The sequence below is a fragment of the Aquarana catesbeiana genome, linkage group LG02 (assembly GCF_042186555.1).
Source record: "Aquarana catesbeiana isolate 2022-GZ linkage group LG02, ASM4218655v1, whole genome shotgun sequence".
NCBI classification, from domain to species: Eukaryota; Metazoa; Chordata; class Amphibia; order Anura; family Ranidae; genus Aquarana; species Aquarana catesbeiana.
The window spans coordinates 723,132,814-723,204,902 of record NC_133325.1 but is presented as its reverse complement, the minus strand read 5'-3'; the positions used below and the strand labels follow the sequence as shown (position 1 = coordinate 723,204,902).

General features: G+C 41.9%; 1 pseudogene; it reads right to left on the bottom strand.

The window, feature by feature from the left end:
- Positions 1 to 22,361: 22,361 nt before the first annotated feature.
- On the bottom strand, positions 22,362 to 22,426 carry LOC141130208 (U4 spliceosomal RNA; annotated as a pseudogene).
- Positions 22,427 to 72,089: the final 49,663 nt, after the last annotated feature.

The following is a 72,089-nucleotide window of genomic DNA, read 5'->3' as shown; positions in this document are numbered from 1 at the left end:
TGAGGGTTTCAAAGGCGGTTTGAGCTTCAGAGGACCAATGAAACCGAACAGCCTGTTTAGTTAGTTTTGTAATGGGGGCAATGATGGCTGAAAATCCTCTGATGAATTTCCTATAGAAATTTGCGAACCCCACGAAGCGTTGGATACCGTTCTTGTCCACAGGGACTGGCCAGTCAAGAATGGCAGCGACCTTCTGAGGATCCATCTTAATACCTTCCACTGAAATAATTAACCCCAAGAACTAGATACTTTGGCGTTCAAATTCGCACTTTTCAGGTTTTGAGTAAAGGCTGTGCTGTCGAAGCCGGTTTAACATATTTTTAACATGTTCATGATGCTTGTCCAGAGATGGGGAAAAGATCAGGATATCGTCCAGGTATATTATGACAAACCGGTCAAGGTAGTCTCTAAAAATATCATTAACAAAATGCTAGAATGTGGCAGGAGCATTACAAAGCCCAAAGGGCATCACTAAATATACAAAGTGCCTGAAGCGGGTGCGAAAAGTAGTCTTCCATTCATAACCGCTTCGGATGCGCACCAAGTTATAGGCTCCGCGGAGATCCAATTTTGTAAAGATAACTGCAGTCCCAAGTCTCTGAAACAGTTCAGGAACCAAAGGAAGAGGGTACCGGTTCTTAATTGTGACTTTATTTTGTTCCCAATAGTCTACGCAGGGACGTAGGGTATGGTCCTTCTTTTCTACGAAGAAAATTCCTGCACCTGCCGGGGAAGTAGAAGGATGATAAACCCCTTTTTTAGGTTGTCATCAATATAAACATTTAAAGTCTCAAGTTCAAGTTCTGTCAAAGGGAAAATTCTTCGAAAAGGAATTTCGGCCCCAGGGAGGAGCTCAATCGGACAGTCATAAGACCTATGTGGGGGGAGAGTCTCTGCACCTTTTTCACTGAAGACATCCAAGAAACGATGGTATACCTCCAGAACAGATTGACGGGTTTCGGCATCAGAGTCCAGGCAAAGCAGAGAAGAAGGAGCACACGTAGCTTCCTGTAAACAGTGTTGTTGGCAGTAAGGGGAACAGAAACTGATCTTTCCCGTGACCCAATCGATTTGTGGGTTATGTGCCTGTAACCAGGGCATTCCCAAAATGATGGGAAACAGGGGAGACTCGTTGACATCCAGATACAGTAGCTCCTGGTGATTAAAGGCACAGTTTGCTGTGTGACTGGTCCAGATTTAATGGCTGACCCATCGTCCAGTTGCACAGAAAGTCCTTTTGCCCTGGATCGCAGGGGAACTTGATACCTGGCAGCAAATGATAAGTCCATAAAGCAGCTGCAAGTGTCAGAATCGATTATAGCGCTGACCTGGGTACTCCCTCCTGGGAGCTGCAAAAGGATGAAAATAGCCAGGTGGGAAGAGTTGTTTGGCAGGACAGATGCATGAACGGAAGATATGGAGAAACATCTATGGAGCTTTGTGGAGCAAGTCCTTATGTAATATTCAGATTCTCTGCAATAGAGGCACAGATTGTTGACCCGCCGACGTTGGCCCTCCTCAGGCATGAGCGAGGGGCGAAGTAGGCATTGGTGGTAGGCACTGGAGCCAAGGAGGCCCGTTCAGACCTACGTTCTCTCAGACATCTGTCAGTTTGAATGGGAAGGTTGATGAGGGCATCCAAAGTCTCAGGGATGCCCACTCGAGCCAGCTCGTCTTATTAATTCAGAAAGGCCCATACGAAATTGGAAACTGAGAGCGGCATCGTTACAGTTTGTATCGGTCTGCCAATGCCTAAATTCAGATATGTAGTCCTCAGCCGCCCTAGGGCCTTGCTGGTGAGCATACAGGGCCGCTTCTGCAGTGGCAGTCTGAAAAGGATCCCCATATAGTTGGGACATAGCTTGGAAGAAGTTGCTCAAGTTGTTGAGGTAGATGTTCTTTTGTTCCAGGACTGTGGCTCACCTAGTAGGAGGGAGATAACGAAGCTCACCTTGGTGATCTCCAGAGAGAAAGCCCGTGGTTGCAGGGCAAAGAAGAGTTTGCAGGCATTATGAAAGGCCCTGAATTTACTGTGCTCCCCAGAGAATCTCTCAGGCTTAGGGACCTTGGGTTCGGGAGACAACATTATTACTACGGGCATAGTAGAAGTCCCAGACGAGATGGAGGCAGGAGAAGATAAGTCCTGGATACGTCCTTCCAGTCGGGTATAGCCTCCTTGCAATTCCTTGACAGCCTGGGTCAGTCCAGCAAGGTGCTGGCAAAGTTCATCCAAAGGGGAGGGTCCCTGCGGGGGCTCGGACATGGCTGTCCGGTACTATCACATACCTGATGGTGGAGCCTGATATGCAGGGAGAGGCCTCTCTTACAACTCTGAATTGAGAACCCCTGATAGGACAGATAGGAGGATCGGGAGTGCAGAGTGGCACAAGTGCCAGATAGGAACCCTAGTGTTGGAGCTGAGCTGTGCTTCCGAAGACTCTGCAAAGATACTGGTAGTGCAGAAGATGGCTGGAACTGCAGACTGGCTGAAGACAGGAACAACTGGAAGCCGGACACAGCAGTCAGAGAGGGAGGTGTACTGTAGATCGGAGCACTAACAGGTCAAAACAGGCCGAGTCGGCAGACCGGGGAAGAGGCAGAAGCATAGTCAGGACAAGCTGGGATCAAAGGCAAGCAGAAGGCAGGGATAGTCAGGAACAAGCCGAGTCAAACAGGAACGGGTATACAGGAACAAGCAGGTACTGTAGCAAGGGTTTCCAGGAAACGCTGTAGACTGCACAGGAAGGGGCCTGGGCATCAGTCTCCTTTAAATAGCACATGTGGCGCCAAGAGTTGTCACAATGCACACGCGTGCCCATGTGCATTCGCGCACCGTCTATCGCGCCTCTGGGCATGTGCCAAACGACTCTTCTTGCGGGAGGCCTGCTCACAGGTGTTCTTCTGCCATCTTGGTTGCTGGCTTGCCCTTCTTGACATCAGCCCTCTTAACTAGAAGGAAAAAATATGGGTTTATGGGTATAAGATTTACCCAAAATCCCATGTTTTTATCACACAGTTAAGAGGGAGAATGAGAATCTTCTGCTGCTGAAAAGGTACTGTTTTAATCAAGCTAAATCATATATTATTATGCTATATGTTATACCATAATAATCTAAACTGGAGTGCAGGGCACCAGCATTTTGAGTTGCTGAGCCATGTGGCAGGGGGCAGTGTAATATGCGTATCATTACATCACACCGCTCCCTCTTTTTTTTTTTACTGAACTTTATGTGTATAAAACTGACACTTTATTCTTGTCACTGCACAACAGTGCTTGCTGTGCCAGGGACGTGAGGTGAGGTCAGTGGCTGGTGAGGCACTGGCTAGTATGAGAGCCAGATACACACAGGTTGCAAACGCTGCAAACTTTAGAGTGAGAGCAATATTTCTAGCACTTGACCTCCTCTGTAACTCTAAACATGTAACCTGTAAAAAATTTTAAAGCATTGTCTGAGATTTTTAAGTACTGAAGTTTGGCGCTATTCCACGAGTGTGTGCAATTTTAAAGCGTGACATGTTGGGTATCTATTTACTTGGCGTAACATCATCTTTCATAGTATACAAAAAAAAAAAAAAAATCGGACTAACTTTAGTGTTTCTTTTTATTATTATTATTTTTTTTTTTATTCAATAAACAGTTTCTTTCCCCAAAAAAAAACACATTTGAAAAATTGCTGCGCAAATACCGTGTAACATAAAGAGTTGAAACAATCACCATTTTATTCCCTAGGGTGTCTGCTAAAACAATATATAATGTTTGGGGGTTCTGAGTGATTTTCTAGCAAAAAAAATATGATTTTTACATGTAGGGGAGAATTGGCCTGGGTGGCAAGTGATTAATTACCATAAGTGAGTAATATACAAATAATTATTATATATTATTTTTAAGGTAATTTACTATATTTTCAAAAACTGTACTCAAGCAGGTGGCTTAATAGACAAATTACTGAAGTTTGAAGTTAGTAAATTATTATCTTATAACATATAGCATAATAATATATGATTTAGCTTGATTAAACAGTGCCTATTCAACAGCAGCAGATCCTCCCTCTTAACTGTGTGAGAAAAACATGGGATTATGGGTAAATCTTATACCCATAAACCCATGTTTTTTCCTTCTAGTTAAGAGGGCTCGGCTGGAAGGGAGTATGTGTCTTTTAGACGCATACCCCCTTCTATGACACTGCAGTGAGAGGAGAGCCTCCACTGCAGCAATCCTATTAGACAGTTTGGGCCAATGATACTTTACCATTGGTCCAAGGCTCCGAACTATCCATTGAGCTCAGTGCCTCTGACAAGAAGTGAGAAGAGGCACTGTGTGCTTATCCTCTCAGTCTGCTGCAAACAGAGTGTGCCAGCATGTATTTAAACTGGCTGCTCTGTATGTAGCTTCTGACAGGCTGTGCAAGGAGCCCAGTATCTCCAGAACCATAGATGACAGGAGACCCAAATTACCAGTGGTGGGGTAGGACTTCAGCTACCTACACCCAAAATATGGGGTCTCTGCTCGATCGTTTTTTTTTTTTTATGGTCATGGCTCTGCCTCACCTGTCTCCCCTGACTGAATGTCCCTGCTACGCTCTGCTGATCTCCTTTTGATCCTCCACTCAGCTGATATCCTGCAGATCCTCTATTCCGCTGATCCTTTGCTCTGTTGATCTGATCTCCCACTCAGCCAGTTCTCCCCCGCTCAGTTTCCTGCTTAGTCCCTATTCTGGTCTTTGCCTACCTTCCTACTGTATCGCTCCCACACCGTACACCCTGTTTGATATCCTTCCCACCCAAGGCACTTTGAAATCTACAGGCTCCAGATCCTGATCTGAGAGTTACTAAGCCTGGAGAAATATAAAAAAAAAATGGCCTTTCTTTACTCAGAACAGACATTCTAGAGTCCAGCACTCTGCATATGTGTGAACCCTGTGTCACTTTCGCCTAGATTTCCATAGTGGCAGGGCCGCACACTGTCACAGCACTTATCACTAAAAGAACAACACTTTCATGGGCTTTTAGCAAGCTTCTAAAACGTGTCACGTTTCAAAACATGTCAAAAATATGTTGTGAAAGCTATAAGCACTTTAATGAGAATTGCTTTGTTCCTCATAATCAACACCATACCTCCCAACATTTTGAGATGGGAATGAGAGACACCTACCAGCAAATGTATGTAGGCATGGGACACGCCCCCTGCCACACCCCTTTAAAGGAGAATTAACCCAAAAAAAGGTTAATCAAATCCACAAGGGCTTTTTTTTACCACTACTAAACCTTTATATTGGCTTTTAAAATGTACAAATGCAGCCATTTAGAATTTGGAAGAAAGGTTTAGCACTGGGAAACACTTTTTGAAAGATAAAAAATGCATTTTATATAGAGCTATATGGATCAGACCAAAATGAGGAACAAACGAGGGGGAAGAGTGACATTTCAAATCAGGGACATTTCCTCGAAATCAGGGACAGTTGGGAGCTATGCCATGTGATTGAGCCCTTTAAATGATTTATGATTACTGAAGCAAAGATACTTACAGTCAGTCGGGCTGCAGGATGCATTTTTCTAGCACAGGCAGTGGTGGCACTATGGCCTCTGATCTGGAGCCCGCTGCTTTATAAAACAGTTATAAACCCAGAAACTGTTTTTTTTTTTTTGCTTTATTTTCACCTGGTAATCCAGCCAGTAAGACTGTGGATGGAGAAGTGACAGACACACCTTGGACAGCAGCATTGTCAATCTGGGGAAAGTGTAGTGTTAGATGGACTAGCAGATTTAGATACACTAACAAATTGAAGATGGCTGCCAGCTAACACTTTTTAAATGGTTACATCAACATAATGGCACTACAGGAAAAACATCCTTGTTGGTTAAAGCGGAGTTCCAGACGGTTTTGTGTTTATTAAAAGTTAGCAGCTACACAAAGTGTAGCTGTTGACTCTTAATAAACACATACTCACCTGTGCCACGATCCAGCGATTCGTCCGCCCAAGCCCTTCGTTCCCTCCATCGCTGCTTCCCAGTGCGGGCATCACAAGTGTGTGCACCCGGCTGTGACAGCTTGTGGCTTCACAACCAGGTGGGCACTGCACATTCACGAGTCACGCTGCGCTTCCTCAATGGCCGGGCAATCTTCTGGGACCTGTGACGTGTCCCAGAAGATTGCAGGGTGGGAGGGGGAAAGGAGAACTTCCACTCGAGTCGCCTAGGCGGCCCGAACAGAAGTTGGAACTGGGTACCAGTCAAAACTAGGTACCCCCCCCCCCTAAAAAAAAATTAACATGCCAAATGTGGCATGTAAGGGGATGAGGAGTTCTTAAAGCAGAACCTCTACTTTTGGGAGGAACAACAAAATTGCACAGCATATAAAACATAGTTGCCAACAGTCTCAAATTGCTGGGACACTAATGAATTCTTAGCAGCTGTCACAATGTTTCCTTGTCCTGGGCTGAGTCCCGAAAATCACCCTTTGTCACAGACAGCTACTGGCTGATTTCACGTAGAACAAACATCAAATGATGCGGCACACACTGCTGGGGACACAGATTGGACCCCTCCCCGGGGGGCCCTACTTCCTCCCCCAGCAACAGCTGAGTAGCTCAGGCGGCTCCAGTATTCAGGACACTCACTCACCAATGAGAGGAGGTCAGCTGGAGCTTGCCTCTCAGTGATTGGGTGGGACTAGGAGAGGGAGCGTGGCCAGCTTCATAGGGATAATGATGAATATGCCAGCCCGCCTTGAGCCTTGAACTGCAACACCTGTGAGGCTGGAGTGGACCCAACCAGAGGTATGTTCAGAGGTCTCTCCATGTCTGGGGAAGATCATGATGGCTGGGCTCTCTCTTTTTTTTTTTTTGAGGGGGGGCACAGGCAGCAGCCATTTTGGATCTCTATCTCTTAGGGATGGCTGTCAATAAACTACATCCTACACACACACATGCACACACACATACACAATTCCATCCTGTCATCTCCATCCCACACACACACAGTCACCTCCATCCTGTCATCCCCATCCTCTCATCTCCATCCTGCGCACACACAGTTACCACCATCCTGTTACCTCCATCCTGCACACACACAGTCACCTCATCCTGCATACACAGTCACCTCCATCCCCTCCTCTCAATCCTGCACACATACACACAGTCACCTCCATCTTGCATACACAGTCACCTTCATCCCGTCCTCTCAATCCTGCACACACACACACACACACACACACATACACATACACACAGTCACCTCCATCCCGTCCTCTCAATCCTGCACACACACACACACACACACACACACACACACACACACACACATACACACAGTCACCTCCATCCCGTCCTCTCAATCCTGCACACACACACACACATACACACAGTCACCTCCATCCCATCCTCTCAATCCTGCACACACATACACACACACAGTCACCTCCATCCTGCATACACAGTCACCTCCATCCCGTCCTCTCAATCCTGCACACACACACACACACACACACACACACATACACAGTCATCTCAATCCTGGACACATATAGTCACTTCCATCCTGCCACCTCCATCCTGCACACACACACAGTCACCTCCATCCTGTCATCTCCATCCTGCACACACAGTCATCTCCATCCTGCACACACACAGTCACCTCCATACTGTCCTCTCAATCCTGCAAACACACACACACACAGTCATCTCCATCCTGAACACATACAGTCACCTCCATCCTGTCACCTCCATCCTGCACACACACAGTAACTTCCATGCTGCATACAAACACACACCTACATCCTGCACACATAAAGTCACCTTCATCCTGTCATCTCCATCCTGCACACAGTCATCTCCATCCTGCACACAAGCACACACCTCCATCCTGCACACATAAAGTCACCTTTATCCTGTCATCTCCATCCTGCACACACACAGTCACCTCCATCCTGCCATCTCCATGCTGCACACACACAGTCACCTCCATCCTGTCATCTCCACCCTGCACACACGTAGTCATCTCCATCCTGCACACACACACACACACAATCACAGTCACTTCCATCCTGTCATCTCCATCCTATACACACACAGTCACAGTCATCTCCATTTTCCCTCATTCGGTGCTGTACATTCTCTATTTAACATTACCACATTCTGCACTATACAAGTCATCTTAGACTATATTCAACCACACCCCCTTTAAGCCACAGCCAATATTTAGCATATTTTGAACCACGGCCACTGTTCGCTTCACACGCCACATTTTGCGTTATCTTGATCCTTGTAGAACCATGCCTATAATATATGAATGCCCCACCCCTAAGTAATGTAATGCCCCACCTACAGAGGCTACACAGAAAAAAGTGTCCCTAAAAACTTTTTTCAACTGTTGGGAACTATGATAAAAATGCATGTAAACCACACAGAAATTAGCAAAAGTGCATGACAGCGTAAATGTAGAGATGTGAGCAGGGCCTAAAGGTCTGCTTACCGGTTCACAACCTGACATTACTGTGAATAGTCTACTTCCTTATAAGTTAAGACCATTGATGTCACAAATGGTGGGGATTTTTTCCACATAATCTTCTGCAGCATCAAATATTCTATTTGAGCATGGGATCCTCTATGGGGAGGGCTGCTTAATACTCTGACCAGTAATAAACTTGTAAGTGGTCCTAATAGGGGTTTAATACTCAAGGAGAATTAAATATTCATCCAGCTGAGCAAATAATGGACTCTACTCTGCAAAATCACAGACATTGCATATTTCTCATTACGTGCTTATCTATGCAACCTCTAATACAAGGGCACACAAATGCTTGATAGAAAATAAGATAAAATTTCTAATTACACTTTAAAATGCCCGATCACCTGTTTATTAAATGAATTCTGAGCAGAGCCCAATAAAATGCTATTTCTTCAAGAGAACTAAAATCCAAATAGCTTAAATACAGTTTATATTACATAGGAGGTGCTAGAGAGGTTTGACCCAATGGCAAACACTCAAAGCAGTAATAAAACTAAAACCAAAAATGTAGTATATTGCAATTCATCAATCATTAGATATAGTAGCTGCATTAGTTGTATTTTTTAGGCTTGTTCCACTGTGTTTTCACCTGGTGTACCCTCCAGTATCACCCTTCCTGTATTAGGGTGCCTACACTCTGGAGGAAGGAGGAACAGAGATACCCTTGGACAGCAGCATTGTCAGTCTGGAGAGAGGGTAGTGTTAGATATACTAGCAGAGTTAGATGCACTAATGAACTGAAGCCAATGTTCAACTAAAACTTTATAAGCAATTATAGTAACAGTTGTTTCCTTTTGGATAAAGGTTTTATATCCATAAATAAAAGTTGATCATTGTAAGCACCCCTGTCAGTGGTAAATGGTTTGTCTCAGCCCTCTAACTGCTACATCTTCAGGACAGCATGTTAGGTTAAAAATAACAGACTTACGAGGGGGCAGGAGGCGGAGCCTAGCAGAGCAGACATGCATTGTTAGAGCTCCACACCGCTGAGGAGAGAAGAGAAGGACAAAGCGGAGCCTGCAGGCTCAAAAGGTATCCATTTGAACCTTTTTGCCCCAGGGAACAAACTGTGAAAGTTTGGGCAGGAAATATGGTACTGGGAGGAAACCGTGGCAGAAATAAAAATCACCTCACAAAGAGCTCACAGGCACTCACTGCAGCTGAAGCAGCTCCAGTCACCTCACAAGATACAGCATCAGGGCGCTCTCACAGACAGAAAATGTCACAGCAAGACTCTCCATTTGAGTCAGATACAGAACAAATCCTCTCACAAACTTCTCCACAAGCCTCCTCAGTATCCCCAGTAATATTATTACAATTTGAAAAGATGCTTCATAAGGCTTTAAAACAAACCTCAGACCAAATAACAAAAAGCCTAACCAAAGAAATAAGAGAGCTGGGAAACCGCACCGCAGCCTTAGAAATAAAAATGGATGAAATTGAAATTACAACCCAAGAAAATATAACAGAATTGGAACAATTAAAAAAAGAGAATTTAATACTTCAAACTAAGCTTGAAGATTACGAAAATAGAGCCAGACGTTCAAACTTGCGCATAAGGGGAATACCTGAAACTGTGACAGACCTGCAATCTACTATTACTGCTCTATTACAAGAACTAAAGCCAGATATCCCTATTGAACGTTTAGAACTGGACAGAGTACACAGAGCCCTCACAGCCAAAAAAAAAGGTGGACCCCCACGTGATATAATCACAAAATTTCATTATTACAGAACGAAAGAACAAATACTAATTGCTGCAAGAGAAAAAAAAGAACTTAATTTTCAAGGACACAATTATCAAATTTTTGCTGACCTATCCCAACTTACTATTACTAAAAGACGATCCATGAAACCCCAACTAATGGAACTGCAACGCCACAACATTATGTATCAATGGGGCTTCCCCTTTTCAGTCAGATTTAACTACCAAGGTACAATTTACAGAAGCAGATCAGCAGATGAACTACAACAAACCCTTTTAAAATTAAATCTGACAGAACCCACAAGCAGCAACACTCCCACACGCAGAAGAATGGCGTCATCTTCACCTTCAGGCAGCACCCAGAAAATTTCAGAACAAAATGGGAATCATCATTCTCACAAAAGAGGCCGTTATGCCACATCATCCATGGACCAAGAAGATTCAATGGACTGACATCCTAATTCCTGATATCTCTTCATTTATTATACTAAGAGATGGTTCTCTATAAAAAACCTATATTTATAACTGAATGTAACTGTATTCTGATAGTCACACACTGTATGGGATCATGTTACATTCCAGTTATATTTCTTATTACTTCTGATTCATATAGCCTTAGAATATATAAGTGAAATAAGGAAATTCTTGTTCAGTTATATATTATCAGGTAATAACAATAGATTTATTACTTTTTAGGACAAATATGTTCAATAATCCAGAAGTAATGGAAGCTTTTTCTTTCTTTTCTTAAAACAAATATATTATTACCTAACTAGTTCCTAGAATTATGTTTTTGTTTATTCTAATCTGAAGCAATACAACCTCAATTTTATGAGTTAACATATCTAAACAGTTACATATGAATAAAATATGTAATTGTTTACTCTAAAAGGGTTAAAATCCCAAAATAATTCAAACTATCTTCATCAATACCAAAGTTATTAACAGTACCTTTCTAACTGAATTATTTAGCCTAGGGCAAGACTAACCATATACAACCACCCTGGAATAAATACTTTCAACAAAAACTATATTCTGCACTCCAATTAATGAAACATCATTTTGATGTCTTTTGACATAGCACTTCTCTCCTGTAAGCGGAAGATCCGTGTACCCCCATTAGCCCTCCTCATTCTCCCAACCATATTATGTGGGAGTGTGACGAAGGCACTTATTCCCCTGAGAGAGATATTTATTCTCTTTCACGGGTAAATTGTGATTACTTGCAAAAAATAATTTATACAATGTATCATCTAATCTCATATGTTTTTTGTTTACTCTTTACTCCAGAATTCACTGGTTTCTTTACTATCTATTCATCTCTTCAGTCCACACAGGTTGATCTGCGCAGTCAGCTCTGCATAACAAAAAGTAAGTCAAAACTATTTGATCTATTGCCATGGCACCACTGAATATACTTTCCCTGAATGTTCAGGGAATAAATGTCCCTCAAAAAAGGACCAAAGCCTTCCGTACTTTCCATAACAAGAAGGCTCACATAGTATGCCTCCAAGAAACACACTTCACCAAAGATTCTACTCCAAAATATATTTCTCCTTTTTATCAACAAATTTACATGGCTTCTGCCTGTACCAAGCAAAGGGGAACTCTAATTGCATTTCACCGATCCACACCATTCACCTTATCATCAGAAATTAAAGACCCAGAAGGAAGATACCTGATACTCATGGGTTATATAATGGATACAGCAATCACGGTGATTTCCTACTACGCTCCTAACAAACATTCTCAGAAATACTCTCTCCCATACTCACTGAAACTTTTAACAAACTTCTAGATGGACATTCTTTTCGGCAAGAAACACTAATGGCAATTGTTTGTATGATCCCAATACCCCTTTCTGATGATACTTCCTGTGTGAATTATCGGCCTATCTCTCTGTTAAACCTCGATATTAAATTATTAGCAAAAATAATAGCAAAACGCCTCAATAGCATTATAGGAAAATTAATACATAGAGATCAAGTAGGCTTCATGCCAAATAGACAGGCAGGCGATAATATACGCAGGGCAGTGTTATTGGCACATATTGCTAAAAAACGGAAAATCCCTTTATGTTTTCTATCTCTCGATATTAAGAGGGCATTTGACACAGTATCCTGGCAATATATGCAATATTCATTACAAAAATGGGGTTTTGGACCCCACTTTTTAACATGGATCAAAGCATTATATAATAAACCCAAAGCCTATATAAAATATGCTGGATACAAATCTGAAGCCTTTAATATCGAAAGAGGTACCCGACAGGGTTGCCCATTATCTCCCTTATTATTTGCCCTTATACTCGAACCCATGGCCCAATACATCAGAACAAACCAAACTATAACTGGCATTGAAGTAGGAGGTATTACACACAAATTATGTATATTTGCAGACGATATATTACTTTTTCTATCATCACCACAGGTCTCTGGTCCTAACTTAATACCAGCTCTTGATGGATTTGCAGCCCTATCCGGCCTTATGATTAATCCTAAGAAATGCCTAGTGCTTAATATTTCACTCACAAACATGGAATTGATCCCGGCTAGGGCTGCACTCCCATTCACATGGGCAGAAAAATCAATCCCATATCTTGGAATTCATTTAACAGCATCTCATTCTGACTTATTCTCAACCAATTATCCTCCTGTATTAAGACAGATCACAAATCTTATAAAACAATGGTCGCAACTTCCTTTATCCTGGATAGGGAAGATTAATGCAATCAAAATGACTATTCTACCCAAATTGCTTTATCTATTCAGAGTCCTCCCTATTCCAATTCCTTCCTATTTTTTGAGAATAGTACAAAAAAGAGCAACTTTGTTTATATGGGGCTCTTCTAAACCACGTATACCTATACACACACTACATCTTCCCAAAAATAAAGGAGGCCTGGGATACCCTAATTTTACTAACTACTACAGAGCAGCACATTTGGCCAGTCTGTCCAAATACCATGCAAAACAGGAAATCCCATTATGGGTATTTATAGAGGCTTCAGAAAATGACCCTCTATTAATATCAAATTTATTATGGCTTGATCCTAAAGACCGCTTTAAAATTCATAATCCCATAACTAAACACTTCTTATCTCTCTGGGATAAACTAAAAACCAAATATCAGTTACAATCTCCACACAATCCTCTCCTTTCTTTTATCAGAAATCCGGCCTTTTATCCGGCATGGATCTACCCAAATTCTTTTAAAGCTTGGACAACATCAGGCATTCAGACACTAAATGACTTCATAGCATCTAAATCATTCCTTTCTTTCCCATCGCTTAGAGAAAAATATGATCTACCAAACTCTGAGATATTTAGATATCTCCAAATCAAAAATTTCTATACACCATTCCTAAAGGGGGATACACCATTATCCCAATTATCCATTTTTGAATCAATCTGTATAAAAGATCCATTTGCTAAAGGTACAATTTCATCACTTTATAATCAATTATATGGAGTAGCAAATCTTAATAGACCCTCTTACGTTCAGAGGTGGGAGGAGGACCTGGGACGAACTTTAGAAGACACGGACTGGTCTAATATATGGCTCACATCTAAGTCATCTTCACCCAACATCTTGGCACTAGAGACAAATTATAAAGTCCTAACTCGCTGGTACCTTGTGCCCGCTAGAGTGGCAAAATATTCACCTAATACCTCAGCTCTTTGTTTTCGAGGATGCCCAGAAATAGGCACACATTTACACATATGGTGGACGTGCCCAGTAATCCAAACCTTCTGGAAGGAAGTCTTCGTGATTGCATCTAAAATATTTAAAAAAATAATACAACCAGATCCATATTTAACTTTACTTAATCTAAAACCGGAATGGTTAACACTCTCTCTATTCAAACTTATGATCCAACTAATAACGGCTGCAAAACAAACAGTGGCCAAGGCATGGAAATCTCCTTCATTGGTACTAGCAGAAACAATTCACAGAATGAATAATACAATGTCCCATGCTAAGATGGTAGCCATCGATCAAAATCAGATTCCAAAATTTGAAAAACTTTGGCATCCTTGGATAAAACAACAGTTCCTGTCAAATTTCAATGACTCTGTCCTGTTGCCATGGTAACAGATTAAATGACTTACAGAGACACCCATTCTAAGGCTTCAAAGAGAACTAAAAAGAATAATAAACTGACGAGCGGGACAACCTTGTGGACCATACCTCTACCTTTCAACCCTTTTTCTTCTTTCTCTTTCCTTTTCTCCACCTTACGATTAAAGCTCATTATCAGAACTTATTTGACCTATATACACTCTACTTGTAAACAATATGTATAGTAGGTATAAATCATTTAAATACCTACAAAAGTAACTAAGGAAATGATATATATCTTTAATTTAGGTTTACGTGAACCCAATGTTTAATATTTGAAATTTCATGATATTTACCTATATAAACCCTACTGTAAAACAATGAGCTTACTTTATAGATCCTTGTAAACTTACTTTATGTATATTTATGTATCTTTATAACATTGTATACTCAATAAACTTCTTTTGACAAGGTAAAAATAACAGACTTACTAGCAGGATCACTAAGTGAAAATAAAAGACAGCAATCCTAACAAAGAAAACAAATGCAGCCATCACATATAAGAATTGGTAAGCTGCAATATAAAAAATGTTTGCTTTGGGTGTCAGAATTATTGAGGTTAAAAGAATGAATATATAGGCCTGATCATATTATTTTTCATATGTTTCATGAGCATATTGGGAGCCATCTTGTTCAAATTTTTTTTTAGAAGGTGGATGTAAGTTCATGCTTGTAGGAAAATATATTTTTTAAAGAGACTTGTAGAGCTCCATCTCACATTTTCCCAAGTCATAAATTGTAGAATTCCAGACAGATAAGGAACTTGCCATGAGACCAGTGTTTTATGTTATAAGGAGACTGAGGAGTCATGTCTCAAACTAAACAATGAAGAGAGATGTTTTTGTTTTGTTTTCCCTTTCATTACTGAGAAAAAGAAAATAGGGCTTTCTTACAAAGTTGCCCTATAAAACAAGTATCATTCACTATAAGCAAATATATTGGTAACAATTTTTGTTATATTATTATTACATTATATTGGAGCAATTATATAGCCACATAATTCAATAATTCATACATATGTTCATGATAGAGTGGTTGATATTAGTATTTGATACATATTAGTATATATATTTATTATGAGCATAACAGGTTTGAAATACTATGAATAAAAGTGAATTTGCATGTATAATAATAATCTTTTTATACTGAGAAACCATGACCTAACTCTCAAGGTATGTGAGAAGTCAAGTTAATGTCCCAACTTTCTTAAAGGCATATATCTTATGAAGAGACAAAAGTCTAGCACAGGGGTCTTCAAACTACGGCCCACCAGTTGTTCAGGAACTACAATTCCCATCATGCCTAGTCATGTCTGTGAATGTCAGCGTTTTACAATGCCTCATGGGATATGTAGTTCCGTAACAGCTGGAGGGCTGGAGTTTGAGGATCCCAGGTCTAGCAACATCTGACATTAAGTCAAAGGTTATTTAGAGGACCATTTTGACATTTCAAGTAATATTGCAAAATAATTTTTATTACAACACTGCCCCCTGTTGATAATTATGTTAAAAGTCCAAAATGGCCCCCTAGACAGTGATACCATGGTTACATAGTAAATAACACATCATTTGACATCATTATTTACGTGAAAGAGACATACACACCCACTTTAGGTGTGGATAAAAGTTGTGTACACAGGGCAGTGAGGAGGACGGAAGGAGAATTGGAAGATCTATGAAGGGAAAGGTGTCCATTGGAACACATGGCAGTCAATTCTTAAACAAAAGAGTTACATACATAGTTACATAGTTACATGGTAGGTGAGGTTGAAAAAAGACACAAGTCCATCAAGTACAACCTATGTGTGTGATTATATGTCAGTATTACATTGTATATCCCTGTATGCTGTGGTCGTTCAGAGTTCTAGTTTACTAGTAAAGTATAGATTTTCTATTTGCCTTCTTAAATTTGTTTCTTTGAGCATATATCTAGCTGAACCATTCAATTTTGGTAGTTCAAGTTTTGGAATTGAAATTAATTCTAACTGCAGTATGAGTTTGTTTCTCTCTCAAACAAAGAGAATAATACACATATTTGTATCATCTCATAAAGCTAATCAACTTCAAGTAAATGGTTTAGTTATGATATATGTTTAAACATAAATTCATCAGAGAATTATCTTTACCTAAAACAAAAGTCTTGGTTAAATTACCAAGTATAATACATGGCATAACATTTTGTCCATGTGTTTCTAGAGAGTAATTTGGGCCTGCTAGATCTGTTTGTCTAAGAAAAAGGTTGTCTTCAAATCGACACCTTGTTATTGTCATAGTCTGTTGAGCCACTAAGAAGCTGTTTACAAAGCGGTTAAAAGGGTTAACACATTGGTATTTTTGGAACAAGAGCTTGTGGTTATATTCTAAGCATCTGTAATACCCACATTGTTGATATTTGAATTTATGTTCTGTATTTATCACCAGTTATATTTTGATATTATTTTGCACTGATTTTTAGTAAATAATTATATATATATTTTTGCACATCTTTTTGTATTCCTTTCTCTTTTCAAATTAGCGCAGATAAACACATTTTAGTTATTTGTTGATTTATGTAAACAAGTGAAAATCTCCTGAAGCGTAGATTTTTGCTTAGTTGCATAAATATAATACTGTTTAATATTTCAGTATAAACATTCTGACATGGGGTTTAATTCTGTTTTAAAGTGTGAGTAAACTCCCATCTCTGACTTGTACCTATAGGTAAGCCTATTATAAGGCTTACCTATAGGTACTGTAAATACAGTGCCTTGAAAAAGTATTCATACCCCTTGACATTTTCCACATTTTGTCATGTTACAACCAAAAATGTAAATGTATTTTATTGGCATTTTATGTGATAGACCAACAAAAAGTGGTGCATAATTGTGACATGGAAGGAAAATGATAAATGGTTTTCAATATTTTTTACAAATAAATATGTGAAAAGTGAGGCGTGCATCTGTATTCAGCCCCCCTGAGTTAATACTTTGTAGAACCACCTTTCACTGCAATTACAGCTGCAAATTTTTTTGGGGATGTCTCTACTAGCTTTGCACATTTAGAGAGTTACTTTTTTGCCCATTCTACATCGCAAAATAGCTTGAGCTCTGTCAGATTGCAGGGAGAGTGTCTGTGAACAGCAATTTTCAAATCTTGCCACAGATTATCAATTGGATTCAGGTCTGGACTTTGCCTGGGCCATTCTAACACATGAATATGCTTTGATCTAAACCATTCCATTGTAGCTCTGGCTGTATGTCTTAGGGCCATTGTCCTGCTGGAAGGTGAACCTCCACTCCAGTCTCAAGCCTTTTGCAGACTCTAACAGGTTTTCTTTTAACATTGCCCTATATTTGGCTCCATCCATTCTCCCATCAACTCTGACCAGCTTTCCTGTCCCTGCTGAAGAAAATCATCCCCACAACATGATGCTGCCACCACCATGTTTCATGGTGGGGATGGTGTGTTCAGGGTGATGTGCAGTGTTAGTTTTCTGCCACATAGAGCACTTTGCTTTTAGGCCAAAAAGTTCAATTTTGGTCTCATCTGACCAGAGCACCGCATGTTTGCTGTGTCCCCCACATGGCTTCTCGCAAACTGCAAACGGGACTTCTTATGGCTTTATTTCAACAATGCCTTTCTTCTTGCCACTTTTCTATAAAGGCCAGATTTGTGGAGTGCATGGCTAATAGTTGTCCTGTGGACAGATTCTACCCCCTGAGCTGTGCATCTCTGCAGCTCCTCCAGAGTTACCATGGGCCTCTTGGCTGCTTCTCTGATTAATGTACAAAATAGAGGGTTGGAACTTTAAATGAGGTATATATTGTGGCTAGTCAGAGTGGGTCAGATGTAAAAACATGTATTTATTAATACATTTATGTTTCTCATGATTGAGTACATACATCATAAACAGTACATGCATAACGGAAATACATAATGTTACAAACTATGTAAATAAATAAGTAGCATGTTAAAAACCATAACTGTTGTACATGGACAAGATAGATATCCTCCATGATAAAGATGACTGAGAATCAGTATTATTGAAAAAACATCCTAGTCCAAAGAACATATGAATAAAATGTGGTGCATCTGTGTAATCCCGACGTGTTTCATGGAATATGTGTCCAATCTTCAGGGGCGGATGCATACTGAATCTACAAAGAGACATAAATGTATCAAAGTAGACCGGTAATGAACCAAAAAGTAAAAAATATATAAAATATAATAGATGGAGGGAAGGTAATGTAAACCATCCCTTCAAAACTCACATATTCTGCTGAGCGTGGAGAGTGCACTGCCAGAGAGCATGGGCCATGGAGAATGCCTGGTCCGGAAGCTGTGGAACAGGGTCCAATGGAAAGACAAGGAGTATATGTGTAAATGTACACCAAAGTGCGGTTCCAATGGAAGGAATGGGCTCCAATCTGTGAATCAATTAATAAAATAAATGCCAAAAGGAGTGCAACAAGTATTAGCTATCAGCAAAAAGGAGAACCTAATCCTATTGAGTAATATTAAATGATAAATGAAGCAGCAAAAATCCCCAAGGAATAGACCAAAGTCCAAAACCACAGAAAAAATAGGATTAGGTGATTGAATAATTACCTAGTGATACTAGCATAGGGTGAAATCCAAAAAAGTGGTTTGCTGGATGCAGAGGATGTGTAACCAAGAGGGGGTAGCTGCAAATGAAAAAATGTGTTTAAATGCTCCTGGCATGTCCAGCGGGCCCCGCTCCGTCATGCAGGCATGACGTGCAGGGTGGACACCCCAGTCAGGACAACAGAGCTGCTCACTGAACCTGGGACAAACCTCCCATTGTCAGTCAAGATGGCAATGAAAACACGCACCCGCAAAGGACGTCAAAATTGTTGACTGCAGGGGCGGTGATGTGGCGCCGATGCTCAGGCGGACAAACCCACCCACAACCACAGGTGGGGGGGGGAAATGGGAGGGGCACCAAGAGAGCATCACAGCTCCAGGAGGAAAACTGGCACAGACCGGCCCAGCAATCAAGCAATGCGCAGATCCAGTCAAATCGCAGAACTATGAGAAAGTGGCTAAGATGATAGTTAAACCCAAGTCTCATGAATAAACAGTAGAAAAATTATAATGACTCATAAAGATGCCACTCAAAGAACTCTTATCCCTATATTGCAGGGATATGCAATTAGCGGACCTCCAGCAGTCGCAAAACTACAAGTTCCATCATGCCTCTGCCTCTGGGTGTCATGTTTGTGGCTGTCAGAGTCTTGCTATGCCTCATGGGAATTATAGTTCTGCAACAGCTGGAGGTCCGCTAATTGCATATCCCTGCTATATTGGTTGCAAAGAGACGGGTTTGGGACTTTGAATGAAACGCATGATAACATGCATCTCCATACCTAAATCAGGTGCAAAAGAGAGGGTTGGGACTTTAAATGAGGTATATGTTGTGGCTAGTCAGAGTGGGTCCAATGTAAAAACATTTATGTATTTATTAATACATTTGTTTGTCATGATTGAGTAGGTACATCACAAACAGTACATTTGTTTGATTAATGCTCTCCTTGCTCAGCCTGTCAGTTTAGGTGGACGGCCATGTCTTAGTAGGTTTGCAGTTGTGCCATACTCTCCATTTCTTAATAATGGATTGAACAGTGCTCTGTGACATGTTCAAAGTTTGGGATATTTTTTTATAACCCAACCCTGCTTTAAACTTCTCAACAACTTTATCCCTGACCTGTCTGGTGTGTTTCTTGGCCTTTACAAAGCTGTTTGTTAACTAAGGTTCTCTAGCAAACCTCTGAGGGTTTCACAGAACAGTGATCTTATATTGAGATTAAATTACACACAGGTGGACTCTATTTACTAATTAGGTGACTTCTGAAGGCAATTGCTTTCACTATATTTTAGTTAGGGGTATCAGAGTAAAGGAGGCTAAATACAAATGCACGCCTCACTTTTCACATATTTATTTGTAAAACATTTTGAAAACCATTTCTCATTTTCCTTCCACTTCACAATTATGTGCCACTTTGTGTTGGTCTATCACAAAAAAACCCAATAAAATAAATTTACGTTTTAGGTTGTAACATTACAAAATGTGGGAAATTTCAAGCGGTATGAATACTTTTTCAAGGCACTGTATCTCCTAAATGTGCACCGTTTAGGAGATATTTACTGTATATGCAACCAATGATGTCACTGGCGCATGTGCTCTAAAGGAACGGCCACCCAGGCCGTTCATTCAGAGTCCTGTGCGGTAAACAGCAGCTCCCCCGTGCATGCGTAGGAGTGATGTCATTGTGGCTCCAGCCAGTCACACAGTTAGAGTCCATTAACCCGGAAGGAAGACCAAGTGAAGATGGAAGTGGTCTCCAGCAATGACTGCGCTGGAAGGCTTCCTTTTCAGGTATGTTTCACATAATGTACTAGCATGCGATGCATACTAGCATATTATGACATTACTTTTCAGGTCAGAAAAAAAAATCACCCAGAGGTTTACTACTTTACGTAAAGCTTCCCAAGAAACCCTCTGCACACTGATACCCACCTCTTGTTCCTTCTACACACTTCTAGCAAACTTTTGCATAAAGCTGGGATTTTTGTTTCACATACTGCATATTGCAATTCATGTTCAAGCTGGCCATCTGCATCAAATAATCCCTCTCTGGCCAGTCCCTACTCTATCTTGCAAAATACCAAATACTGACTGGATCTTAGCATACTTTAATGGACATACAGTATACTGGTGAAGTAACAAAGGTTTCTTTGCCATTATAATGGCCCAGGAAACTGGCATTTGTGACATGTACCCCATTAACAAAGCAAATAGACCTATTTTAGGCCTAACTACTCCACCCACCCCAATTTCTATTTCAAAGGAAAAAGAAACTGATTTCTTTCTTTTGTTAAAGCCAGTGGCGTGCAAAACACACCTCAAAAACTTCCACCCGGTGCCAAAAAAAAGTGCCCACACATAGAGAGTGAAACACAAAAAAGTGCAACGGGTGTACAGAGTCCTCCACTAGGGAAGGACCTTACCCTGATCCCCCGGGGCGTTAGGCTCCAGACAGGGACTGAGGTACTCAGACAAAGGGTCCATCCGGCCAAAACCAGGCAGACCCCCACAACTGGAAGGACTGCCGAAGCAGACCAACCCAAGTACAGTGGGGCTCTCCCGAAGAGAGACCCCTCAAAGGAGAGGGCGAACCAAGCCAAAAGGCCTATGTCCACCCCCTCCCAAGACTTTCAGAGTAGGCCCGAGGACCCACACCCTACTCGCCACACAGTGACAAAACGTGTATACAAAGACAACCAAAAAAAAGACAAAAAGGTGACAAACAGGGGTAAAAGAAAGAGTGGGGAAGATAGTGAGATGGGAGAGTGAAAGTGGCCATTGTGCTATACAATGGCCGGCCCTCCGGCCAGGCATAAAAATTTCCCCTGGTCCTGGCCAAAAGGCCCGGCCCAAGAGGCAGGTGCGAAAAACGTGTGTTGTGGTGAAGTGACCATGGTGCCATAAAATCAAGTGCTTTCACACCGTGACTATACGGCACCCCTGAACTGCCACTTCAGGGGCACATTCACCACTGGCTTTTCGAAAAAGCCCTGACCACCCAGCCCAGACCACAGCAGACCCCACCACAGACAGGAAGGATATGGAGATCAGGAAGCCGGAAAGAGCCCTTTACCATCAGGCACTGCCGTCGCTCCCATCACTCCTCCTAATTACATTCGGGAAGTACTTGCCACTCCCTCCCCCCCTTGCAAGGCAGGAGTAAGCGTTCTCTCCCAAATAACTGTCTGGAGCTAGATCCGCCCCAATCCAGGCCAGAAGGCCAGGGTCCCGACCCTCTGGTTCAGACCCCGTGGTTCTCCATCCCCATCAGAAGGCTTCCCTTTCGGCTACAAACCGCTCCAGGTCACCTTTACTCCAGCAGGTTTTGCATAGCAACCGCAATCCCATCTCTATTTCGCCATAGATCAGGGACGGAAGCAAGCGCCACCTCCTGGAAACTGATAAGAATAGATACTACACTTGATCTTCGCCAAAAGGCCGAGAAGCAATTAGCAATAATCACGCCTCAGTTGAACCTCATTGGCTATGATACTGCCACTGCGCAAAAGAAACTGATTAACCACTTGACGACCGCCTCACGCAGATATACTGCGGCAGAATGGCACGGGCAAGGAAAATCACGTAACTGGTACGTGATTGCCTTCCCGCGGGCGGGGGACCCCCCCCCGATGCCAGAGGCGGTCGCCATTTGCTCCCGGGCGATGAGAGGTGAGGGGGAGGCCATCGATTCGTGGCCACCCCCTCCCGATCACTCCCGGTGAATGAAAATTCTTCCTTTCCCTCTGTAGTGTAAACAGAGGGAGAGGAAGTGATGTCATCCCTCCTCGAGCTGGTCTTTTCGTTCCGGCGCCGAGGAGAGAAGACATCAAGTAAGTGCACCAACACTACACTTACAGTAGAACACGCAGGCACACTTTTCACCCCCCAGTCACCCCCCTGTACCCCCTGTCACACTGACACCAATAGCAGTTTTTTTTTTTTTGCATTGGTGTCAGTTTGTGACAGTTATAAGTGTTAGGGCAGTTAGGTTAGCTCCCTTTAGGTCTGGGGTACCCCCCTTTAGGTCCAGGGTACCCCCTCACCCCCCCAATAAAGGTTAACCCCTTGATCACCCCCCGTCGCCAGTGTCACTAAGCGATCGTTTTTCTGATCGCTGTATTAGTGACACAGGTGACGCTAGTTAGGGAGGTAAGTATATAGGTTCGCTGTCAGTGTTTTATAGCAACAGGGACCCCCATATACTACCTACTAAAGGTTTTAACCCCCTGATTGCCCCCTAGTTAACCCTTTCACCAGCGATCACCGTATAAGTGTTACGGGTGACGCTGGTTAGTTAGTTTGTTTTTTATAGTTTATTATAATTTTAGGGCACCCGCCGTTTATTACCTTATAAAGGTTTAACCCCCTAATTGCCCGGCGGTGATATAAGTTACGTTTTTAGGATCAGATAAGGTCTGTGTCGCCCTAGGCAGCGTCAGGTTAGTGCCAGTACTGCTGACACCCACGCACGCAGCATACACCTCCCTTAGTGCTATAGTATCTGAACGGATCAATATCTGTTCCAATCAGATCTATACTAGCGTCCCCAGCAGTTTAGGGTTCCCAAAAATGCAGTGTTAGCGGGATCAGCCCAGATACCTGCTAGCACCTGCGTTTTGCCCCTCGGCCCAGCCCAGCCCACCCAAGTGCAGTATCGATCGATAACTGTCACTTACAAAACACTAAGCACACATAACTGCAGCGTTCGCAGAGTCAGGCCTGATCCCTGCGATCGCTAACAGTTTTTTGGTAGCGTTTTGATACAGTCGCTAACAGTCAGGAGCTTTTTTGCCTGTGAGTCTCACTAGTGTACCCCTAAATTTAGAGCCCAAAATGGCAAATCGAAGGTACACTAGTGAAAAGGCCTACACGTTTCTGAGCATGACAGATAGTGAAGAGGAAGTCACTCATCTGTCAGATTCAGGCTCAGAATACGATCCTGTAGAGGACAGCGGCTCCATGACAGATAGCTCTGACGATGGAGTTGTGGTCCCTGCTAAGGTCAGGCATACCAGACCCCAAACTTCTTCTGTCCTTGAAGTGCAAGACCCGCAGGTCCCTCGTATGGAGCAGAGAAGTACTAGCGCCGCTATTCCTTCTGGTGAACTGGCAAGCACCAGCAGCCTAGTACACCCTGGTCGTATATCCAGCACTGCAGTATCATGTGGTGACGTGGCGAGTCCCATAAGTACAGTTCAAGCTGGTGAGGTGGCAAGCACTAGTAGTGTCCCGCTGCCACCAAGAAGACAAAGACAGGCCCGTTGTGCCCATAGTGCCCTTCCTGCTGCATTCGCCAATCCGAATTGGGAACCCACCACTTCTGCAGCACTCGTACTTCCCCCATTCACTGGCCAACCTGGAATTCAGGTGGAAACAGTTGATTTTACGCCACTGGATTTTTATTCGCTGTTTTTCACCGAAGATCTCTATAGATCTATTGTGGACCAAAGCAATTTGTACGCTGGTCAACACATCGCCACTATTCCCCAGTCCTCCCTTGCCAGAGATTGGAGACCAATTACGTATCCAGACGGTGCTCCACCTCACCTTCTCCAACCAAATGCAGTAAGCCGGCTGCATGGGGGGCATTTTCAATATGTCCTCCCGAGTACCCCTACCCAACGAGCCCCCCAAAAAAGATGTTGCGTCTGCAGCAAGCACGAATTTAGGCGTGACACCCGGTATTATTGTCCCTTCTGTCCTGACAATCCTGGTCTTTGCATTGGTGAATGTTTTGAACGCTACCATACACTAGTGGAGTATTAGCGTAGGGTACAGCACTGCACAGACTAGGGCACACTTTCACAGGGTCTCCCAAGATGCCATCGCATTTTGAGAGACCCAAACCTGGTACCAGTTAAAAAAGTCAAAGTTACAAAAAAAAGTGTAAAAAAAACCCAAAAAAGTAAAAAAAAAAGAAAAAAACACAAAAAATATATAAAATAAAAGAAACAAAAATAGTTGTTGTTTTATTGTTCTCTCTCTATTCTCTCTCTATTGTTCTGCTCTTTTTTATTGTATTCTATACTGCAATATTTTATTGTTATGTTTTTATCATGTTTGCTTTATAGGTATGCAATTTTTTTATACTTTTTTATTGTTAACCACTTTTTTGTTTTCAGGTACGCCATTCAGCTGCAGAGCGGATTTATTTATCTTGACAGCAACAGCGTTTGCTCCCACGATACATAAAGCCGTGACTCCAGTGCTGTCGGAGGTGATTTCACCACCACAGTTACATACTTCAGCATATATGCCAAAGCGTGGGGGCAGCAGTGGGTGGAGGAGCGATTTGCTCCTGCCTTTTGCGGGAGGATTCCCCCCATGCTTTGGCATATATAAACGGTGCATGTATGCCCATCATTAGAAGTGGGTGGATGAAGGGAGGTATTCTAATGGTGGGCATACCCACCGATCAATATCTTTTTTTCGTTCAGCCAACAGGCTGCATGAAAAAAAAGTTTACAATATATGCCCAACAAGGACTAGCAACGTACTGGTATGTTGCTGGACTTTGAGCGGTTATACCAGAATGATGCCTGCAGGTTTAGGTATCATCTTGGTATCATTCTTTTCAGCCAGCGGTCGACTTTCATGTAAAAGCAATCCTAGCAGCTAATTAGCCTCTAGACTGCTTTTACAAACAGTGGGAGGGAATACCCCCCCCACCATCTTCCATGTTTTTCTCTGGCTCTCCTGTCCCAACAGGGAACCTAAAAATGCAGCCCGTGATTCAGCCAGCTTACCATAGAGCTGATCAGAGACCAGAATGGCTCCAAACATCTCTATGGCCTAAGAAACCGGAAGCTACGAGCATTTCATGACTTAGATTTCGCCGGATGTAAACAGCGCCATTTTATCACACCGATCTTGGTGTGGTCAGATGCTTTGAGGGCAGAGGAGAGATCTAGGGTCTAATAGACCCCAATTTTTTCAAAAAAGAGTACCTGTCACTACCTATTGCTATCATAGGGGATATTTACATTTCCTGAGATAACAATAAAAATGATTAAAAAAAATAAAAATGAAAGGAACAGTTTAAAAATAAGATAAAAAAAGCAAAAAAATAATAAAGAAAAAAAAGCACCCCTGTCCCCCCCTGCTCTTGCGCAAAGGCGAACGCAAGTGTCGGTCTGGCGTCAAATGTAAACAGCAATTGCACCATGTATGTGAGGTATCACCGCAAAGGTCAGATCGAGGGCAGTAATTTTAGCAGTAGACCTCCTCTGTAAATCTAAAGTGGTAACCTGTAAAGGCTTTTAAAGGCTTTTAAAAAGGTATTTAGTTTGTCGCCACTGCACGTTTGTGCGCAATTTTAAAGCATGTCATGTTTGGTATCCATACACTCGGCCTAAGATCATCTTTTTTATCTCATCAAACATTTGGGCAATATAGTGTGTTTTAGTGCATTAAAATTTTAAAAAGTGTGTTTTTTCCCCAAAAAATGTGTTTGAAAAATCGCTGCGCAAATACTGTGTGAAAAAAAAATGAAACACCGACCATTTTAATCTGTAGGGCATTTGATTTAAAAAAATATATAATGTTTGGGGGTTCAAAATAATTTTATTGCAAAAAAAAATAATTTTTTCATGTAAACAAAAAGTGTCAGAAAGGGCTTTGTCTTCAAGTGGTTAGAAGAGTGGGTGATGTATGACATAAGCTTATTAATGTTGTGTATAAAATGCCAGGACAGTTCAAAACCCCCCCAAATGACCCCATTTTGGAAAGTAGACACCCCAAGCTATTTGCTGAGAGGCATGTCGAGTCCATGGAATATTTTATATTGTGACACAAGTTGCGGGAAAAAGACAAATTTTTTTTTTTTTTTTTTGCACAAAGTTGTCACTAAATGATATATTGCTCAAACATGCCATAGGAATATGTGAAATTACACCCCAAAATAAATTCTGTTACTTCTCCTGAGTACGGGGATACCACATGTGTAAGACTTTTTGGGAGCCTAGCCGTGTACGGGACCCCGAAAACCAAGCACCGCCTTCAGGCTTTCTAAGGGCATAAATTTTTGATTTCACTCTTCACTGCCTATCACAGTTTCGGAGGCCATGGAATGCCCAGATGGCACAACCCCCCCCCACAAATGACCCCATTTTGGAAAATAGACACCCAAAGCTATTTGCTGAGAGGTATAGTGAGTATTTTGAAGACCTCACTTTTTGTCACAAACTTTTGAAAATTGAAAAAAGAAAAAAAATTTTTTTTTCTTGTCATTCTTCATTTTCAAAAACAAATGAGAGCTGCAAAATACTCACCATGCCTCTCAGCAAATAGCTTGGGGTGTCTATTTTCCAAAATGGGGTCATTTTGGGGGGTTTTGTGCTATCTTGGCATTTTATGGCCTTCGAAACTGTGATAGGTAGTGAGGAGTGAAATCAAAAATTTACGCCCTTAGAAATCCTGAAGGCGGTGATTGGATTTCGGGGGCCCCGTATGAAGCTAGGCTCCCAAAAAGTGCCACACATGTGGTATCCCCGTACTCAGGAGAAGCAGCAGAATGTATTTTGGGGTGTAATTCCACATATGCCCATGGCATGTTTGAGCAATATATCATTTAGTGACAACTTTGTGCAAAAAAAAAAATTGTCACTTTCCCGCAACTTGTGTCAAAATATAAAATATTCCATGGACTCAACATGCCTCTCAGCAAATAGCTTGGGGTGTCTACTTTCCAAAATGGGGTCATTTGGGGGGGGTTTGTGCCATCTGGGCATTTCATGGCCTTCAAAACTGTGATAGGTAGTGAGGAGTGAAATCAAAAATTTATGCCCTTAGAAATCCTGAAGGCGGTGCTTGGTTTTCGGGGCCCCTTACGCGGCTAGGCTCCCAAAAAGTCCCACACATGTGGTATCCCCATACTCAAGAGAAGCAGCTAATGGTATTTTGGGGTGCAATTCCACATATGCCCATGGCCCGTGTGAGCAATATATCATTTAGTGACAACTTTGTGCAAAAAAAAACAATTTGTCACATTCCCGCAACTTGTGTCAAAAAATAAAATATTCCATGGACTCAACATGCCTCTCAGCAAATAGCTTGGGGTGTCTACTTTCCACAATGGGGTCATTTGGGGGGGTTTTGTGTCATCTGGGCATTTTATGGCCTTCAAAACTGTGATAGGTAGTGAGGAGTGAAATCAAAAATTTACGCCTTAGAAATCCTGAAGGCAGTGATTGGTTTTCAGGGCCCCGTATGTGGCCAAATAAATGTTGGCTTAAATGTATGACTAAAATTGAGTGTATTGGATTTTTTTATAACAAAAAGTAGAAAATATCATTTTTTTTCAAAATTTTCAGTCTTTTTCCGTTTATAGCGCAAAAAATAAAAACGGCAGAGGTGATCAAATACCATCAAAAGAAAGCTCTATTTGTGGGAAGAAAAGGACCCAAATTTTGTTTGGGTACAGCTTTGCATGACCGCGCAATTAGCAGTTAAAGCGACGCAGTGCCAAATTGGAAATAGTCCTCTGGTCTTTAGGCAGCCAAATGGTCCAGGACTGAAGTGGTTAAAGGGATTGCAGCAGTTTTAGTATATAAACCTGCTGCAGATCCCTGCCTAATTGGACCTGGCATATGGGATGTGAGCATCCCTCTATCTGCTCTATGAGCAGAGCCTATGCAGCCCTTCTTCTCCCTCCTCCACCCAGTTGAGTGGGGGTGGGGATAAGCAGTGGAATCCAGAAAGTGCAGCTCCAGCTGTACTGTTCTGTGCTATGTTTGTCACAGACACAGCATAGAACAGGGAGCAGATAGTCCTAATTAACAAAGGGTCTTATGCCTTTTTTGTTCATTGAGAACAGCATCTACTGTTATTTTCTAAGTTTAGAGGAGTGGTGCAAGCATTATGCTTGTACTGTACCAACATGAGAGAGAGAGAGAGAGAGAGGGAGAGGGAGAAAAACAGAAAAAGATAGAGGGAGAGGGAGAAAAAGAGAGGGAGAAAAACAGAAAAAGATAGAGGGAGAGGGAGAAAAAGAGAGGGAAAAAAACAGAAAAAGGGAGAGAGAAAGAAAGAAAGTGAAAAAGAGAGGGAGAGAGAAAGAAAGCGAGAAAGAGAGGGAGAGAGAAAGAAAGAAAGCGAGAAAGAAAGAATTCAATTTACTAAACAGGAAATTGAGAGGAAGGGGACAGTCAGTCATACAAAGAGGTATTCTTATTTACAATTTCAGGTATCCCTGGAAATTATTACATGTTTAATATTACCACATGTACACTTTACCTGATCCCACCATACTTCACACCTTATAAATCAGGCCCAGATTTACTTCAAACTTTAGTAAATTACGTCCAGCTTCCCATCACCTCATTATATCTCAGTTCACAATTTAGGCCCATTTTTTGAATAATGTCACCTCACTTGAAAGAGAAGTGTTTTTTTATTTTTAAATCATGCTTACCTAGATGGATGCAGCACCGGACCAATGCTGCATCTGTTCCTCGCTAGACTGTGTACTGAGCAATCAAAGACTCCTGATCGCTTAGTTCTCAGTGCTCCATTAGTAGAAAGCTGGTGACTGTCAGTCACTGGTTCCCTGCTCTACCCCCCACCCCCGTGGTCATTGGAGCTCTGACCTGTGGAGGGGGCTAAAGCGGCCGCATCAGGCTCTCAGACTGACCCAGCTGGACCGGTTCTGTGATGTCAGAGTGGGCCACAGCAGTGCAGAACGAACTACACTCCTGTGATCCATAGGAGAAGTACAGCCAAATTAGCTTTGGCTGTACTTCTCTTTTAACAGAGAAGGAAATTTGTGAGAAAGTGTGGTTTAGTCATAAGTGTGGAATAAATACATAGAAAACAATGAACAAAAAGGATAAACTCCAAATAGTGTACCCAACCATCAGGAGTGGGTTAATCAGCATTATTAATGCATCCTTGTACATAGTGTGTAAGTAGTCACGATGTCTGTCAATGCCCAAGGAGCCGAGTAGATTTTGTTACCATTTATGCACATAAAAACTGCATTTTATTATCTCTTTTTCCATTGAAAAACATTCTGTATAAAAGAAAAAAAAATGCATGTCACAAATTGTTAACAATCCTGGACTCAACTGGGGGACAGTATAAGCTCCACCCTGATATGCAATCCAACCACTGTCAAGTCTGATTTTTCACATACATTCCCATAAGCCTTCTATATTCTATCCTGGGAGCTTTATTGTGTTCAAATGTCACTAAGACTTGTTTTTTTTTTTTCTAAAGGTGCATCCCAGTCAAAATGGAGAAAGCACTGAATGATAAACAAAGAGTACAGCTAGTCTTTGCTGGGCTCCCATGTACCATAAGTACAAGATGTTATTTGCCTTAGTAATTGTTGGCTGTGAAGGCAGACCAAACATCAGATATATTTTTCAGAAAAATATGCATGCCTGCTAAGCACTGTATAAGTCTAATAATTACACATTTTTATTATCTCCCATAGTTTTCCTGACAATGCCATCATCTCATTTTCTCCTAATAAGGATTGAGCAATCTTTTAAAAGAACTATTCCATGTTATCATAATCTACTTCCTGGCATGTGTGGCATGCACCACATTAACTAAGCAAATAGACCAGTGGTTCTCAACCCTCAGGACCCACTAACAGGCCAGATTTCATGTATTACCTTGGGGAGATGCAGACTAGAATGCTGCAATCATTGAGCAGCAAATGATATCAACTGTGATGTATTTCAGTTATCTTGCAAACCTGGCCTGTAATGCCGCGTACACACGAGCGGACTTTACGGCAGACTTGGTCCAGCGTACTGGATTTTGTCAGACAATTCGATCGTGTGTGGGCTCCAGCGGACTTTGTTTGCTCAAAAGTTGGACGGACTTAGATTTGCAACATGTTTTAAATTTATCTGACGGACTCTTCTGTCTAGCGGACAAACCGGTCGTCTGTGTGCTAGTCCGACGAACTCAAACTGACGCATGCTCTGAAGCAATTACAAGACGGAAACGCTCGGTCTGGTAAAACTAGCCTTCGTATTGAAGCTAGCACATTTCTCTTCTGTGATCTTTTAATCCAGCATTTTTTTTTCTTTATATTGCGAGAGGAATGAAGTTGTTTGGTTGCTTTTTATTCACACAGAGTTCTCACAAAGTACTTTCTTCATGATTTATCCTCATGCCATGACTAATATGATATTTTTTCAAAGCCAGATCTCCATAAATAAAGTATTAAATTAGATTTTGGACTCATTTTTTTTTTTTTTTAGATTTAAACACTATCTATTTTACAATGTGTGCTAAATTATACCAACATTTATTTTTTTATTTTTATTTTTTTTGTAGTTTCAAGTTACCACAATAACCTTAATATTTTGTGTTGTTTTAATGAACCTTAATGAGGTTGGTGTCCCTTGGTAATTAGACATAGGGGGGTTTATTTTCCAAAGACAAATTCATTTTTCACTACAAGTGCAAATTCTACTTGGAATTGCACAGAGAGATCATTTTGAAGTGCCTTCGCTGTGGATCCGAGGGGCACATGCGAGGAACCCCAAAAAGATAAAACCTTTTTCTTGCACATGATTGTATGATAAAATCAGCAGAGCTTCCCCTCATTTCAGCTCTTCCCCTCAGATTTTCAGTGACTGCACTTCCAACAAGTGCACTTGCAGTGCAATTTCTAAAGTGCACTTTTCATTAGTACTTTGCACTTGATTTTAGAAATGATTTTGCCTTTTGGACAAAACACACATAGGGGTTGATTTACTAAAGGTAAAAAGACTGTGCACTTTGCAAAGTGCAGTTGCCCTCTGCAAGAGCAGTTGCTCCAGAGCTTAGTAAATGAGCAGAAGCTCTGCTGACTTCCATCATCCAATCATGTGCAAGCAAAAATGCCGATTTTGGAATTTTCCTTGCACAGGATTGGGTACTCTTTGCAAAGTCAAGCCTTACCTCATTTCCTAAGCTCTGGAGCAATTGCACTTGCAGAGGGCAACTGCCCTCTGCAAAGTGCACAGTCTATTTGCTTTTATTAAATCAACCCCATAGTCTTTTTGACCTGTACCTGCCTACTCCCAAACAAAATGTCGTTTTGGACTAAAAAAACACATAGTCAATAATGTAAGGTAACTAAAAAATCCATTTATTTGGGTTAAACAAAAATTAGGAAGGCAACACTGGAGACACTTTTAGAATCTGTGAAGCCTTTCGTCCCCCAGGACACACATCAATTTTAGGACAAGAAAATTGGTATCTTGCGACTAGGGAGCACAGGGAGCACAGTCAGACCAGACAGAAACCAGGCAATCACTTTTGAGTCTTCCGTGGAGCCTTCCCTGCACGCTTCTCTACAGCCTTCCCTCCACGCTTTGCTGCAGCCTTCCTCGGAGGCTGGGCCTCTGGTGGTGTACTTGGGGCAGGAGGAGGAGGAGGAGGAGGAGGAGGAGTGGCTTCATCTGCTAGATAGGTTGTAGCAGTAAGCTCCCCTCTCAAGCCCTTCTGATAGGCCTGAAAAATTAAACCCTCACAGAGGAGGCATTGCCCCTTTTCCAATTCCAGCAATCTGGTGGCCATATATGTCCCATACGCCTCCTCTGCATTGGGTGGTGTGCTGAGGATTTGGCTGGCTTCACGAATGAGGGCTAGGGATTCCTCCTCAGTTTGGGTCATTCTTCTGGGCCTTTTGGTGAGAATGCGGAGGGAAGGCAACTGACACTCCGTGCAGCTTCTACTGGGCCCAGCCACAGCCTCCTCCTCTCTCCCACTGGGCAAGGCCTCCTCCTCTCTCCCACTGGTCAAGGCCTCCTCCGGGCTGAGGTCATCCTGTGTCAAAAAAAGGGACATAGTTGTAATTTTGGGTTACGCAATCACACACAATTTTCAGCTCATGACTTGCAAATATAATGCTCTACAAATGTTAAAGGCTAGCTATTTGACCCCACCATTATTCCAGCTGATCAACAATATCTGAAGTACATAGGCGTGCGCACAGGGTGTGCCAGGTGTGCCTGGGCACACCCTACTCGCCTTGTGTGGTGCATATTCCCCCCTGTTTAGACCTCTGATATTTCATCCACCAAAAAATTGTTACAAAATACAATAATTTATTTAAAAATAAAATAAAAATAATGACACTGTCCACTGCCCTACTGACACCATCAGTACATATACACATGCATATGTATTTGAGCTTTGGGGTGCACACCCTAATGCAAGAGGCTGCGCACACCTATGCAGAAGTATATTTTTGGCCACTACTGTCTAGTGATATGTCTACATAATAATATTTGTGATGAAGTCATTTTTTATGAAGCACTTACAAATTTGACATGTTAACATCATTAATAACATTTACACAATCACAAATTCCCCAAAAAAGGATACCTGGCTGAAGCTGGGCGCATCCACTTCATCAAGGCTGAAAAGGCCCAGTTCTTCCTGGGACTCCTCAGCTGGGGTGGAGGTGGATGGAAGGCTGGAGGGAAGAGTGGGGGGAAGGCTGGAGGGAAGGGTGGGGGGAAGGCTGGAGGGAAGGGTGGGGGGAAGGCTGGAGGGAAGGGTGGGGGGAAGGGTCGAAAGTGATTGCCTGGCTTCTGTTTGGTCATCCAGGAATCACATTTTGTGGTCGTACCACAACTTGGGTACATAAACTTGGTCGGCTGCCGCTCCGGATCTGAGCGAATCCTGGATTTTATTGTGTTCCCGCTTATACATGTTTCGCAAGATACCAATTTTCTTGTCCACAAACTTGAGGTCTGCCTGGGGGACTCGAGTCTTCACAAATTCTAAAAGTGTGCCCAGTGTTGCCTTCCTTACAGCTTGATTGACATATAGTGGGTGTTTGACCTCCCACAGGTTTTTGTTTTCCTGATATAAATCGATAAATCTCGACAAAAAATCAGCCTCTTTAAAGGGATTCATTGTTGCTGAAAGACAAGACACAAGATCAAAACTGTAATGTCAGTCAGAACTCCCAGGATTATTTTGTGAAGAATCTAGGGGACACATATACACACACACACACCCCCACGTTTAATCTTACCTTAGTTTCTGATGCTCGCTACTTCCGCACGGACATACGTAGGCCATCGTAATAGCTTTATATACACTGCGCATGTGTCATGCTCCACCTGCGTCGCCCTCCCCTGACGTTCTTTAGTACGATTTGTTCCCGCCCCTTCACTCTTCGTTGCGCAGTGGGAGTAGATAGAGAAAGATGGCAGAGAGAATCAGTGGAAGTAGCGCGGAGTAAAGCCCGGAGCCACAACCATACACATCCCGGAGGAGATATAAGGCCACCAACATGGCTTTTGAAGAGATGGTGGAGATGGTGTCCATATTGAGAAGGGAGGACTACGATGGGAAAAAAGGACCGTACACACGCCCGAATATGCGGAAAGACAAAATAATGTCCTCAGTTGTCACTGCTCTAGAAGCTAAATTCGGCACTAAACGTTCGAAAGAACAATTGAGGAAGCGGTGGTCTGACATCAAAAGTCGGGAGCCAGAACAATATTGGCGAATAAAAAAGCTGCTTAAAAAAAGTAAGTACTTGTTGTGTTTTCCTATTGAGATACTTAACTTGCATGCTGATCCATATTTTTTTCGTTTTTACAGCATCGTTCGTAAAGACCGTTCTTTGTAAAATACATATGATAGTAAAGAAAATGATGTTTTTTTTTCGCCAAATACGATGGTACAGGGTTGGACATATACATTTAGGTCTTGATAATTTTCCGTATTCCAAAAATTTGTTGATGTGGTGTAGATGTGTTGGAAAATATAATGCTTCTTCAAAAATGATTCAGTGTAATGTAAGGACAGGACACAGCAGCTGGTTCCACATCTGGACTCACGAGCACTAGTGTACTATGTGACCATAAAGAAATTTTTGAGGGGTAATACACATAGGAGATCATTGAGGTATCTGCATCTGTGAAACTTACATGAAAATGTGTATTGTTTATAATTGTTGTTCATAGGTAATGTTCATCCTGTCTTCTAAATTTTTGAGGCCAAAAAAAGGCAATTGTTCACAACTCATAACCAACGTTTCAGATTATTTTTAAAAATATAAAATATCACTGTGTTTTAACTATACCTTTTGTTGAATTATCATAGGGGAGAAAAGACTCAGACAACAGTCCAAGGATCCCGGGACCCCCCAAGTCACCAGCCTGAGGCTGAAGATACCCCAAGCCCCAGCCCAAGACCATGCCCACCCGACGAGCTGGAGGAAGGAGAGGTGGAGGAAGTGTGCGACCCCACCAAGTGAGTGACTGACACCCCAGCTTAAGGTAATGTATTTAGGCGTGCATATTTTAACCCTTTTTTTTCACACATTTTAGGTGAGCTTCTGGTTGTGGAAGGCCAAGCGGCAGAGCCATTCACCACAGACAGTGCCCAAAGACTGATTGGCCAGATAATGCCGTGGAATGGCCAAATTGATCAAATGCGTGACCAAATTCACAGCATGCAACTTTGCCTGGACTCCATGTAACAGGAAATGAAGAACATGATTGATGTTTTGGGCAGAATATAATAACGTTTTGCCTAAAAACATCAATCATGTTCTTCATTTCCTTGTGAAGTTTGTTTCTTCTTGAAATATTTTGTTAAAGTTTTTTCGTTAAACCAAATTTTTTATGATGCACAAGGTGTGTCATCATGTGCTATCTTCCATCATGGGATATCAATGTACTTGTTTTGTGTTTGCAACCCCTTCATCCTCAAAATTATTTAGTGGTGAGAGGAACAAAGGGATTGCACACACAAAACACGTACATTGCTCACCCATGATGGGAGATAGCACATGTTGACTTGACCCTTTTGTAATGCTCAATTTTGAGCATCTTAAAAATGAATGATTTACAAGGGTGACTTCACCAGCACCGTTCTTAAAATGTTGAACTTTGTAAGTTCTTTTATTTTTTTGGTATGTTTTTCAAAACATTGTTGTGAATTTTAAGATTTTAAACAAGGTCAATTTTTGGTTAAAGCGGAGTTCCACCCAAATTTTGAACAATATCTGTATGTATTCTCTTCCTTGCCTAGATGCTGACATGCCGTTTAAAAAAACTGAAATCGCCGTAATTACCTTTTATTTTTCTATTCTTCTTTGCACTTCCTGGTTCTCCTCCCGTGGGAGTAGGCGTGTTTCTAGCCTCTCCCAGACTCCTGGGAGCTAGTCTCAGGCTTCCCAGGATGCCACTGAGCATGTGCGGGAACGAGCAGTGAATGCTGGGAGCACAGCATTCACCACATCCAGGAAATAAATGCTTGTGGGCTTCAAATGCCCACAATGAAGAAGGAAACCGCCTGCAGTGAATAATATAAGTTATTCTTTCCGACGAAATCTGACACAGGCGGACATATTACACACAATATGTGAGTATGTAATGCTGAGAAGAAAAGTTTGTGAATGAACTAAAAAAAAAAAAAACGATAGATAGGTGGACCCCCGCTTTAAATATGCCTTTAATAACGTTAAAAAAAAAAAAATATATAAAACAAAAAAAAAAACAAAAAAGCTCTTGTTGAATAGCAATGGCCCCCCGAGCCTGGGGGGAGATGCCTGTCGAGAACTTCAAGTCATGAAGACTTCTCCCAGTCGCCAAGTAACGTAAAGTGGCAACTAGCCTCTGCTCCACACTGATGGCTTGCCTCATGCGGGTATCCTGCCTGCTGATATAGGGGGTCAGCATAGCCAGCAGACACTCAAAAACGGGGTCTGTCATCCGGAGATAATTCCTGAAATTCTCAGGATTATTCTCACGGAGCTCGCGGAGCAAAGGCATATGCGAGAATTGGTCACGCTGGCGCAACCAATTCTTCGTCCATGAACTCCTCCTCGCCCTGTTCATGGACTAGACTCGGGTCAAAGTATTAACCCCAACACCAAGTCCCCACGCAGTACGAACTCGAGAACGAGTACGTCCACGCGACGTGGCTTCAAAACGGTCAGCTGGTCAAACAAACAAACTTATAACAAACGCACTGAAGAACAGCAAGGCCTATGAAGAACGACCTGAAAATCAGGAACGAGCGGACCAGAACAGCCTGCTAGGCAGGTTACGAACTGACCAACACGCACTGAAAAGCAGATACAAACCTCACAAGCACAAACTGAACTGCAGAAAACGATCGAAATAAGCTGAAGTGTGAAAAGCGCGAATCGTCTCTAACCAAACTTCTACTAACACGAGATAAACACGAGATTAGCAGAAGGAGCCCAAAGGGTGCCGTAGTGGGGCTTGAACTTCCTTTTTATAGTCCCGTCGTACGTGCTGTACGTCACCGCGTTCCAAACCAGCGGACTTTTGCAGTGATTGTGTGTGTCCAAGTCCGTCCCTTTTTAAGTCCGGCACAAGGAGCCGACAAAGTCCGGCGTAAAGTCCGCCGAGCAAAGTCTGCCGTAAAGTCCGCTCGTGTGTACGCGGCATTATTCTTTGTACAAACGATCGGACTTTCCAACAACAAAACCGTGGAATTTTGTCCGAAGGGTGTTGGCTCAAACTTGTCTTGCATACACACGGTCACACAAATGTTGGCCAACAATTTTGAACGTAGTGACGTACTAGACGTACTACGTGGTTTTTGAGCTCTTTAGCGCCACCCTTTGGGCTCTTTCTGCTAATTTCGTGTTAGTAGAGGTTTGGTGAGTGTTGATTTGCGCTTTTCTTTTCGCGTTTTTTATTTAGCACTTTTCAGTTCACGCTTTTCATTTCGTGCTTTTTAGTTAGTTTCTGAACACCCGTTTGTCAACCAGCCATGTTGCAGAATCAGAGGAAATAACATGTTATTTATTATTGGCCTTGGAGTTATTGCTTTGACATAATTTTTTTTGGTTGAATAATGATTTGATTTGATATATTTTCTATATTTTTGGATGCATAGAATGCACTTTTTGGTTAAGTTCTATTGGCAGAAAGCATGTCTAATTTTATTTTATTTATTTTTTTAATGCACAATAAAAAAAATGTGGAGAATAATACTTGGCACTGGGGGTTATTTACTAAAGGCAAATCCACTTTGCACTACAAGTGCAAACTACAAGTGCAAAGTGTACTTGAAATTGCACTGAAAGTGCACTTGGAAGTGCAGTCGCTGTAGATCCGAGGGGGACATGCAAGCAAAATAAAAAACAGCATTTTAGCTTGCACATTTGGATAATAAAATCAGCAGAGCTTCCCCTCATTTCAGGTCTACCCCTCAGATTTACAGCGACTGCACTTCCAAGTGCACTTTCAGTGCAATTTCAAGTGCACTTTGCACTTGTAGTTTGCACTTGTAGTGCAAAGTGAATTTGCCTTTCATAAATAACCCCCTATGTGTTTTACTTCAAATGACAGTTTGGGAGTAGGCAGTTACATTTTAAAAATACATGTAAAATTGACAAGGGACACCAACATAGTTGTTCTTTAAAACTACAGGATAATGGTGTTGTGGTAACTTACACAAATAAAAAAAAAAACATAATAATATTATTCTTGATATCACTAGAAAAAAAAAGCCTTTGTAAATGTGTTTACAATAACTCCATCAGTATCACCAGCAAAACAGCTTCATTATTAACCCATTAAAGAAGAAGAGAATTGTGCGCTGGATTTGTAGATTTCATAATTTGCCACGTCATGAATGTTAATCCTCCATTACAAACGCTAGTTTACAACACCAGCCACTTCTGCTTCCGAGCATGCGTGTTTGTACTTTTGACTTTTGTCCGACGGACCTGTCTACACACGATCGGTAAGTCCGACAACACACATTTGTTGGCGGAAAATTTGAAAACATGCTAGCCAACATTTGTTGGTGGAAAGTCCGACAACAATTGTCCAGTGGAGCATACACATGTTCGGATTATAATTAACAAATTAATTACAAACCATGCTCCCTTTAAAGTGCAAGTGCAAATATCACACACTAGGGTAAAAAATAAAATATAAATGTGTCAAATAATAATACTCATAAATGACTTTCGATTGGATGAAGTCAATGGATGAAGTCAACAATCAAATATCAAAAAATTGAAAAATTGGAAAATCAAAATCAAGTGAAAGCAACAGTTCAAGATATGGCTTTCAACTGGGTGAAATCAGCAAACAAACAATCAAACATCAAAAAAAAAAAATTGAAACATCAAAATCAAATGAAAGCAACAGTTCAAGAGATAAAAAATTCAAAATAAATTCAAAAAAGTGTTCAAATGATGTGGAAATCAAACATCTGGATAAATCCTCCTCGAGTTCGGCAAAACATCAGAAAACAATCATCCACCACCATCACTGACCACACAGCCTACACACCAGAATGTGGTGACTCCCATGACAGGAGTCAAAAACGTTTCAAGGACAGCCAAAGAAGCTTCACACGATCACGGCTTGATTCAGGTGCTGGAAGTCAGGTAACACTGTAGCTGCTTGGATGCATGCAAATTAACTCCGGAATAGAGATGGGTCATTGCAGACCATTAGTGCCATAAATGGGGAGAAAATGAACGGAGAACTCCCATCGTGAAGTAAGCCAAAAATTTATTGGACAGGCTAAAAACAAGCTAAAACTGCATCAACCACATGTGGGTAAGTGGGACAAACAAACAAACTGCATAGCGAACGAAAGTTGTGCGTCACGTTCGGTAAGTCCTACTAAGTTTCTACCATTGACCATACATGTTTGGATTGTCCACCAACAGCCTGGCATCCAACATTTCCCATCGGAAAGTCCGATCGTGTGTACGGGCCTTTAGTGGGTCCTGAGGACAGGAGTTGAGAACCACTGAAATAGACCTATTTCAGTTCTAGCTGCGTCATCCATTCCAATTTCTATTTCAGAGTGAAAGAGAAACTGGTGCAGGGGTTTGCTCCAAATGATTAAAGGGATTGTGGCAGTTTTCAGTATAGAAAACTGCCGCAGATCCCTGCCACGTTGGACCTGGTATGTGGGATGTGAGCATCCATCTCTCTGCTCAATGAGCAGAGCCTAAGCAGCCCTTCTCCTCTCTCCTACACCCAGCTGAGTGAGGAGTGTGGACAAGCAGTGGATTCCAGACAATGCAGCTCCAGCTGTACTGTTCTGTCAGACACATGCCACAAATGCAAGCTTAGTGGAGGTGATGGGGGTCCCTGGTAGTGAAGGAATCAGGGTGGTTAGGTTCTGATTGTGGTAGGGGGCATACTGGGGACCTGGCCTGAGAGTCACTGGGGAGAGAGAGGCCTCAGGAAGCAAAAGCATGGTGTTGACTTTCCTGAGTATATAGAAGTCTAATGACAAAGTGGAGGAGAGACAAATGAATAACAACTGGGTCACTGGGAGAGTGATGAGTTATTTCTGGTGGAGTCTGGTATGCACTCAGCGCCACTGGCTCAGAAATGCTACAGAAGTTAACAAAGAGAGTAGAGATGGATGTCTGCATTGAAAGATGTACAGTATTCTCCTTATACAGTATTGTTCATTAAGGGAGAGTGCTGCCTTATCGCCATTTCAAGTGTTTAGGTATTATCTCTGTTGGCCCCTAATGGGCATAAGCATGCATTTTCCTGAGCCTGCACTTGAACCTGCTCACACACATACTAGGCCTAATTTAAACAGGAGCAAATAAACCTACCAACATGTTTTTCTAGTATGAGCGGAAACCCACGTAAGCACAGGGAGAACATGCAAACTCTATGCAGATACTGTCTTGACTGAGCTTCGAACCCCATTGTTGCAAGATATATTAACAATAATGTCACCAAGCTGCCCTTCAGAGATTAAACAATATTATAAATCCTGGTAGCAGTGCAGTTCTTGGCTGTGTTCACAAATGTCTGACACAGATTCGCCTACTGCTTCATCCTTTCACCTTATTACTTGCTTTAAAGTTACAATGTATAGTCTGATCCCTGGGGAAAGGTGACTGAGGAAATGCTTCCTTCTGCCTTGAGCATACTGATAACAGCATCTCAGCCTAAGCAAAGTCTTTAGACAAGAGCTCAGAGATAGTTTTTAATGTGGAACTTTAATCAGAAAAAGAATCCTACTAGATCACTTCAGGCTGGCGCCTTTTGCAGGTATAGCTATGTTAAACATAAAAAAAAGGGCCTATACAGTTTAATATCCAGTAATACATTGTTTCTCCCTGTTCTGCACATATGCTCAGTTGCTCTCCATTTTAGACATTTCAGCCACTGCTGAGTTTGTAGAGGCCGATTTGCTGATGGCCTTAAAGTGGAATTAACCCCTCCTATCCTTTAAACCAAGAAAGCTGCTTCTGTTTTAACTGAAACTGCAACTGCCATGATTAGGTTAGGACACCAGCCATTTGATGGTTTGACAGTTTGGTTGAGGACACAATCAAACAGTTTTTTGAAATTGGCAAATCTATGGGTTTAGTTCCGCTTTATGATTTACAGCTGGGGCTTTGGCAAAATTGCAGCCTCCAGCAAGAAGAAACAGGAGCAATGCTGGAGGCAATTTACAGCACACACTCATTTTGGTAGCATAATTATTAATGTGGACTGTATGTTCCTTGCTAGGGATGAGCTTCGAGTTCGAGTCGAACTCATGTTCGACTCGAACATTGGCTGTTCGCAAGTTCACCGAACAGCGAACAATTTGGGGTGTTTGCGGCAAATTCGAATGCCGCGGAACACCCTTTAAAAGTCTATGGGAGAAATCAAAAGTGCTAATTTTAAAGGCTAATATGCAAGTTATTGTCATAAAAAGTGTTTGGGGACCTGGGTCCTGCCCCAGGGGACATGGATCAATGCAAAAAAAAGTTTTAAAAACGGCCGTTTTTTCAGGAGCAGTGATTTTAATAATGCTTAAAGTCAATCAATAAAAGTGTAATATCCCTTTAAATTTCGTACCTGGGGGGTGTCTATAGTGTGCCTGTAAAGGGGCGCATGTTTCCTGTGTTTAGAACAGTCTGACAGCAAAATGACATTTTGAAGGAAAAAACTCATTTAAAACTACTCGCGGCTATTGCATTGCCGACAATACACAGAAGTTCATTGATAAAAACGGCATGGGAATTCCCCAAAGGGGAACCCCGAACCAAAATTAAAAAAAAAAAATGACGTGGGAATCCCCCTAAATTCCATACCAGGCCCTTCAGGTCTAGTATGGATATTAAGGGGAACCCCGGCCAAAATTTAAAAAAAAAAATGAGGTGGGGTTCCCCCTAAATTCCATACCAGACCCTTCAGGTCTGGTATGGATTTTAAGGGGAACCCCGCGCCAAAAAAAAAAAAAAAAAACGGCGTGGGGTCCCCCCAAAAATCCATACCAGACCCTTATCCGAGCACGCAACCTGGCAGGCCGCAGGAAAAGAGGGGGGGACGAGAGTGCGGCCCCCCCTTCCTCCTGAACCGTACCAGGCCACATGCCCTCAACATTGGGAGGGTGCTTTGGGGTAGCCCCCCAAAACACCTTGTCCCCATGTTGATGAGGACAAGGGCCTCATCCCCAAAACCCTGGCCGATGGTTGTGGGGGTCTGCGGGCGGAGGGCTTATCGGAATCTGGAAGCCCCCTTTAACAAGGTGACCCCCAGATCCCGGCCCCCCCCCTGTGTGAAATGGTAAGGGGGTACATAAGTACCCCTACCATTTCACGAAAAAAGTGTCAAAAATGTTAAAAATGACAAGAGACAGTTTTTGACAATTCCTTTATTTAAATGCTTCTTCTTTCTTCTATCTTCCTTCATCTTCTGGTTCTTCTGGTTCTTCTGGCTCTTCTGGTTCTTCCTCCGGCGTTCTCGTCCAGCATCTCCTCCGCGGTGTCTTCTATCTTCTTCTCCTCGGGCCGCTCCGCACCCATGGCATGGGGGGGAGGCTCCCGCTCTTCTCTTCTTCTTTTCTTCTCTTCTTCTCTTCTTCTTTTCTTCTTTTCTTCTCCGGGCCGCTCCGCAATCCATGCTGGCATGGAGGGAGGCTCCCGCTGTGTGACGGCGCTCCTCGTCTGACAGTTCTTAAATAACGGGGGGGCGGGGCCACCCGGTGACCCCGCCCCCCTCTGACGCACGGTGACTTGACGGGACTTCCCTGTGATGTCACGGGGAATGCCACAGGGAAGTCCCGTCAAGTCACCGTGCGTCAGAGGGGGGCGGGGTCACCGGGTGGCCCCGCCCCCCCCGTTATTTAAGAACTGTCAGACGAGGAGCGCCGTCACACAGCGGGAGCCTCCCTCCATGCCAGCATGGATTGCGGAGCGGCCCGGAGAAGAAAATGAAGAAGAGAAGAAGAGAAGAAAAGAAGAAGAGAAGAGCGGGAGCCTCCCCCCCATGCCATGGGTGCGGAGCGGCCCGAGGAGAAGAAGACAGAAGACGCCGCGGAGGAGATGCTGGACGAGAATGCCGGAGGAAGAACCAGAAGAGCCAGAAGAACCAGAAGAACCAGAAGATGAAGGAAGATAGAAGAAAGAAGAAGCATTTAAATAAAGGAATTGTCAAAAACTGTCTCTTGTCATTTTTAACATTTTTGACACTTTCTTCGTGAAATGGTAGGGGTACTTATGTACCCCCTTACCATTTCACACAGGGGGGGGCTGGGATCTGGGGGTCACCTTGTTAAAGGGGGCTTCCAGATTCCGATAAGCCCCCCGCCCGCAGACCCCCACAACCACCGGCCAGGGTTGTAGGGATGAGGCCCTTGTCCTCATCAACATGGGGACAAGGTGTTTTGGGGGGCTACCCCAAAGCACCCTCCAATGTTGAGGGCATGTGGCCTGGTACGGTTCAGGAGGGAGGGGGGGCCGCACTCTCGTCCCCCCCTCTTTTCCTGCGGCCTGCCAGGTTGCGTGCTCGGATAAGGGTCTGGTATGGATTTTTGGGGGGACCCCACGCCGTTTTTTTTTTTTTTTTTTGGCGCGGGGTTCCCCTTAAAATCCATACCAGACCTGAAGGGTCTGGTATGGAATTTAGGGGGAACCCCACCTCATTTTTTTTTTTTAATTTTGGCCGGGGTTCCCCTTAATATCCATACCAGACCTGAAGGGCCTGGTATGGAATTTAGGAGGACTCCCACGTAATTTTTTTTTTTAATTTTGGTTCGGGGTTCCCCTTTGGGGAATTCCCATGCCGTTTTTATCAATGAACTTCTATGTGTATTGTCGGCAATGCAATAGCCGCGAGTAGTTTTAAATGAGTTTTTTCCTTCAAAATGTCATTTTGCTGTCAGACTGTTCTAAACACAGGAAACATGCGCCCCTTTACAGGCATACTATAGACACCCCCCAGGTACGAAATTTAAAGGGATATTACACTTTTATTGTTTGACTTTAAGCATTATTAAAATCACTGCTCCTGAAAAAACGGCCGTTTTTAAAACTTTTTTTTGCATTGATCCATGTCCCCTGGGGCAGGACCCAGGTCCCCAAACACTTTTTATGACAATAACTTTCATATAAGCCTTTAAAATTAGCACTTTTGATTATTCATGTTCGTGTCCCATAGACTTTAACGGTGTTCGCATGTTCGAACGAACTTTTTTCCTGTTCGCATGTTCTGGTGCGAACCGAACAGGGGGGTGTTCAGCTCATCCCTATTCCTTGCTAAAGAACATTCGTTTTTTATCAAGTTGTTATGGGTAAAGTTCCACTTTAATGAGGTTTTATGAAAAATTATACTTTAGCAGTAGATTTTATTTATATGGACTTGTAAAGTTACAGAACAGTCCATTTTATGTAGTCCCTAATAACTTCTAGTGGTTATGCCCCTGGTGTTAGTGTAAAAGTCCAACAGCCATACATCAAAATATCACACATAAAAATCCCATGGAAATAAAACAAAATGCTATCCCACCTGTTCCTCCCAGGTTTCTCATATATTTGCAGAAGTTTGCCCTTTTTCAAAAAGGTCCCCTGCACTTTTTTTTTCTTTGAGTGCTGGATTGCACTATTAGATCTGCTCAACATCTGTGGATAACCATAACACAAATAGAATCTTACAGTAGGTTCCTAAAGTAGACAGGTTGGACAAAACATGTCAGGTGTGGAGGTTATAGGGAAATGCAAGTGATGTCATTAGGTTTGGCATGTTCAGAGACATACTCGGATTCTGCCTGTTGTGAGGTTGTTAGGAATACCTTGGGACACAGGTGGTTATACTTCTGCTGACCATAGCTTGCAATAATGTGAGTTTATAATTGTGCATTTAGCTTGTTTTACCAATAAATCCCTTTTATGCAGTGTCAGGCTTGTTTGTATTTTCTTCAATGAGCTTTTAAGGCGAGAAACTGGTAATCCTTGTTCTTACCAGAATTGGGTGGAGATCTCCCTTACAGCTAACTGACCTATTTTTCATGCAAGGTCAGAAGTTCTACATTTGGAAAGCAGGGTCTTTGACCTTCTCTCATGAGTATTGCACAAAGATCGGAGAAATTCCTAAGCCTTTTACGGACCTACCTATTATTGGAGGTCAGAGGTTCTGCTGAGTATGTGATTCAAGCTGTGTATTATCATGGAGCAGTGAAGGAGCAATACACTTTGGGCACGTATACACTTTAATATTGTTTACTTGAATGAAGATTTCTGATGGTTAATTGAAGATTCTTACTCTGGATTGATAGAGGCATTGTTCATACTATTACCACTTTGCACACACTGTTTGAATTTTTGGTGTATGAAAGGCACATGATCTTTGTATTAGTGTTTAGAATTGTGCATGATATGTATTATTGTTTAGTCACTTAAAGGGGTTTATATAATTTATATAGCACTGTAAAATTTTCATTTTAAAAATGTGACACAAACAGAACAGTGTTTATCAGCAAGACTGTAGGTTTCACTCCTGCTGTAAAATAAATACAATGCTGCAGAGCTAGAGAACATTTTTTACACTAATCAGAGTAATAAAATGATCAGGAATAACACTGATACAATTTCCAACACCTAACACTACCACACCCACAAGGAACTTGTTCAGATAACTTTAAAGTGGATGTAAAATTGTGAAAAAAATTGTTTTAATGAAGACTTCTACCTGGTACAGTAGAGGATGTCAAGTCATCTGTGCCCAGTCTTGCCACGAATAGGTAATCCAGCTCTGAGCAATTCTCTTGTCTTTTTTTAGTAAGATAAAAAACAACACACAGATAAGTTTGTGTCACCACATCCCCCACTGCTGTGACTGACATCTGATTTCTTTATCTCATGAACGGCATGAGAGCAGAGAGAGTGTTACGATTCCAGCTTCACATCCCTCCTCCTTTCTTCTCCAGCTCTCCCAGGATTGGCTGCTCCACACCTCAGCATGATTGGGCATGCTGAAGTCTTGTTGTGCCTTTCCTGAGTTTTGACTGGATGTTACTCAAAACTCAGGAACAGGATAGTAGGAGATTGTAGAGGTGGGCGGGGAGCCTTGTGACATCACGACTCCACCCACCGAGCTCCAGCAAAGAGACCCACCCACAGATTTCAGAGTTTTGCAGGGCTCCTACTGCTGAAGGGGGTGACATTTGCAAGGTAAGGACCTTAATATTAATACTGTGCCATTAGTTTATACTGGTGAATGATGGGTTTACATCCACTTTAACCACTTCAGCCCCAGAAGATTTGGCTGCTCAATGACCAGGCCATTTTTTGCGATTCGGCACTCTGTCGCTTTAACCGACAATTGCGCGGTCGTGCGATGATGCACCCAAACAAAGTTGACGTCCTTTTTTTTCCCACAAATAAAGCTTTCTTTTGGTGGTATTTGATCATCTCTGCGGTTTGTATTTTTTGCGCTATAAACAAAAAAAGACTGTCAATTTTGAAAAAAAACACAATTTTTTGTACTTTTTGCTATAACAAATATCCCCAATTTTTTTTAATCACTTAAGGACCGAGCCTCTTTCTGAGATTTGTTGTTTACAAGTTAAAAACAGGTTTTTGTAACGATACTTCACATGTTCTGGTCCTGTTCTAAATTGACAGATTTCTGGTCCAAGGTCCGCTCTATCTACCAAAAGTTCACAGACTTTCAGATTCCAAATGACCCAGCATTTTTCCTACTCCATATATCCTCCATACCACTTAAAACATATAAAAAGTCCATTCTACGTCATTTAATAAATGCAGCCAAAGCCTGCATCCCCATGCTCTGGAAACAGCAAACCCCACCGACCACCTCAATGTGGTTACAGAAAGTAGAAGACATTAACAAGATGGAAGACCTCATATTGACAGCTCAAAACAGACAAGCAAGTTACACAAAAACTTGGACATTGTGGAATATGTTTAAATATTCTGAGGAAGGGAAAGCACTTTTCGGTAATCCAGACCATTAAAGAATCACATAACATCTCCGACATAAAAGATCTATTTAAATATAGGTTTCCGCCGATACTCCCCCCCCCCCATCCCATCCCCCAATATCCCTTAATACTTTCCCCTATTTCCTTCCACACCTCCCCTTCCCTACCCTCTCACTCCTATCTATTTTTTCTTTTTTTTTTCCTCTTTCTTATCTACTAGTACCTTCTCTACTTTTCTGCCTTCCTTTTGGGTAGCTACCTTCTGATTAAAATAAATGAATATCTAAGAAAGACTTGGAATTCAGCTAGAAAACCTACTTAGAAGACTCCTACATGTCTTCACTGGAAAATATACCTTTTAGTAGCAATCACATGTTAACGGATTGGATCTCCTAAGTCTTTCAATATATATGTTATCTTATGTAATGCTATACTGTCGGGAGGCTGCGACTCCCTTGAACTGTTATATACCGCTGGTATGTTTGGGGCTTTGCCCCTTCTTTCTTTTATAAAAAATCAATAAAAATTATATTTGCAAAAAAAACAGGTTTTTGTGCTTAGAACCCCCAAACATTATACTTTTTTTTCCTAACATCCTAGAGAATAAAATGGCAGTCGTTGCAATACTTTCTGTCACACCGTATTTGCGTAGCGGTCTTACAAGTGCACTTTTTTTTGAAAAAATACACTTTTTTTTAATTAAAAAATAAGACAACAGTAAAGTTAGCCCAATTTTTTTTAATATTGTGAAATATAATGTTACGCCGAGTAAATTGAAACCCAACATGTCACGCTTCAAAATTGCGCCCGTTCATGGAATGGCGACAAACTTTTACCCTTAAAAATCTCCATAGGTGACGTTTAAAAAATTCTACAGGTTGCATGTTTTGAGTTGCAGAGGAGGTCTAGGGCTAGAATTATTGCTCTCACTCTGCCGATCACGACAATACCTCATATGTGTGGTTTGAACGCCGTTTTCATATGCGGGCGCTACTCACTTGTGAGTTCGTTTCTTCACGGGTGCACGAGTTCGGCGGGACAGGGCACTTTTTTTTTCTTATTTATTTTACCTTTTATTTTTTATTTTTACACTGTTTAAAAAAAAAAAAAATGTGTCACTTTTATTCCTATTACAAGGAATGTAAACATCCCTTGTAATAGGAAAAAAAGCATGAAATTACCTCTTAAATATGAGATCTGGGGTCAAAAAGACCTCAGATCTCACATTTATACTAAAATGCAATTAAAAAATAAAATAAAAAATGTTGTCATTTGAAACTTTTTTTTTTTTAAATGGCCCTTTAAGATCTTTGGGCGGAAGCGACGTTTTGATGTCGCTTCCGCCCTACAATGGTATGGAGAGAGGTGGGGGCCATCTTCCCCTCACTCGTCTCCATACCCAGGAAGGAGAAGGATCCAATTGCCTCCGCCGCTACTGACGTCTCCGGTAAGCGGCGAATCTGCCACAGAGACCACTATTATCGGAAACTGGAACGCCCGCTGAGAAGAGGATACCGGGGTTATGATGGCTAGCTGCTGTTATAACAAAGATATCCCTCTTCAAAGTTAGGACTTATATTGGCGTGCAGCGGTCCGGAAATGGTTAAAAAAAGCAAATATTTTCCTCAGTTTAGGCCGATATGTATTCTTCTACATATTTTTGGTAATAGAAATTGCGAAAAGCGTATATTGATTGGTTTGTGCAAAAGTTAAATCATCTATAAAATAGGGCATAGATTTATGGCAATTGTATTATTATTTTTTTCACCAGTAATGGCGGCTAGCTGCGATTTTTATTGGGACTACGACATTATGGAGGACACATCGGACACTTTTGACACATTTTTGAAACCATTGACAATTATACAGCGATCAGTGCTATAAAAATGCACTGATTACTGTGTAAATGTCACTGGCAGGGAAGGGGTTAACACTAGGGGGCGATCAAGGGGTTAACTGCGTTCCCTGACTATGTGTTCTAACTGTGGGGGGAGGGGACTGATTATAGGAGATGACAGATCGTGGTTCCTAGCTATTAGAAACTCACGATCTGCCTCTCCTCAGCTTACGGAACAGGGATTTGTGTGTTTACACACACATGTCCCTGTTCTGCCTCTTGTGTCTGCGATCGCGCGCAGCCGGTGGTCTTTGTGACCGGCAGCCACAAGCATCGGCACCCCCGCAATGCAGCAGCGGCACGCACGCACCGGTTATCCCACTTAAAGGAGTCGACGTACAGCTACGATGGTTCACGGGATTGTGCCGACCTGCAGCAGTATAATGATGGCAGCTGGTCGGCAAGTGGTTAAAGTAAACATGCTAGGTCCACATCGAGCAAAGCAACAATTTGATTTCAACTTGGCTCTCCCGAGCAACATATACTTACCTTCCTTTCACTTCTCTGCCACTCTATTTATCCAGCACTCTTCTTTTAGCAGAAAGTATGTAGGCATAGGACACACCTTTGCCATAACCAAAGGTAAGCAGGCAATTAAAAAATAGTAATCTAAAATGTATTTTTAAACCAACAAATTACTGTTATCACTACTACATTGTTTTTTTATTGGCCAGTACGAGTATCAATATTTTCGGTCAAGTACTCACCGATAACAAGTACCCAGGCCTGTTGCGACAAGACAGGCAAAACAAGCAATTGCTTGGGGCCCCGAGCTGGCCTGGCTGGCCAGGGGCCCCAGCCGCATTGCTGGCCGCTGCTTCCTATAGCTGCAGCCTGTGGTATGCGGTAGCCAGGGAGGGGGGTTAAAAAGAACACGGGGGGGGGGGAGTAGTAAGGGGGGAGGCAGTCATCATGACCCATTTAGTAATAAAAATATGGTAGCTTGCTGACCATAATAAAAACAATTTTAAGTATGTTGGATTTAGTTATCGTGCACTTTTTTTAATGTATATTTGATTTTATGGTACAGTGGTGTTTTTTTGCAAATGTTCAATTGTTATGCACATTATATGCAACAGCAGTATTTGCACTGTAAACCTTTATTTATATAAAGTGTTGGTGTTCTTAAACTGTATTGCTATGCTGTGATTCCTGTAGGCTTTGCGTGCGGGGGGGGTTGGGGGGGCCTCCATGTCCATTTTGCTTGGGGCCCCCAAATTCCTTCAAACGGCCCTGCAAGTACCGATATGTTGTGGTGCGATTCCTGCCTGAATCACATGCGATTTCCCCCACTGCTCCTGTGTGTGTATATAGAAAGGGAAAAGCACCATCTAATGGGAAGTTTATTAAAAATTTAGGAACTCACAGTGGATATCTAGCCAAATGCAAAATCTTCATAGGTGTCCCTATACTGCCGATGATAGCAAATCAGGGCCGCTGGAGGTGCTCACAGGGTTGGAGGAGAAGTTCTGGGACCCTTTTGGTATAGGGTGGAAGTGATGTAAGCTTGGAGGCTTACCTCCTCTACATCTCCTCCAGTCCTGTGAGCATCTCCATCCACCTATAAAGCCTCCCAATGCATGAATAATAGGGAGTAGAGTGCAGAACAAAAAAATGTGTTTCGTTTAGTTTTGGATGAATCTGTTAAGTTAAAAATTTTGTCTAGTCATATTCATTATATTACAATGATTTGTTTTCGTAATTCATGTAGTTTTCAATTTTCCAATTCAATTCAAAATTTTTGTCCGTATTCAAATCGAGTTTGATTTAAATTGATATAGATTTGAATGAAATATCTGAAAATTAGTTAGGTACTACTTGTTCATATACTGTTGAAATATTTGTGATTTTATCAGAAAAAAATACATTTTCACAACATGAAAGCCTCCATTATGGGCCAAACAGAATATGTAACATGAAATCATAGGTAAGTTATCATCATTATGTAGCGGTACCTCCGAAGGAGCTGCTTTGTTTGTTCAGTCCGTTACTCTGCCTCTCAACCTTAATAACAGCCTCAGCCCCCTCCGGCACACCTGGCAATAGTGTAAGTGCAATGACCAATGAGAAACATACACATTATGAGAAAACACAGAAATTGTCTTTACTGCAATATTTCTGTGGAAAGATGACAGACAATAACAGTATACATTCCAATAATCATCTAGAGAGCAGTAACTGACATTTAAGACCAATATAGCTCTCAATCTTATAGTCAAGCTGCTCTCAGGGCATTCCAAACCTGAGAATGTCCCCAAGAGCAAAGGCACACTCAAATGGTAAATAAAGCACAATGTGGCACTTTACATTGGATTGGTTACCTTTACTCAGGTTAGCTCTATGAGTCTGGTCAGGAGGAGAGCAGAGGAATGACTCCCTTTGTGTCAGGCCTCTCTCTCCTGTCTCCTGACACCACAGGCCCAACTTTAAACACTCTATACAAGTCAACAGGTAATGACTTAACTTCTTAGATGAACTGTCCTACACACCCTATGCACATGCAGAGCCCTGAAAATGTGTGTGTGGATCCGTATGGCACTAGTAGCATCAGTCCTTTTGAGGAAAATATAAGATTTGATGTCTTCAGCTAGCCACTTTCATTGGTGCACTTAAACTCCTAATAGTGGGCCCAAAGAACACAACTGGCCCAGCTCATCAAGTGAAATAGGCAGGATGATCATCAAGGGGAGAGGGCAATGATGTCTCAAGATGACTACCAGCAACAATGTCTGTATACAGTGTTCATACTCCTTCAGTTGGTGCAGTGTCTCTGTTCCCTGCAGATGGGCAAAATGCCCTTTCACCAAATCTTGTGATCAAACAAATGTCCTGGAACAACAGGCTTTCTTGGTGACCCGACTAGTTACCTCACACTGGAATTCTTCACCGTCAGTGCAGGTGCGCCTCGATATGCACCTGGAATCCCTCTCTCTCAGCCCCATGCAGCTCTTCCTGCAGTTTGGTACAGTCTCTCTGGCTGCTGTAACTGTGCCTTTAATTGGCTTTCTTCTTCCTGCCAATAGGGGCACAAGAGAGGCTACAGAATGAACAGCTCTGTGTGTGTCAGCTCCCATTACATTAAACTCAGTCAGTGAAACAGGAAGAAGGAGGGGGGTGAAAAAGCCCATGCAGACATGATCTCCCTCCTTCAGGCCGGAAAGCATGTGTACATAACTGCAGCCAGCTCGGCGGGGTCACGGGTTATAGAGTGAGATACCCGCTACAATTATAATTTAAACCACTTCAGCCTCGGAAGGATTTGCCCCCTTCCTGATCAGGCCATTTTTTGCAATACGGCACTGTGTCCTCTTTTCCCCACAAATAGAGCTTTCTTTTGGTGGTATTTGATCACCTCTGCTGTTTTTATTTTTTGCGCTATAAACAAAAAAAGAGTGACAATTTTGAAAAAAACACAACATTTTGTACTTTTTGCTATAATAAATATCCCTGATAAAATTAAAAAAAAAAAACAAATTTCTTCATCAGTTTAGGCCGATATTTAATCTACATATTTTTGGGGAAAAAAAAATCGCAATAAGCATATATTGATATGATATCAATATACACTTATTGCGATTTTTTTTTTTTACTAAAAATATATAGAAGATTACATATTGGCCTAAACTGATAAAGAAATTTGTTTTTTTTTGTATTTTTTTTTGGATATTTGTTATAGCAAAAAGTTAACATTTTTATTTTTATTTTTTCAAAATTGTCGGCCTTTTTTTGTTTATAGCGCAAAAAATAAAAACCGCAGAGGTGATCAAATGCCACCAAAAGAAAGCTCTATTTGTGGGAAAAAAAGGACTTCAAATTTTGTTTGGGTACAGCATCGCATGACCACGTAATTGTCAATTAAAGTGACGCAGTGCCGTATCGCAAAAATTGGCCTGGTGGGTAAACTACACTCTTGGTCCTTTGGGTTGAATTATGTTGGACATCTTGCGGTGACAAAGCAGTACTGTGGTGATGGAGGCAGCTTTGAATCCAATGCAGGAATTGCAGCCTAAACTACCTTTGAATTTGTACACCTGCTGGGGGTTCATATTATTAATATTTTTTTTTAAACTACCTAGAGTTGGGCTTTAAATTTCAACAACCTGAATGAAAAAGGATTAACTGCCAAATTAGATGCAGGGCTAGGACTACACTGTTTCTCAATCATGCTGCTAAACTCTAATGAGATCGATCTCTTTGTTTGTATCGCATTACTTTTAATGTGAGTTTCTACATAAAGGATTCTTAGTACCACTACTGAGCGATTGATCTTCCAAAATTGCACATTGCTGTAGTTTAATCGCATAACAGAAACTATTAGCAATTGATCTCCTTTATACACCTCCAAAGACCTGATTGGAAGTGGGAGATTAATTGCTCACCTATTGCTCATTTAGGAGATTCTTGAATTATATTTTCTAATTTGAAGCTTGTAATTTAAAAGTATACCCCATGAGACTTAACTCCTAACAATCACCCAAAAAGCTTTAGTGGTAACACTAAAGAACATTTAACTCAAAAATGTTTTATTTTGTCAAACTCAGTTGCTGGTCCTAAAGCTAACATTTATTTTGCATGTATTTTGCCTTCCCTGTTTCCTCTTAGATTTCCCATAAATATAATAATGAAATTTTAAATACAACTTTTTATGTTTTCATTACATACTGTACCTTATTTTAGACACTGTGATGTCATCACTCAGCCTCTGTGCGTCTCTATGCAATGAAAGCAGCCTTCCTGAAAACATTATGGCACTCTGCCTCAGTTCTCCTCTCAGGAGCTCAGTCTGGAGGAGTGGAAGCTTAGAGGCAGACTTTATTTGCATGCAGACTGCTCTAGGTAAAACCCCAATGTGAAGTGGAGGTTCCATGATTAAAAAAAAACTGAATTCCTATAAATGAAAGGGGCAGGCCAGGGTCAGTTCAACTGGGGAGGAAAGAACTAGATGAAGATGGATGTCCTTAAGCCAGGAAATGGTGTGTGCTCCACCTGAATTTCTGCAGCTTTTATTGCATGCTCTGAAAAGCACAGGTAAGCAATTTTAGTACAGAAAAGGAGCCTGTACAACTGTATAAGGCTGACATTCAGCTGTAAAAAAGGAAAGACCTGGAACAGTCATCAGAACTGCCTTATTCCACTGGTGCTGGCTAATGACATAAATAAAGTTCAGGAAAATGGGACTTGATTGGAAAAACAATGATATACATTTAGTCAACTTGCTTGAAATTTCACACCAGTTTTAAATACCACATGTAATTTTCTGTAGTACAAAAGTTGAAATTAATCCATTATAAAGAGTTATTTTTTGTTCTAAATCAGTTCATGTTTTTCCTACATTATATCTAAAGCCAGAACTTGTTTTAGTTGTTTTTCAATTTTTTTTGTTTTGGATAGAGTTGGGTTATTGAAGTAGGGAAGGGTTAAAATCCTTGTCAGGTCTTTTTTCTTTGTGTCCCATTGGGGAGATTTCTCTATACATATATCCTGTAGGCACAAAAGGAAATAAGAGAAAATCTCTCCAATAGGGATGAGCCGAACTGTCTTGAGTTCAGTTTAAGCAGGGTTTAGTGAACTTCCAATGCCGAACCAAAATAAAACCCTCATTGAAATCAATAGGAGCTAATTTGTCAAATCCAACATGCCCATTTTATAGGCTAATAGGCAAAGGGTTATAAAAGAAAAAAATAACATGGGGCGGGAAGGGGGTAGGAAGGGGGGGGGGTTGTGTGGGTACTGTCCTGGGGAACATTTGCCAGTGCAAAAAAAAATTCATTTGGCCAGGAGCAGTGATTTTTTTTTAAGCATTTTTATTTACAAAGAAAAAAATTTAAATTGTCTGCAATTCCCTTGATGGCTCGTACTAAAAAAAAAGGTACACAGACCCCTTCAAAGGTCCCCCAAACTATTTATGGGACCTTTGGTGAGGTCAGTGTGCCATATTTTAAAAAATGAACTGGCAATGAAATGTAATTTGCTGGCAATTTAATCTACCGTATATACGCTGACCTGAATATAAGCCGAGGCACCTAATTTTACCACAAAAAAACTGGGAAAACGTATTGACTTGAGTATAAGCCTAGGATGAGAAATGCGCAGCTACTGTGAGTGGAAAAGAGGGTCAACAATGCCCATTTGCATGCCTCACTGTGCCCATTTGCAGCCATAGGTCCCCCGAACTTCAAACTTGGTAGTTAAGGGTTCCTAGATGCCCCCTAGCTGCAGCCAAAATTTGGGGTCTCTGGACCCAAATAGTCCTGAAATGACATTGATGCAGATGTACACAGTTGACCAAATTTGAGGCCACGTATCTCGGGGCCACTTGGTGCTAGGAACCCCATATTTGGTGTGCAAACCCAGTGGAAGCTGGGGTTCCTAGCACCAAGTGGCCCAGAGATACGGGGCCCCAAAGTCGGTTTGGAAAATGTCAAGCATTTTTCTGCAGCAGAGAGTGACATTTTCCAAACCGAATTTGGGGCCCAATATCTCGAGGGCCACTTGGTGCTAGGAACCCCGGCTTTAGATATGTTGTAGTGCTAGTTCCACTGGGTTTGCACACCAAATTTGGGGTACCTAGCACCAAGTGGCCCCGAGATACGGGACCCCAAAGTCGGTTCAGAAAATGGCATTCTCTGCTGCAGAAATGTGCTTGACTCGAGTATAAGCCGAGGGGAGCATTTTCAGCACAAAAAATGTGCTGAAAAACTTGGCTTATACTTGAGTATATACGGTAATCTAAAAATCCATACCAAGCCCTTAATCCAGTCATACAGCATCCTGGCTGGCCAGGAAAGGGGGGGTAACAAGCATGATCCCCCAAACCATACCAAGCCACATGTCCTCAACATGTAAGGGGCTGTCTTGCCAGGGCGTCGCCCCTGGCAAAGCACCTTGTCCCTGTGTTGATAAGGATATGGGCTTCTTGACCCCAACCCTGGCTGGTGGTCATGGGGTCTCTGGGTGGGGGGCTTATTACAATCTGAAAGTCACTTTTATAAATAACCCATGTAAATGATTAGGAGATACACAGTATCTCATTCACAAAAAAATAAAAAATGTAACCTAAAAATAAAGACACCTAAATGTTTGACAAGTGCTTTATCAAGTAAATTAAAAATCTCCCAAAAAAGTAAGTTTGTGTAAATTTATTGTCATTCGTCATGCCCACCACCTGCTGACACACTGAAATTAAAAACCCAGAGGATCGGTGCACACAACCAATCCTGACAGTACTCCTAGCCAAATGACAGCTCCCTGAGGTTTGCATTATTATTTTGTTCAAAAAAAAGGTTGCCTGCTTTTGATCATGTTTCTCTACCTGTGCACAGCCTGTATACTCTTCTTGTGGATGTGCCCCTGCAGCAAGTGAATGTCACTGTTTTACAGAAGGGACTACAACTGAATGTGCCAGTACACAGTACTTTGGTACAACTGATGTAGTCCAAATTGTGAGCCTAGGGTAGGGTGACAAACCCTGAAGCTGAATTAGGTAGGTGTTGTCACCCTAGGTGAGAAAATGTCTGTGAATACACCTTGCTTTTAAGATTTAACTGAAAGCAGTTTTATAACTATGTCAGTATTTTATTACATAGTTTTATATAAATGAAGAAATGCTTTTATTTTTTATTGTTTTTTTTTTTCTTCTATGGGACTGTCACCCAGGCATTTCCTGTCTTGGGACTTAGTCCGATAGACATCTTTGATGCCTACATCAATAGGAACTGATCTCCCAGGAGCTGCCCCTTCAAGAATTTTAGAAGCCTTGTGGATGTTGTCACAATGTGTACTTAAAGCTTCCTGCCACAGCACCAAGATAAAAGAAATGAAATAATGTTGGGTTATACAATACTAATTTGCATCTTTTTTCACTCTCTGTTTCTTCTTAGTGCTGCTAATCCCCTGGCACTTCCATTCTACATGCACATGTTCCAGCATTGAGCATTGCCTGCAAAGCTTTAAGCTGGCCATAGGTGGATCAAAATTCAGCTGTTTCAGTAGAGACTATGGCCACTCCCAAGCGACTGAAGTTGATCTAATGATCGACTTCTGTCCAACAGGCTTGTTGTAAAATGTTTCTTTATCAGCCACTGATCAGTGTATTCTGACAGCAGAGAGTCCCCACTGTCATAATACATTGTGTGGAGGGAGGAATCCTGTAGTTTTTTTTACTCACCCCTTTTGGGAGTGATTAGGTGCAGCCAGCATACAGAAGATCTTCAAAAAATATTTAAAAGAATGGCAAAGGATACAGGTAAGATAAGAGTGGTTGTTTAGGTATAATAAGAAATAAGTGCACTTTGTTTAACCGCTTCCTGCCTGGCCTATAGTAAAATGATGGCTGGGTGGGAGCTTTCCTATCCCGGGTGAAGGACATATAACATCCTCCCAGGCACACCCCTCCCGCACACTGCCAGGTGGGGCGAAGCGGTGTGATCTGCGACCGCTGTGTCCTGGAAAATCAAAATGATTGGTACCAGAATGCTGTGATCATTCCAGGTAACATGTGATCACTGTGACCAATCACAGCGATCACATGCTCGCAATGTAAATAATTGTCATTAATGGCAGCCATTCATGATTCATTATTTACTTTTGTGATGCTGTGATTGGTCACAGTGATCACATGGTGTACAGGTCTAATCAGAGAAGCACCAGTACCATGTGACAGCTATGACCAATCACAGCATCACAATAGTAAAGAGTAAAACAAGAGTCACAAATGAAAGCTATTCACAACAGTTAAAGAATATGTAAACACAACATTTCATATTCCTGACATGTGCCTGCTGCACAGAGTACTTGTAAGACATAGCATCCTGCTCTGTTTGTGTTGCTTCCTTTGTGTGAAATCCATGGTGTTCCTGCCAGTCCCTCTGCTTTCCTATTTCAAACTGACTACACTAGGCATGAGAGCACAGTGTGGTCAGTTCTCTAGCTATGCTGGGAACTCTGATGGCTTTTCTCCAATGATTAGACTTGTCCTGACACCCCCACCTGCACAATGAATCACTGGGAAGACCAGCGTGCAGCTGTTTCTCCTTCCCTAGCTCTTACAAAGCAGAGAACAGAGGGAGTGTGATCACCTATGAAAAAGGGGAAAAAAAGGTATTTATAACGTTTTTTTTTATATCTATACACAAATGTTTTGCCTTTCATCTCTATTTCAAACTGAATTGAACATTTTACAAGGCGAGGGTTTACTGATATACTTTAAAATGATTGCTGTAACAGTGATCATCGCTGTAACAGGCAATCACAGTGTAAGAGAAAAAAATCTCACCTTCTCAGAGTAGTACAGTATTACTTTGGTGACACTGCAAAACTGTGTGTAAAAAAAAAAAAAAAAAAAATGTAAAACAAATAATAAAAATTGTAAGAAAATAAAAATAAAAACTGTTAATATATATATTATTTACATACTGTCACCAGTCAGTGTAACCACCCAGTGTATAGGTAAAAAATTAGGGTATATAGGCTCTACCTGTAAGTATAATCCGCTGGGATAGCCTGGTAGTATATCCCCCCTTACTTGTAGTGATGAATCTATAACATGTGTAGGTTATCTAAATTTCCCTTATGGTATAAATAATACCCCAGCAACCAATTATATGCCTCCTAATCAGAAATTAAAAATTATGGTAGATATGTAACACACGTCAAGTGTCGCACACCATAGAAGGTCTTACAGCGTCTAGAAAAGAAACCAGAGGCTATATTCCATTGTGTGCATTTACTAAAAACCATATATCAATGCGGTGATGTGCATAAAGGTTGCATATACTATATTCATATCATATGCGTTTTGGACATATCTTAAAATCGCATGAAAACAAAACAGCTAGTACACCCACAGAGCATCCAGCAATCAGATCTCCAATCTATATTATGACAGTCCATATACTGATGTTACTAGACAATATTCAGATTCCCAGTGGTGACTTTGGTGGTGAATCAATTTGTCAGGTGATTCTCGTGCTCCCCCTGTTGGTTGCCTACTCACCAGCTCCCGGAACCCCACCAGGGGTATAACGCCTGTGGTGTAGTATGCCGGGTCACTCCACTTGCTGCTTCATCTGGTAGATATTCCTGTAATCAGCTTCCCAGACCCCACACCGGGGGAATGCTCCTATGTTGGAAAATGGGCCGTCTAGCTGTTGTATGTTGTGCTGGGTGACTCCTATATTTTTCAATCCTTAGAGGCGTTGCTCCCCTCATACATTCGAAAAAGAAGAAAGAGCTTCCATGGCGTAATAAAGTATAACCATTTTATTTAAAAAATATATATATACCCACAGTACAAAAATACTGGGCTAAAAATATTGAATTCAACCAAACAGGACTAGACCGCAACCAATGATTTGCAATCAAAAATTAAAAATAAATAAAAAGGCAAAATCCAGGTACTATTATGTGCTTCTGTCCAGATGGATTAGGACAGCAGTGAACCTGAACAGTATAATGTTTTAAAAGGTCCCTCCAAAACAGCATAAACAGCGAGGTGGGGGTATGCATCCACCAGCCGCTACACAGCGTCCTCCTCTCTCGTATGCCTTGGAGCTGACTGACAGAGCGTGATGCCGTCAACGGTTCAGGTTCACTGCTGTCCTAATCCATCTGGACAGAAGCACATAATAGTACCTGGATTTTGCCTTTTTATTTATTTTTAATTTTTGATTGCAAATCATTGGTTGCGGTCTAGTCCTGTTTGGTTGAATTCAATATTTTTAGCCCAGTATTTTTGTACTGTGGGCATATATATATTTTTTAAATAAAATGGTTATACTTTATTACGCCATGGAAGCTCTTTCTTCTTTTTCGAATGTATGAGGGGAGCAACGCCTCTAAGGATTGAAAAATATAGGAGTCACCCAGCACAACATACAACAGCTAGATGGCCCATTTTCCAACATAGGAGCATTCCCCCGGTGTGGGGTCTGGGAAGCTGATTACAGGAATATCTACCAGATGAAGCAGCAAGTGGAGTGACCCGGCATACTACACCACAGGCGTTATACCCCTGGTGGGGTTCCAGGAGCTGGTGAGTAGGCAACCAACAGGGGGAGCACGAGAGTCACCTGACAAATTGATTCACCACCAAAGTCACCACTGGGAATCTGAATATTGTCTAGTAATATCAGTATATGGACTGTCATAATATAGATTGGAGATCTGATTGCTGGATGCTCTGTGGGTGTACTAGCTGTTTTGTTTTCATGCGATTTTAAGATATGTCCAAAACGCATATGATATGAATATAGTATATGCAACCTTTATGCACATCACCGCATTGATATATGGTTTTTAGTAAATGCACACAATGGAATATAGCCTCTGGTTTCTTTTCTAGACGCTGTAAGACCTTCTATGGTGTGCGACACTTGACGTGTGTTACATATCTAACATAATTTTTAATTTCTGATTAGGAGGCATATAATTGGTTGCTGGGGTATTATTTATACCATAAGGGAAATTTAGATAACCTACACATGTTATAGATTCATCACTACAAGTAAGGGGGGATATACTACCAGGCTATCCCAGCGGATTATACTTACAGGTAGCGCCAATATACCCTAATTTTTTACCTATATATATTATGCAAAGGACCTTATAGGGACTTTGTGGAAAGGGAGGCAGCAACCTTTGTTTTCTGACCTTATAGCCAGTCCTAAAGCGCAGTTTTGTCACCATTTAATTAACCACCCAGTGTGCCTAATCACTGCCGCGCCAGTTGGGCCCCATTTACAAGGCCAGGTTGGTGCAGTCACAGGATTCCTATGGCAAGAATCTGCAGATTCTTGCTGCTTGAATGACTGGGTTATGCGGGCTGACAGCGGCCACTGCTGTACACATGTAGCCGCACACAGAGCGGTTAGCTGCGAATAGAGACAGATGTCTGAGCTTGGATCTGGTCAGCTGCGTCCAGCGTTGGACATCTGTCCCAAACGTTAAAAAAGTCTCACAAACGTGATATTGCTATACTCAGAAGGAGTATCAGAATGTGTTTTGAGGTGTAATTCTTAAGCCCCATACACACTATCAGATTTTCTGCTGATATTTGTCTTCAGATATATCAAAACCATGTAGTGGAAGAGCCAGCCTGATTGCATACAAATTGAAACTCGGTTTGACATCATATTATATGGTTTTGGTAAATCTGAAGGAAAAAAATCAGCAGAAAATCTGATAGTGTGTATGGGGCTTAAGTATGCACATGCTGCGTGTGAGAAATATCTTATTCAATTGACAACTTTGTATAAAAAAAATTTAATTTTCATTTTTGTTATGATTTTGCAAAAACTTGTTGCAAAAAAATTGAAGTCTTCAAAAGACTCATTATGCCTCTTATCTTGTGGTGTTTGCTTTTCAAAATGTAATAACTTATTGGGTGTTTAAACTGTTATGGTGCTTCAGGGCCTCAAAAAAAGTAATAGGTAGTCAGGAAATTGGATGCATAATTTATGCTCCCAGAAATCCTGAAGGTAATCCTTGGATTTTGGGCCCCTCTGTGTGGCTAGGCTGTGAAAATGTCTCACACATGTGGTCTCTCAATACTCAGGTGAAATATCAGAATGTGTTTTGGGGTATAATTCTAAGTATACATATAATCTACATTAGAAATATCTTATTAACTGACAACTTTGTTTAAAAAAAAAATCAGTTTAATTCTCTTTCCTGCATTTTCCAAAATGTTGTGGAAAAAAATAAAATTTTCAAAAGACCCATTATGCCTTGTAGAAAATACCTGGGAGTGTTTTATTTCCCAAATAGGGTAATTTTGTGGGTGTTTCCATTGTCCTGGTGCACCAGGGCCTCCAAAAATGTGATAGGTAGTCAGGAAAGTAGATTTTGGGCCCTTTGTATCTAGGCTTGGAAAAAGTCTCATACATGTAGTATCCCCATACTCAGGAGGCACAGTGGAATGTGTTTAGGGGTGTAATTCTAAGCATGCCTTGCTGTGTGTGAGACATACTTGTTAAAATGACAAAAATGACAAAAGATTTTATTTAATTGTTCCATTCTCAAAAAAATTGTGACAAAAAACCCCCCCACAATTTTAACCACCTCAATACAGGGCACTTTCCTGCTCAGGCCATTTTTCAGCTTTCAGCGCTGTTGCACTTTGAATGAAAATTTGCGCGGTCATGCAACACTGTACCCAAATTAATTTTTAATCGTTTTCTTCACATAAATAGAGCTTTCGTTTGGTGGTATTTAATCACTGCTGTGTTTTTTTTATTATTTACAAAAAAAAGAAAAATGAACGAAAATGTAGAATTTTTTTTTTTTAGTTTCTGTCAGTAAATTTTGTAAAAAAGTAATTTTTCTCCTTCACTGATGTGCGCTGATGAGGCTGCTCTGATGGGCACTGATAGGCTGCACTGATAGGCACTGATGAGGGGGTACTTATGGGCATTGATTAGGTGGCACTGATGAGGTGGCACTAATATGCCACACCGATAGGTAGCACTGATATGTGGCACTGATGAGCACTGATAGGTGGCACTGGTAGGCACAGATAGGTGGCAGTGATGGGCACTGATGGGCAGCACTTGTGGGCACTGATAGCTGGCCTGGATAGGCAGCACTGATGGGCACTGATGGGCAGCGCTGATGGACAGCACTGATGGGCGGTACTGATGTGCACTGATGGGAGGCACTGATGAGCATTAATGGGCAGCACTGATGAGCAGGCACTTATGGTGGGCACTAAAAGGCTGCACTGACTGGCATCACATATAGGCACTGATTTATGGCACTGATGGGCACTGCTGTGGCTTTCCTGATCAGTGCCCTGATTACCTGCCCAGGTCTCCCCTGCGAGGAGATGCTGCTGTCAGTGTGAGGCGAGGAGAACCGATTCACGGCACTTCTATATTTACATATGACCTGCTGTGATTGGACACAGCTGATCACATGGTTAAATAGCTGCGGCTCTTTACAGAGATCGGGGTGGCGCTTTGTTCGAGCAACATATGACGTCCACCCAGAACGAGAGCTGCACCGTCGTTCTGTCGTTTGACGGTGGGCGGGCGGCAAGTGCTTAAAAAAACTCACCATGCCTTTAACTAAACACTTTGGACTGTCTCATTTTCAAAAAGTGGTCACTTGAGGGGCATTTGTGCTGTCTTGGAATTTTAGGGTCTCAATAAATTAGTCAGTACAATTAGTCAGTACAACAGGCTTGATCAATTTGCAAACATCCAGTATATATACCATGGATTGTAGACTCCACAACTTTCACAGAGACTAAATAATTTACACTGATTTATGTTATTTTTACCAAAGAAATGTAGCACAATACATTTTGTCCTAAATTTATAAAGAAAAATTATTTATTTGCAACATTTTATAACATAAACTAAGAATATGGTGTTTTTTGTTGTTGTTGTTGTTGTTGTTTTTTTTATTCTGTATTGTTTTTTTTATTTAGCAAAACACTGGTGATTAAATACCACCAAAAGAAACCTTTATCTGTCTCCAAAAATGTTAAACATTTCCTTTGGGTACAGTGTTGCATGAGTGATTGTCATTCAAAGTGTGAAAGTGCTAAAAACTTAAAAATGGCCTGGGCAGGAAGGTGGTTAAAAGGGTGCTTATCCTTTAACTGATATAAACTATTCACACAGTATACTGTATTTTTGACTTTGTAAGTATCAAACAAAAAATGATTTTTTTGTTAATTACAGTATATGAAACCTCCTCCACTTTCTATAGATTTATCTTTAAATATATCAATCACTGTAATTATCTTTACGAAATGCACACTGCTTTAATGATCATTTTAAATGCTGAATTGCTAAATAATATTTTTTTCAGCTAATGTATGTATTTTACAACCTAGTTATGAATATGAACAAGTCAAGAGGTCAACTTATCCCTGGGGTAGTAATGGAGGAATAGTCATACTTGGTCACTGGCACTAAGCCACAATTAAAGGCAGATTGTTTTTTAATTAAACATCGCTGTTCTGATTGAGTCATCTGGGATGCCCATAACATGGGGTCAGCTTCCATGGAGGCCTTCTCTGAGTAAATGAGCTGGTCTGACCTTTATTCTCACTTAATGATCGAAAAACTTATGTTCATGTGAATGCCCATTCTGTCAGAGGACCTTGAGAATTTGACAGAGTAGTAGCTCTAATAGATTAACATGACCAGCTTGACTTTGACCAACATTGCATTGCTACTTAACAGCTCAGGAATAGAGCAGTCAGAGTGGTCGAGAGATAGTGTATTGACAGACTGTAGGCAAAGCCCTGGGGTTTGTACTAATTGAGAGAAAACACTGTAACAGACACATTCCTAATCTCTCCTCCATTATACTGCATACATTCCCAGATAACACTTTCTGTCACTATAAGTAATTAAATGGCATTACCCCATTTCTGATTGTTTTCTTATTACTGTAAGGGAATCAATTATTAGAGAGACATATGTAGAAGACACAGCCCTGTTATTTGCCGTGTTACTGTATACCCCCTAAGTTGCTAGCTACTGGCTTTTGTAATGCATTTGAGTGGTTAGCTCTACCTCTAAAGTAGTGTCCTTCAACTTAAAGTGTATGTCAGGGCAGAATTAATAACACAACAAAAAGGAATACACATTTCCCTTGTTTATAACTATTAAATGTACAGTACAGAAAAAGAACAAACAATTTGCCAGAAATTTAGCAAGCTTCTAAGGCAGCCCATACATTATTGATTTTTTTTTTCCCTTCAACCGGCGGGTTGAATAAAGAAAATTACCTAATTCCCCCATTCACACACTTGATGTGGATGGGGGAATCTCTCCTGCTGAGTTAATGCGTTCTGACATTGGGGAAACTTCCCCTCTGCCAGAGTACACCAATCAGTGCTGCTGGCTATATTCGGCTGAACTGATTGATCAGAGAAAAAACCGTCAGAGTGGTTATACACAAGTTGAGCAGTAGGTCGATATCTGTGAAATCAGCCTGCCCATACATGGATCTAAATTTTGATCCATGGATGGCCGACTTAACTTCGTTTTTTGGATTGACAGGAACGGCCACTTCCGCTTTCAAATTCCAACCAGCATTGTCAGTGCTGGATGATGGCCTACAGAAATTCCAGCTAGAGCCACCACTCTTTTTTCCACATGCTTAACCTACTTGCTGCCCACCCACCATCAAATGATGGCGGGCGGTGCAGCTCTTGTTCTGGGACTACATCATGTGACGGCGTCCCAGAATAGCCGCTCTCGCGCGCCCGCGGGGGCGTGCAGCGTGGCGATCATGGCCACACCGTGTTGCTAGGATGCGTCCACGGCTCTTTAACCATGTGATCGGCTGTGTCCAATCACAGCCAGTCACATGTAAACAAGGAAGTGCCGGTAATCGACTCTCCTCTCCTCTCACTGACAGAGTGTGAGGAGAGGAGAGCCGATCAGCGGCATCTCCTCACAGGGGGACATGTAGGAATGTAATCAGGGCACTGATCATCAGTGCCCTGATTACTATAGTGGAATACAGTGTCATCAATCAGTGCCCACGAATGCCAGCTATCAGTGCCCACCAGTGGCAGCAATCAGTGCCCACCACTGCCCACTGCCATCAATCACTGCCTATTAGCGATGCCAGTCAGTGCTGGCAATCAGTGCCACCTATCAGTGCTGCCCATCAATGCCCATCACTGCTATCAATCAATGCCCATCAGTGTCACCCATCAGTGCCACCCATCAATGCCCATCAGTACTGCCTATCAGTGCCCACCAGTGCTGCCTATCAGTGCCCACCAGTGCCACCTATCAGTGCTCATCAGTGCCACATATTAGTGCCACCTATCAGTGCCCATAAGTGCCACCTCATCAATGCCCACCAATTCAGCCTATCAGTGCCCATCAGTGCCGCCTCATCAGCGCACATTAGTGAAGGCGAAAAATTACTTAGTTACAAAATTTGACAGAAAAAATATTTTTTTTTCAAAATTTTTGGTCTTTTTTTTGTTGTAAAAAACAAAAAAAAAAAACAGCAGTGAATAAATACCACCAAAAGAAAGCTATATTTGTGTGAAGAAAATGATACAAAATGTGTTTGGGTACAGTGTAGCACGACCGCGCAATTGTCATTCAACGTGCGACAGCGCTGAAAGCTGAAAAATGGCTTGGGCAGGAAGGCGGTGTAAGTTCCTGGTAGGCAAGTGGTTAAAGTGGTAGTAAACTTGTTTTGGGAACTTGTACCTACAGGTAAACCTATAATAAGGCTTACCTGTAGGTACAGTAAATATCTCCTAAACTTGTGGTGTTTAGGAGATAATAACACTGGATGCAGCCGGTGGGAAGGCATACTGTGCCGGACCTTCAGAGCTCCGTGTCAGAGCTGAGTGACATCATCGTGGCCCCAGCCACTCATACAACCAGAGCCTGCGAAACCCAGAAGGAAGACTGATGGAAGATGGAAGCCCTGTCAACAGTGACAGCGCACCGCTGAAGGGCTTCATTCTAAGGTAAGTATTTCATAATGTGCTAGTATGTTATAGCACATTATGGCATTGCCTTGCAGGGGATTTTGTTTTAAATGCCATGGTTTACTACCGCTTTAAGTTAATCTATTTCCCAGTGAAACAATGCTGCTGCTTTGACTCCCAAGAGCTAAACATGCACACATTCCAGCATTGGCTGCAAAGCTTTACTCAGGATCAGCTTCTTAAGGGCAGGTTTGCACCAGCGCTGCTCTCTGAAAAGCAACCCATGTTTTATTCGCTCTTCAGAGAGCATTTGAGCATTGTATCGCCTCCTCACTGCCTGTTTTACCCCCTAAATGCCCCATTACCCCACTGAAACCCTATGTGTTGCAGCAGAGCCCCAATTATTTGAATTAATCATGTTCAGCGGGTGGTAGTGTCTGCCAAACTTGACAGGGAGTAAAATTCCTGCTGTGGCCAAGAAGAAAAGCATTGTGGCTGTGGCATGTGTACGCCCCTGGCTGCTGCCTTTCCAGCTGATTGGGACACAGTTTTCTACAAATAAAGAAAAAGCAAGTAACTTCAAGCATCCCTGCCCTTTTAATCACTAGCCTGCACTATGCAGTTTGTATGTAGGCTTGCGCAGTTATAACATTTCCAACTTCAGAATTGTTTGCGGTTTTTGTGGTTTTGGATTAAATGGTTATAACTAGAGATGTTAAATTTCCAGAAATTTTGAAGCCATGGGGGAAAAAAAAGGGTTTTCCCTGTTTTTTTTTCTGGAAAAAATTGAAATTTTGGAAAAGTGTGGAGTAGTTTTACATATTGAGCCATGGTTCACATTGGAGCGATTTGTCATGTGATTTGACATATCAAATCACATACCAATTCGGCGGCAATGGCACCATCTGAATTGGTGCGACGCTGCATTTGCGGCGCCGCACAGATTCCCAAAAGTAGTTTCTGTACTACTTTTTGTGACTTTGGGGCGCTATTTCCATAGACATCTGTGCAGCAACCCACACAGATGTCTCTGAAATCGCCCTGAAGTCGGGACTGACATGTGGGAATGAAATCGTGCGAGTTCAGTTGAACTCTCACGATTTCATTCCCACTGTCAGTGTGAACCTACATATAAAGTAATTTTGTTACACTGGGAATGTGAAATACAGTGTAAATAAAAGCATGATACTTTAAATAAAAGTACAGCTTATTCAGTAAATAAACTAAATTGCTTTTTAACCACTTCGCGCCCACGCTATAGCCGAAAGACGGCTACAGCGCGAACGCCAATCGCCAGGAGGGCGTCACTGGACATCCTCCTGTTTACTTCCACGATGCGCGCTCCCGCAGGTGCGCATCTGGGAAATTCTGTGCTGTCCGTGTCACTTGGACACAGCCAGTCACAGATCGCTGTAAATGGCCAATGACATCGGCTGTTTACAGCGCAAACGCGGCTTCCAATGAGAGATGATCTCAAATGTAAACATATGAGATCATCTCTCATTGCTGGCTCTCCCTCCTCACACAGAGACCGCGTGTAAGGAGGGAGAGAGACCTGTGCCTCAGATTGTGATATTGTGAGATTGTGAGTGCATAAAAAAACACATACACAGTGCCCACAGTACCTGCCAGTGCCATCTGCCAGTGCCATCTGCCAGTCCATCTGCCAGTCCCATCTGCCAGTGTCATCAGTGCCACCTGTTAGTGCCATCTGTCATCAGTGCCACCTGTCAGTGCCATCTGTCAGTGCAACCTGTCAGTACCATCTGTCATCAGTGCCACCTGTCAGTACCATCTGTCATCAGTGCCACCTGTCAATGCCACGTGCCATCTGTTATCAGTGTCACCAGTGCCACGTATCAGTGTCATCAGTGTAACGTGTCATCAGTGCCACATAAGAGTGCCATCTATCATCAGTGTCACTTGTCATCAGTACCTTCTGTCATCACCAACAATGGCTAGAAGATTATATTCAGCCAGGGAGGCGTACAATATTCTTGAGGGCGACAAGAGCAATGGGGAGCTCTCCACTTCGGATTCCTCCTCATATGTTTAGATTCTGAGTCTGACGTGGACTACGAGCCTGTCTTAACCAGTGGTACACTTACAGCCTCAGAGGAGGAGGATGAGAGTCTGTGCACCAGACAAAGGTGTACTGGTGAGGAGGCAGTGCCATCCACCAGCACCGCAGTGCCATGCACCAGCACCGCAAGAATATTGTACGCCTCCTCGGCTGAATATAATCTTCTAGCCATTGTTGGTGATGACAGAAGGCACTGATGACAAGTGACACTGATGATAGATGGCACTCTTACGTAGCCCTGATGACACCTGACACTGATGACACTGATACGTGGCACTGGTGACACTGATAACAGATGGCATGTGGCACTGACGACAGATGGTACTGACAGGTGGCACTGCCAGCCTTCCCTATTCCCTTCAGAGCCCCTTGTGGCTTCCTCCTAATTCAGGAGAAGCTAACGTTCCCCCTTTCACTGCCCAGCCAGGAGTCCAGGTGGACACAGAAAATTTTTCCCCGATAGACTTTCCATTTAATTTTTACTGAGGACATGCTTGCATCGATTGTGGCCCAATGCAACCTGTATGCACAACAATTTATAGCAAGTAACCCAACGTCCTCTTATGCCCTTCCCTACGAGTGGAGTATTGGTCTAACTTCCCCATCTACCACATGCCCATCTTTTCCTCAGTAATGCCCAGGACCAGATATCTCATGATTATGAGATTCCTACACTATAACGACAATAACCAGTGCCCTCCCTGAAATCACCCAAATTTTGACAAGCTTTATAAAATGCGGCCACTAATAAATAATTTTTCTGAAATCTTCCCCCAGTTGTTTACCCCAGACCAACACATATGTGTGGATGAGTCCCTTATCAAATTTTCTGGCAGGCTGGGCTTAAAACAATTTATTCCCACCAAAAGGGCCTGCTATGGGGTGAAGATGTACAAATTGTGTGGTCGAGCTACAGGGTATACCTATGCCTTCATGGTATACAAAGGGAAGGACACCCAGCTACATCCTCCTAATTGCCCAGAATACATTGGATCAAGCGGGAAAGTCGTTTGGGAACTCATAAACCTACTCCTGGAGAAAGGTTACCATTTGTATGTAGACAATTTTTATTCTAGTTTGCCCCTGTTCCGAAACCGTCACAGAAAGAACACTCCAGCATGCGGCACCGTAAGGACGAACCGGAAGGGCTTTCCTCAAAGCCTCGTCAACAAGAAGTTAAGAAGAGGGGAGGCGGTGAGCTTACAGAATGAAGAAATTCTGGCTGTGAAGTGGAGGGACAGAAGGGATGTCTACATGCTTTTTTCGATCTACAACAATACATTTGTTGAGATCACTAGGAGGAATGGCCCAATCCAAAAGCCAACATGTATCCACGAATACAACATGTTAATGGGGGGTGTCGACTTCAACGACCAGATGCTCAAACCCTACCTTTCCACTAGAAGAACATACCAGTGGTATAAAAAAGTTTCAATTTATTTGTTTAATTTGGCCATATACAACACCTATGTAATCTATTGCAACTCCACTGAAAGACCCAAACCCTTCCTTGGCTACCAGAAGGAAATCACCACTGCCCTTATATACCCAAATGGCCCACCAGAAAACATTACACCAGATGTGATTAGCAGACTCTCTGAACGCCACTCCCAGACCAACAGGCCAAAAACGTCAGAAAAATTGCCGGGTGTGCTCCAAACGTGGAGTGAGAGGAGACACCACTTATCATTATCCCCAATGTCCTTCCCAACCAGGCCTGGAAGGAATGAAAGGAAAAAATGTCCCAGGGATTGTATGGGGGGGGGGTTAGTTTAAGGGGGAGTAGTGGGTATATGATTGTATAACACAGGTATCCAAAAGTAGTAAAAATATTCTTTATTCAAAAATTACAAAAATTAGATAGTTAAAACACAATGAACAGCTCATACAAATAATTCCTATATCATGTTAACAAGGGCTCTAGGGTGAAGAAACACATATAAACATGATATGGTAGGAACCCAACATGTTTCGGATTATTATAAGTACAATTCCTTCTTCAGGGGTTTCCTGTGAGGATATATTGTATGATCTAGAAAAATGCATAAATGAAACATACCAATCATTATTACAAAAATACATAAATATATGCAATGGAGTATGAATGGTGGGGATAGGAGCTTGGGAAGAAAGAAAGGGAAAACAGCTAATAATGGTAGAAAGACTTACTAATTCATAAAACCGTAAACTTATCCTAGATAGATGAAATTTTGATGATTCATCAAATGACATGAGTTCCGAGTTCCAATATCCATAATACCAGTCAAAATTGTTTTTTGAAAAGTAGAACAATGTGTGGGCTCATATATTAGAGCATCAAGTTAGGCATTATCTGAAATTCCTCCAGTATGTCTAAGTGGAATTCAACATCACATCAGGGACACGTCGGATATGTCAGGCCAGAGAGTCCTCAAGGAACAGCAAAAAAGGAGAGAGGTGCAGGTCCCTAAATGCAAATATGCAGTATAGTATAAGTATAAAATCAATATATACAATAATGACTGGCAAAAGATGTATACAATCAGCGCAAAACATAAACAAACTGAATTTACTTGCAGGCTGAACACTTAAGGGTTAACACCAAGCCCAAATAACATAATAAACAAAGTAAAGTGCAGCGCAAAAACTTGAAATGAAATGAACAGAAAAAGTCCCATAAAAGACATACAAATGTATCCTCCTCTGTCTAAATTCTTCTTGATATAAGACACCCGAATTCTTCAGCGTAACTGAGCAAATAAACTGCTTACCAGAAAGAAGATCAAAAGAGGCATAATTACCACCAATGCTGGAGAGGTCCGGGACAGCTGATCTGAAGATTGGAAAATGTATCCGACAGCTAATCATCCAATGCAGCAGGTGATAGGGTAACACCAATGCTGGAGAGGTCCGGGACAGCTGATCTGAAGATTGGAAAATGTATCCGACAGCTAATCATCCAATGCAGCAGGTGATAGGGTAACTCCAATTGTGCGGTAAAGCAGGAAGAAAAAGAAGGGACATCTAAGAGCGTTCCATATAGCTAAGTGTGAATTTATTTATAAATCGTGGTACAATCCATAAAAGAGCGCATATAGGAAGCGCTATGTAAAAAACACAGGACACCGACAAACGGAGATGGAACAGACTGTTCGCGTCCGAACAGCTGTGAAAGAGATGACAGCGGGTGACGTGAGACTCCGCCCCCGTACGCGGCGTTACGTCCAATGGACTTCGTCAGCAGGGGTGGAGTCAAGCTGTCACCCGAGATCTTAAATACCTGCCGACTGTCAGCAAAGAGTGTATCTTTGAAACGGAAGCGGAAACAAAATTCCAAGTTATCCCGCACGGAGACATTTGCTGGGACTTATGACAGCAGATATAAAAAATATAAAAAATACATAAACATGGTTCAAAGGGAGTTAGTGTTCTACAATCAAGGTATAGATATACCATTTAACCAAATAGATAATGGAACATAATGGTCGGAAAAGTCTGAACAGTCACCCGCTGTCATCTCTAATAAATTACAGCACCACTCAAAGTGCTATAAGAACATTTACATTAAAACAGCCCAAGATATATTTAAAACATATATATAAAAAACATGATATAAAAAACATGAAAAGTCATAAAT